Genomic DNA, 72,089 nt, shown 5'->3' with positions numbered 1-72,089 from the left:
TGGATCTGGACAGGATATGGTAAAAATTCATCCAGGAAAGTTTCAAGAGACCACTTTGTATCAATTCATATGTCTTCCTATGTTTTTCTGAATCCCTTTGGTAATTTCTTATGGTTGTTGTTGTTATTTTGCATATATGGCTTTGTTGTGGTCTGAGAGGTTGAGACCCCTCAATGGGTACAGGGTGGGGTCATCTGGAATGAATTCACAGACTTGAGCATTCTTTAAGTCAAGTTGGCAAAAAGTTTATTGTTACACTTTTCAGCGGGCAAGGATTCTTAAGGAAGCTGCAATCTTAGAGGGGTACAGTTAAAGTTTATATAGGATAAAATATAATAAAACATGTGTCAAATGTGCTAACTAGGTGATTCAGGGCAGGATTAGAGAGTGGTTAAGGAATGGTCAGTTCTTAAAGGAACATGCACTTTTTGTATCTACTGAGCAGGCATTTCACCCAGAGTTCACTAGGAAAAGCCCACAAGAGGGCCCACATGGAGGTGTGGTTTTAGGCCTGCTACCTCACTAAGTTAACTAGAGGTCAGGGGTAACTGAGACTTGTCCAGTCTGCCACCAGTCAATGTCGTGTTTGACAAGATAGCTGTAGGGAGTATACATATGTCTTAGGTCTTAGAATACAGATAATGAGGAGTCCAGGATGTAGATAATGAGGTAGGGCAGTAGTATAGATAGTCCAGTGGGTAAGAATATCTTTATGACCCAGTGCAAAGCCAGTTCAAACTAATAATTTCTTCAGGTGCTGTTTGCAACTGCACCAGGGAAAGAGATAAGGGTCTTGCTGGGGCCCTCTCATGAGTAATTGCTAGGCACAGTGTCGTTGGGCTGAGGAGAAACTGCCAGGGGTAGTGTTTCTGAGGCTAGGGAAAAACATGGAATTGGGGTTCCAATACAACCAACCAAGCACCCCATCAGCTCCTTTTCCTTTGTCTTTGATCTCTTTAGGGTATTAGCCTAATACTGTTATTGCTGGATCAATATAGGCTGAAAATAGTTCAAAATTGGTCTCCACAAAGATTGGATTATCTCACAGTTCCACCAACAGTTCATTCATATTCCTATTCTCCTATTTCCGGGGGTGGGGAGGATGATTGCTTGAGTGGAAGCAGCATTATATGCTTTTTATAATGAAGGACAGGGTGGACAAATTATATATGTAATAGAGATTTGAAGTTTTGCTTACAAGTCTTTTCTGTTTGGGTTTTTTTTTGCATATGGAAAGGCTCAAGTTAATTGGTGTCTGTCAAGTAAAGAATAACAAAAAAGAAACTTTTTTAAAAATCTTGTGTTCTCATTATTTAATAAATAAGCATCAAGTCATTACTACCTATCAGGCCCTGTGCTATGCACTGGGAATACAAAGACCAAAATTGAACAGTGTCTACCCACAAGGGGTTAGCATTCTAATAGGCGCAGACAACACACACATACAAATATATACAGAAATTATTAAAAAAAAAAACTGTACAAGGTAACAGGGATGCTAAGGGGACCAGGGACAGCTTAATGCAGAATGTGAGAAGACAGTAAATTTTAGACATGGGAGACAGCTAGTGTAAAGGCACCCAGAAAGGAGACAGAGTATGGTGTGTGTGAAACAGGGATGGAGAGGGTCAGTCTGGCTAGAGGGCAGTGTGAGAAGGGGAGTGAAGGAGAAAAAGACTGGAAAGGTAGAAAGGGAACAGACAGGGTGTAGAGAGCTTTCAGAGTGAAAGAGGAGCTTAGACCCTTGAACTGATTTTCCTAATATCTGGTGAGGAGAGGCCCGAGGCAATCAGACCAGGGAGGCTTTTGCAGTGGCCCAAATAAGAGATGATCAGGATAGGGCCAAAATGAGGGCAATGGCAATGTGAGTAGGGAGGTGGAGGCATACATAAAAGATGCTGTGGGGATAGAAAGGAGGGTGTGGCAACTGATTGGGTATGTGGGTATGAGAGTAAGAAAGCCAACCAGGGTGACTGACAGGATGGTAGGTGTTGTCTTTGACTGTAATGTCTGTTTCACTTATGACATTAGTGCAGTCCAGGCCCCTTCGAGGAGAGTTCCCTGAGACCCTTTCAGAAGATCCATGAAATCAAAGCAATTTTCTTAATAATACTAAGACATTTTAATTTATAATATGGTAAATATCAATAGATATAACCCATATAAATGAAAGCTCTCTGGGGGTGGGTTCTCAATTATTTTTAAGAATGTAAGAGTCCTGATGCCACAAAGCTCAATAACCCCTGATCTATGTCTTTTTTACCCTCCCCTAGCACTGACTCTGTCCTGTGATTCTCTTTCAAATCCAAAAAGAAATTCAGGGAACCTCCAGAATTCTCCTCTGTACCCTCTGAAACTATATTTTCATCAATCTTTCTGTTTGAAAATCCACCAATGTTGAGAATCATGAGCAGTTGTAAAAGGGAAAAGCCTTGTGTGTCAGGATGAACCAAAAATCCCGAGTTCAACTGATTTCTACCCTTAGAGCCTTTTATGAAAATAAAAGGTATTATTCCCATTTTAAAGATGAAAAACTAAGGCTCAGAGTTGCAATCTTCAGAAAATCCATACAATGCTCTTTTCATAGTGCTGTTTTTGGTGGTAACCCTTAAATATGGGATAGAATTAGGGGCATATTTCAGACATTCTTTACTGACTGCTGTGAAAAGAAACTTGTTTTTCTACTAAAAACTGATAGAGCATCATAGTTCACCCAGTCCAAATTAAGCCATGAATCTATGAATATTCCTTTGTTACAACAAGTGATGGTAGGGTAAACTTAACCTCTCTATTCAGGCTACGTGAACACGTTCTATTTCAAATGAAACAGCAAATGGACTCAAAATGCTTTCAGGACATGATCATCTTTCCCTAAGGGGACTCCTATCTCTCCTGACCTAAGATAAAGTGTTCCCACTGTCGCTACATTCAATTATAACTACCGAACTAGTGTCATGCCACCAGTGAGGTCCCTGACTGTACAAAGGCAACAGACATGTTAAGGGTTACCCAAAAAGCAATGAACTTGAGCAGGCTGAAAAATATCACCAATGAAAAATCTCACAGAAGAGACAGCATAAGATGTTATCAATCAGCAAGCATTTGTTAAGAGTCTACTGTATGGGACTTCCGCTTCCAGGAGCCAAGATGGCAGAGTAAAAAGGTAGTCGCTCTCTCCCTCCCCCATCAACCTCTGAAAACCCAGAAAATATCACCAGAAAAAACCCTGCAACAGTTGAACCAGAAGAAAGATAGGGTACAGCAGTGCAGTAGCACAGGTAGCTAGAGGGATTAACAGGAAAGGCCCCTCTTACCTTGGGGGAAGGGGAGCACTATGGAACCGGGAGTCGCCCTGCCAGCTAGTGGAAAGACCCACTTTAGCACACCAGGAGGAGATTCTGGTGCCTTGGCATTCTACAGCAAATGGGTCTCCCAGTGCCTCAGCAAAAATAAGGGAAGCAGCGCTACAAAGGGCCCCAGGTGGATAAGCACACAGCAGCATTTGTCTGAAGGAAGCTGAAGAAAGCAACCTAGAGGTACCAAAAAGTTCCAGCCTTGTTGATTCCAGCCCAACACCAGGTAAGCTGTCAGAACCCTACAGACTCCAACTGCCAACCAGGAGGAGATCCCAAAGCCCAGGTGGTCGAGCAGGCAAATGCCAAAAGCTGGACCTCCAAGTGCCTCAGTGGGGGGAGGGGGGACCAGTGGAAACCAGCTCAGAAAACCACCAAGTGCCTCAGCATTCTACAGCAAAGAAGTCTCCCAGTGCCTCAACAGAACTAAGGGAGGGAGCACTGCAAGGGACCCCAGGTAGATAAACACCTAGCAGCACCCATCTAAAAGGAGCTGAACAAAGCTAAAGGAAAGGAAAAGTAGGCAACCTAGATTTGCGTGAAGTCCCAGCCTTGCTGATTCCAGCCCAAGACCAGGTAAGCTGCCAGAACTCTACAGCCTCCAATTGCCAACATAAGAGGCCCCAGCACACAAAGCCAGTGACCAAGACCTAGGCTCCCAATACAAGAAGCTTGGGTCAGTGCCCTCTGCTCCCCAGCAGGAGAGCTCAATCTCTTTAAATGCCAGGGAATAAAGAAACACCATGAGTAAAAAGAAACGTACCATAGATTCATATTATGAGAAGAGTGAAGATCAAGGCAGAAATTCTGAAGAGGACAACACTGTCATCAAACCCACATCTGCAACATCAAAAGGGAATATGAACTGGTCTGAACCCCAAAAAGCCTTCTTAGAAGAGCTCAAGAAGGATTTTCAAAGTCAAATGAGAGAGGTAGAGGAATCCTTAAAAAGTATAACTGGCCAACTGGAAAAAAGTACACTGAAGAAAATAAGTCCCTAAAAAACACAATTGGCCAACTGGAAAAAAAGTACACTAAAGAAAACAAATCCCTTAAAAATACAATTGACCAACTGGAGAAGAAAGTACAAAATCTAACAGAAGAAAACAGTATGTTAAAAATTATAATTGAACAAATGGAAACTAATAACTCTATAAGAGAGCAAGAATCAGTCAAACAGAAACAAAAAAATGAAAAAATAGATGAAAATGTAAAATATCTCATGGGTAAAACAACTGACCTGGAAAATTGATCCAGGAGAGACAATTTAAAAATTATAGGCCTACTTGAAAATCATGATAAAAAAAGAGCCTGGACAATATCCTTCAGGAAATCATAAAGGAAAACTGCCCTGAAGTCCTAGAACCAGAAGGCAAAACAGCTATAGAAAGAATCCACTGCTCCCTGCCTGAAAGAGATCCCAAATTGAAATGCCAAGGAATATAATAGCTAAATTCCAAAATTACCGGATTAAAGAGAAAATACTGCAAGCTGCCAGAAAGAAACAATTTAAATATCATGGAACCACAGTCAGGATTACACAGGACCTTGCAGCCTCTACATTAAAAGACCATAGGGCGTGGAATATGATATTCCATAAGGCAAAGGAGCTTGGAATGCAGCCAAGGATTAACTACCCAGCGAAAATGAGCGTGATTTTTCAGGGAAGGAGATGGATATTCAGCGAGATAGGGGAATTCCAAACCTTCCTGATAAAAAGACGAGAGCTCAATGGAAAATTTGTTCTTCAACTACAAGATTCAAGAGAGACATAAAAAGGTAAATGGGACAGAAAGATACAATATGTTGTTAATAAAGGCAAAATGTTTACATCCCTACAAAGGAAGATGACACTTGCAACTCTTGAGAAATGCATTGTTATTATGCCATGTTAAAGTAGTATAGATAAAGGGGGTGGATATAAGTTGACTTTGATATAATGATAAAAAAAAAACACATCTAATCAAGTGGGTTAAATGGATCCAAGTAAGTGGATTAGTCTGAGCTAAGAAAATGTACTGAGAAAGGAGGAGGCAGACAAGGGTAAATTACATTATAGGAAAAGACACAAAAACTTATTAGAGCAGAGGTAAAGAAGGGATGGAGATGAGCATTGTTTGAACCTTACTCTCATCAAATCTGGCTCAAGAAAGGAATAACATAATCAGTTAGTATAGAAATCTAACTTGCACTATAGGCAGTAGGAGGGAAAAGGGGAAAGAAAAAGGGAGGTGGGATAGCAGGGAGGAAAGAAACAGTAAGGGTAAAGGGGAAGAAAAGGGAAAGGGATAATAGAAGGGAGGTGGGACTGAAGGAGGCGGTGGTCAAAAGCAAAATACTAGTAAGGGTGGGAAAGGAGAAAGGAGAAAGAAAAACATAAACTGGGGAAAAAGGATGGAGAAAAAGACACAGATAGTAATAACTGTGAATGTGAATGAGATGAACTCTCCAATAAAATGGAAGTGGATAGCAGAATGGATTAAAAACCATAATCCTACAACATGTTGCTTACAGTGGAAACACATTTGAAAAAGAGTGACACATGGTAAAGGTAAAAGGCTGGAGCAAAATATATTATGCTTCAGCTGAAGTAAAAAAAGTAGGGGTAGCAATCCTGATCTCAGACAAAGCAAAAGCAAAAATAGATCTTATCAAAAGAGATAAGGAAGGAAACTACATCCTGCTAAAAGGCACCATAGACAATGAAGTAATATCATTACTTACATGCACCAAATGGTATAGCATCCAAATTCTTAGAGAAGTTCGGGGAGTTACAGGAAGAAATAGACAGCAAAACTATACTAGTGCGGGACCTCAACCTCCCCCTCTCTGAACTAGATAAATCTAACCACAAAATAAACAAGAAGTTAATGAGGTGAATAGAACATTAGAAAAGTTAGATATGATAGACCTCTGGAGAAAACTGAATGGGGATACAAAGGAATATACTTTTTTCTCAGCAGTACATGGCACATACACAAAAATTGACCATGTACTAGGGCATAAAAACCTCACAATCCAATGCAGAAAGACAAATATTAAATGCATCCTTTTCAGATCATGATGCAATAAAAATTATATGTAATAAAGGGCCATGGAAAGATAGACTAAAAATAATTGGAAACTAAATAATCTAATCCTAAAAAATGATTGGGTCAAACAACAAATCATAGAAACAATCAATAATTTCATTCAAGAGAATGACAATGAGACAACATACCAAAACTTATGGGATACAGCAAAAGCAGTTCTTAGGGGAAGTTTTATATCTCTAAATGCTTACATAAATAGAAGAGGAGATCAGTGAATTGGGAATACAACTAAAAAAACTAGAAAAAGAACAAAAATCCTCAAACACCAAATTAGAAATATTGAAAACCAAAGGAAAAATTAATAAAATTGAAATTAAGAAAACTATTGAACTAATAAATAAAACTAAGTGCTGGTTTTATGAAAAAAACAATAAAATAGATAAACCTTTGGCTAATCTAATTTTTTAAAAAAGGAAAACAAATCACTAGTATCAAGAATGAAAAGGGTGAAGTTACCACTAAGGAAGAGGAAATTAAAACAATTGGGAATTATTTTGCCCAACTATATGCCAACAAATTTGACAATCTTAGTGAAACAGATATTTACAAAAATATAAATTGCCCAGATTAACAGAAGAGGAGGTAAAATACTTAAATAACCCCATCTCAGAAAAAGAAATTGAACAAGCCATTGATGAACTCCCTAGGAAAATATCTCCAGGGCCAGATGGATTAACATGTGAATTCTATCAAACATTTAAAGAACAATTAATTCCAATACTATACAGACTATTTGGTAAAATAGGTGAAGGAGTCTTACCAAATTCTTTTTATGATACAAATATGGTGCTGATACCTAAACCAGGAAGAGGCAAAACAGAGAAAGAAAATTATAGACCAATTTCTCTAATGAATATAGATGCAAAAATTTTAAACAAAATATTGGCAAATAGATTACAGAAACTTATCACAAGAATAATACACTATGACCAGGTAGGATTTATACCAGGAATGCAGAGCTGGTTCAATATAAGGAAAACTATCAGCATAATTCATCATATCAACACCAAAACTAACAGAAACCATATGATCATCTCAATAGATGCAGAAAAAACTTTTGACAAAATACAACACCCATTCCTATTAAAAACACTAGAGAACATAGGTATAAATGGAGTCTTCCTTAAAATAATAAATAGCATCTATCTAAAACCTTCAGCAAGCATAATATGTAATGGGGACAAGCTAGAAGCATTTCCAATAAGATCAGAGGTGAAACAAGGATGTCCATCATCACCATTGTTCTTCAACATAGCACTGGAAACGTTAGCTTTAGCAGTAAGAGAAGAAAAAGACATTGAAGGTATTAAAATAGGCAAAGAAGAAACAATGCTATCACTCTTTGCAGATGACATGATGTTATACTTAGAGAATCCTAGAGAATCAAGTAAAAAGCTACTTGAAATAATACGCAACTTTGGCAAAGTTGCAGGCTATAAAATAAACCCACATAAATCATTGGCATGTCTATATATTACCAACAAAGCCTAACAGCAAGAGATAGAAAGAGAAATTCCATTTAAACTTACTGTAGACATTATAAAATATTTAGGAGTCTACCTCCCAAAACAAACCCAGAAACTCTATGAACACAATTACAAAACACTTTTCACACAAATAAAGTCAGATCTAAATGACTGGAAAAAACATCAGTTGCTCATGGGTAGGCTGAGATAATATAATAAAAATGACAATTCTACCTAAGCTAATTTACTTATTCAGTGTCATACCAATCAAACTACCAAAAAATTATTTTATAGAGTTAGAAAAAATAATAAGATTCATTTGGAAGAACAAAAGGTCCAGAATATCAAGAGAACTAATGAAAAGAAATGCAGGGGAAGGTGGCCTAGCCATTCCAGATCTTAAATTGTATTATGAAGCAGCAATCATCAAAACTGCTTGGTACTGGCTAAGAAATAGAGTGGTGGATCAGTGGAATAGGTTAAATATGCAAGACACAGTAGTCAATGACTATAGTAATCTATTATTTGATAAACCCAAAGACCCCAGCTTCTGGGACAAGAACCCACTCTTTGAAAAAAACTGCGGGGAAAATTGGAAAAGAGTATGGCAGAAACTAGGCATAGACCAAAATCTCACACCACATACCAAAATAAAGTCAAAATGGGTTCGTGATTTAGACATTAAGGCTGATACTATAAGCAAACTGGGGAGCAAGGAATAGTTTACCTGTCAGATCTATGGAGAACAAAAGAATTCATGACGAAATAGGAGATAGAGAACATTATGAAAAGCAAAATAGATAATTTTGATTACATTAAATTGAAAAGTTTTTGCACAAACAAAGCCAATGCAACTAAGATTAGAAGGAAGGTAGAAAATTGGGAAAGAATTTTTACAACCAATCTCTCTAAGGGCCTCATTTCTAAAATATATGGAGAATTAAGTCAAATTTATAAGAATACAAGACATTCCCCAATTGATAGATGGTCAAAGGATATGAACACACATTTCTCAGAGGAAGAAATTAAAGCCTTCTATAGTCATATGAAAAAATGCTCTAAATCACTATTGATTAGAGAAATGCAAATCAAAACAACTCTGAGGTGCCACATCACACCTATCAGAATGGCCAACATGACAAACCAGGAAAATGATAAATGTTGGAGAAGATGTGGGAAAATTGGAACACTAATGCATTATTGGTAGAGTTGTGAAATGATCCAATCATTTTGGAGAGCAATTTGGAACTATGCGCAAAGGGCTATAAAAATGTGCATACCCTTTGACCCAGCAATAGCACTTCTAGGGCAGTATCCCAAAGAGATCACACAAACGGGAAATGGACCTACATGTACAAAAATATTGATAGCAGCTCTTTTTGTGGTGGCAAAGAATTAGAAATTGAGAGGATGCCCATCAGTTGGGGAATGGCTTAGCAAGTTGTGCTATATGAATGTGATGGAATACTATTGTGCTATAAGAAATGATGAACAGGCTGACTTCAAAAAAACCTGGAAAGACTTGTATGGTCTGATGCTGAGTGAAGTGAGCAGAACCAAGGGAACGTTGTACACAATAACAGCCACGTTGTGTGATGACTAATATTGATAAACTTAACCCTTCCTGGCAATACAAGGATCTAAGACATCTCCAGAGGCCTTGTGATGGAAAATGCTAACCACATCCAAAGAAAGAACTATGGAAGTTGAATTGCTATTCTTTTTTCTCTTCTGTTGAGTTTTGTTTCCTCTTTCTGATGGTTCCTCCTATTGGTCTTAATTTTTACTTACAACATCACTAATGTGAAAATAGGTTTAATATGAATGTAAATGTATAGCCTATATCAGATTGTGAGCCATCTTGTGAGGGTGGTGGGGAGGAAGGGGTGGAAAAATTTTAAACTCAAAAGCATATGGAAGTGATTATTTATAAATCAAAATAAATTAATAAAAAAAAGATTAAAAAAGAAAGAGTCTACTGCATGCTAAGTACTGGTGATCCAAAGATGGCAGTAAAATTATGGAGTATATGGAAAAGTAGGAAGGTGCCAATATGTGAAGAGTTTTCAATGACAAATAGAGGAATTTATATATTTGTCCCTAGAGGTAACTGGAGCGTATTTGAGCAGCAGTGTAACACAATCAGATCTGTGCTTTAGGAAAGTCATCAGAAAAATGTATGATCATAAAAACATTTGGCTGTTAAATAGCCCACAAGCTCCACAATGTCAAAAGATCTGGAAAAAAGTCCACAGGACTTTTGGTGGAGTACCTGAGGAAGATTATAAGACATGGACAAGATTCATACAGGATCTACAGGTAACTAGGGAAGATAAGTACATCCAAGCATCTAAGAAGTATACCTCTCTCTCTGTCTCTCCTCTTTCTCTCTCTCAAATACTCAAGTGGATTGGTGCTTATGCTCTTCCACTGATGTAGATTGTAACCCATCCACCTATCCTGTGAGATTCTTGACCACATTCTCCAAATTCACCCCCAAATGGTCCATCCAACATGCTGGAGGCAGTTCTTGATTTTTGTTGAGATTCCAAGGATACCATTTGAGTATATATTCTCTCCATCAGTTGTCCTTCACTCTCTGCATATGGCACATTTTTTTCATGATACATTTCTTTGACAATGTTCTTTACTTCAGTTTTATTTTATAGTTCCTTGTTTGTTATGTATTTTAGCCTGATCACTCACTTTCCAATGACCTCTGAGCAAAATTTATTTTCAATTCTTCGGGAACTCTAGTCTTCCATGACTCACAGCCAAACAACATTGGTAGAATCTCATATTAAAAATATAGGTATTTATTTCAAGGAAAATGAAAAATGTGGTGTTATTAAAGGAGATTTTCAATCAAGTTTGCTATACTCCTCTTAGTTAATTATGTATCCAACTGGTCCATTTGCAGCATCTATCCAAGAAACATATTTATAGACGGATAGATTTTAAAAGGTTTTTCCACTCAACTTCATATCATAGTCTGGACAATAGGCCTTCTTTAAATTTTTCCTTTAAGGATAATTAAGCCAAACCTTTTTAAGTGGTTTTTTTTTTTTGGATCTCATCCAGCAGTCTCTCCAGGACTCAATGCAGCCACCACACAATGTCATCCACAAAAAAGAACAAATGGAAGTCCTCGCTATCTGTAGATCAAGGGCTCTTAACCTAGAACCAGTGAACTTTTAAAAAATGTTTTGATAACTTCATTTCAACATAATTGTTTTCTTCTGTAATAATTCTATGTATTTCATTAAGCATTTAAAAACTTTACTCTAAGAAAGGGTTCATAGACTTTACCAGACTCCAAAGGGAGTCCATGACATAGAAAAAGTAAAGAAGCCCTGAATAGGGAGTCCCTCCCTCTTAAATTTGGACTCTGCACTGGTTCTCTTTCAACAGTTGCAAATACCTGACGAGTGTTTGTCTCCATGCTTTATGCCTCTTCAGAGATTAATGATCGGAAGATCATTGAACAAGGCTATATAACTCTGTTAGCATACATTTCAAGGAATCTTATATAATTTTAGTGTATGCACAGGAAACACCTTTGCTGCAAGAGAGTCTTTAGTAGAATTTTGCTTATTAAATCAAAAGCTCTGGATAGTCAACAAACTACAGGCATGGTAAGATCTTATCTACATCTTTCAGTCAATTATGTGATGGTAAAAATGTGGTCTACTGCAGAACAATGCCTATGACCGTCTACTTGCTGCTTATACTCATCAAGGATGCCCTTGATGTATCCTCAAAAAAATTATTTAAAGTCGTTACATAAGTTAGTAATTGCTGATGTTCTCTTGATCTCCTCTTTTGGGTACTGATAAGGTCTAAGATCTTTTTTCACATCTCTGATGTCATCTTCTCCTTCTGATAATTCATAAGTTTAGCCCTCAACATTATCTCAATGTGTCACTTTCAGCACTGATGAAATGTATGCTTCTTTGCCATTCCCAAACAATGCTCTCTAAATCCAGCCATTTGGACTTAGACGGTGGCTCTAATTGATGAGTTTTTTGCCTTATCTTTCCCAGATTCCAGGTATACTTCCTTAGTCATGTCCAAATCCTGTCACCACACACATGCCCTCCCCTATTCCCTTTCCAATTGTCTGTGTTGTCTTCTATTAGAATATAATCTCGTTGAAAGCAAGGACAGTCTTGTTTGCATCTCCAGCACTGAGCATGGAGCATGGTGCCTGGTACGTGACAAATGCTTTTTCTTTCATTTATAACAGATCTCCTCTAAGTACACCTGCTCTAACCCAGCTGCTTTTCCCTCCTGTGTTCTCTTTAGTGTTCTTTCTACCTCCTCTATAAGAATATCTGGATCTAAGAGTTAAAGACCAAGTGTAGTGACTCCACTTTCCTTGATGGTAAAAAGTTTGTACATAAATATATAAAAATCTTTTCAGATATTTCTTTCTTGTGTTTTATGATCTTTACATATTTATCCTAAAATGATGACTTTTTTGAGTTAGAGCTTTCGCCAGGTTTTCTTTAAAACTGGTTTTACCCTCCACTGCTTGTCTTGGTTTTAAGAAAACACTGCTTATAATCTTCCAATGTGCTTCTCTGTAAGCTTTTATATATTACCTTATATTCTAAACTGGTGTTACCCTCAACTGCCAAAATCTGTCTTCCTGGCAAGTACATCAAGTGTTTGCTAACAAAGGTACTTTTTAAGTTTTTTGACGTATTCATTATGGCAATGTATTTACCTCAATTAAACTTCCACATGAAATTATGAAATTGGTGCCTATTTTTTTCTTCCAACCATAATGAATTTGAAACACTCAAATAGACCAGGTTGGAGTAGTTTTAATTGAATGCCATCCCCTTTTAAAAATTAATTCTTCTACATGTGTACTAATTTTGATCTTTGTAATGAGAGACTGGTGTCCTGACATTTTGTGGGTATTGATTGAGGAATGACTACCTCAGTAACAAGTACTGTCTGCTAAAATATAAATAACTTCATTCTCATATTATTTGGCCCCAATTATGTCCAGTACTTTCTAATTCTTGAGTGAAGTATTCATGGTGTATATGAATGAGGTTTGTCTGCATTCTATACATTATTGGTTTCTGTCATTCCTTACACTTCACTCCTATGTTCCAGTGCATGTCCCACCCCCATTGCCAATTTTGCACTAAATTCATTGAGCAGCAAAATATTGGTTAAATTTGGAGGATTTTCTTGAGGTCACATAATTTCTCTCTCAAATCTTCAAAAGATATTAGTGAATAAACTGTAATCATTTTTATGGTGGCTTTCTTTGCAAATACTTAACCATGAACACTGAAATCAAGATGCCTCATTGCATCCCTACCCTCCTCCACACCCACCACACTCAGGCAGCTAGATCTGACCCAATGTAATGCAAAATAATGTAACCCCATACCCTGACACACACCACCCCCTTTCCAATGCCTGGACGTCTTAACACCAAAGTGCGAAAATTTGCTGAGACCTTAATAGCCAGTACCACAGTAGCATTCTGTGCTTCAATAGAGCTCAGCAAAAGAACAGAAGAAAAGAGGGAATGGGGCAGGATCCATGTCTGGGCTGGAAATAAGAGCTCAATTCTACACTTTCCTTTTGACCACCACCTCCCTCAGTCATGCCTCCCTTCTATTATCCCTTTCCCTTTTCTTCCCCTTTACTCTTACTGCTTCTTTCCTACCTTCTATGCCCCCTCCCTTTTCTTTCCCCTTTTCCCTCCTACTGCCTATAGGGCTAGTTAGATTTCTATACCTAACTGATTATGTTATTCCCTTCTTGAGTCAAATCTGATGAGAGTAAGGTTCAAACAATGCTCATCCCCCTCCCTTCTTTCCCTCTGCTTAATAGGTTTTTGTGCCTTTTCCTGTAATGTAATTTACCCTTGTCTGCCTCCTCCTTTCCTTTTCTCTCAGTACATTTTCTTAGATCAGATTAATCTACTTACTTGGATCCATTTAACCCACTTGATTAGATTTTTTTTTTATCATTACATCAAAGTCAATTTATATCCACCCCCTTTATGTATATCCCTTGAACATGGTGTAATAACAATACAGTTCTCAAGAATTGTAAGTGTCATTTTCCCTTGAAGGAATGTAAACAGTTTGCCTTTATTAACAACATGTGATATTTTTCTGTCCCGTTTACCTTTTCAGGTCTCTCTTGAGACTTGTATTTGAAGATCCAATTTTCCATTGAGCTCTGGTCTTTTTATCAGGAAGATTTAGAAGTCCCCTATTTCACTGAATATCCATCTCCTCTCCTGAAACATCATGCTCATTTTCACTGGGTAGTTGATCCTTGGTTGTAATCCAAGCTCCTTTGCCTTATGTAATATTATATTCCTCACCCTATGGTCTTTTAATGTAGAAGTCGCAAGGTCCTGTGTAATCCTGACTGTGGTTTCATGATTTTTAAATTGCTTCTTTCTGGCTGCTTGAAGTATTTTCTCTTTGACCTGGTAATTTTGGAATTTGGCTACTATATTCCTTGGTATTTTCAACTTGGGATCTCTTTCAGGAGGTGATTGGTGGATTTTTTCTATGGCTATTTTACCCTGAGGTTCTAGGACCTCAGGGCAGTTTTCCTTTATGATTTCCTGAAAGACACTGTCCAGGCTCTTTTTTTCATCGTGATTTTCAGGTAGACCATTAATTCTTAATGGTCTCTCCTGGATTGATTTTCCAGGTCAGCTGTTTTAGCAATGAGGTATTTTACGTTTTCATCTATTGTTTCATTCTTTTGTTTCTGTTTGACTGATTCTTGCTCTCTCATAGAGTTATTAGCTTCCATTTGCCCAATTCTAATTTTTAACAAATTGTTTTCTTCTATTACATTTTGTACCTCCTTCCCCATTTGTCTAATTGTATTTTTTAGGGACTTGCTTTCTTCAGTGTACTTTTTTTTCCAATTGGCCAATTGTATTTTTTTTTAAGGTAATTGGGGTTAAGTGACTTGCCCAGGGTCACACAGTCAGTAAGTGTCAAGTGTTTGGTCTGAGGCCAGATTTGAACTCAGGTCCTCCTGACTTCAGGGCTGGTGCTCTATCTACTGTGCCACCTAGCTGTCCCCAGCCAATTGTATTTTTTAGGGACTTGTTTTCTTCAGTGTATTTTTTTTCCAGTTGGCCCACTGTATTTTTTAAGGACTTGTTTCCTACAGTTAATTTTTGTCCTTCTTTTTCCAGGCTATTGACTCTCTCTTGAACACCTCTCATTTCTTCTCCTTCCTCTCTCATTTGACTTTTAAAATCCTTCTTGAGCTTTTCTAAGAAGGCTTTTTGGGCTTCAGATCAGTTCATATTCTTTTGAGGCTCCAGATGTGAGTTTGTTGACAATGTTGTCCTCTTCAGAATTTCTGCTGTGATCTTTACTCTTCCCATAATATGAATCTATCGTACGTTTGTTTTTGCTCATGGTGTTTGCTTATTTCCTGGTCTTTAAAGAGATTCAGCTCTCCTGCTGGGGAGCAGAAGGCACTGACTCAAGCTTCTTGTGTTGGGACCCTAGGGCCTGGTCATTGGCTTTGTGTGCTGGGGCCTCTGATGTTGGCTGCTGGAGGCTGTAAGGTTCTGGCAGCTTACCTGGTGTTGGGCTGAAATCAGCAAGACTGGAACTCTAGGACAACTCTATGTTGCCTGCTTTTCCTTTCCTTTCGCTTTCTTCAGCTCCTTTCAAATGGATGTTGCAGGGTGTTTATCTTCCTGGGATCCTCTGTAGTGCTGCTTTCCTTAGTTTTGCTGAGGCACTGGGACACCTGGTTGCTGTAGAATACCAAGGCACCTGGTGGTTTTCCATGCTGGTTTCCACCTATTCCCTTGCCCTCACTGAGGCACCCAGGGGTCCAGGTGTTGGTATTTGCCTGCTCCACCACCTAGGTTTCAGGATCTCCTCCTGGTATGCTGAGGTGGGGCTTTCCACTAGCTTGCTGGGATGCCTCCTGTTCTGTACTGCTTCCCCCAGGGCAAGAGGGGCCTTTCCTGTTAAACTCTCAAGCTACCTGGGCTACAGGACTGCTGTACCCTGTCTTTCTTCTGGTTCAGCTGTTCCAGGGATTTTGCTTGGGCAATATTTTCTGGGTTTTCAGAGGTTAATACGGGAGGGTAAGAGCAACTTACCTCTTACTCCACCATCTTGGCTCCCTCAATTCTACACTTTGACCCTTCACTTTCTCCCAGTTACCCAGAGATCCAAACTTCAAATGGTAGAAACTTGCCCAGACTGCAATAGCAGCAACATGGGCCAGAAAACTGAGGAATAGAGGGAACAAGGTATGACAGTATAAATGGGGAGCTTTTTAGCACCCCTAGGTGGCATGAGCTGGACCAGTTCCATCTCTCCAAAAGTCACCTGGGGACTTAGAGTGCCAGCATGGGAGGAGGCTGAGATGCTTTGATATCCCAAAACCATCAGAATGAGAGAGAATAAGAAGTTAGCAATGGGGCAAAGTAAAGGGGGAAAATGAAATTACCAAAGATCTCAGAAGAAAGAAAGACTTTGTGTGTATGTGTGTGAGGCAATCATGTATCTGAGGCCAGATTTGAACTCAGGTCCTCCTGACTCCAAGGCCAGTACTCTATGCATGGAGCCACCTAGCTGCCCCAGAAAGAAAGAAAGACTTTTAAAGCAAAATAGATAAACCAACAGGGAAGACATTGACAGCAAAAGGAAATATGGCCTCCATTTATAAATACTATAAAATCCTGCTGATTTTGAGGAGGATATGGTCATGCTGTTCCTGAGTGGCTTAAAAGAAAAAATAGAATTATGAGAGCAGAATTTATAAACTGCCCAGAAGAAATAATTGGCAGAATGTTGAATCTCACCAAAGAAAGAGAAGAGAAATGATTGGGAATGCAAATACACAGAAGGACAATCTGGAAGAACAGAATAAAAAATCAAATATGCTTTCCATACAAGCAAAACAAGACACATACACAACCTGAGGATCACAAGTCTTCCAAAACACAGCAATGAAAAAAAATCTGAATACTATAATGCAAGAAAACTGTTCAGAACTCCTGAAAACAGAAAACAAAGTACCAGCTGAATGAATCCATAGATCCCCTCCAAAAAAGAACCCAAGGCTGCAAACTCTAACCTATATAGTGGTTAAATGTAACAATTCCATTGAGAAACAACAAATTCTGCAAGTAACCAGAAAAAAATAAAACTTCATAGGAAAGAAAATTTGAATAACACAAGACTCTTTTGTATTTGCCAGAAAATGCAGACATGAATGAGATATTTAGTCCTGAAGAGTAATGAAGCTCAAGATGACAAAAAAGCCCCATGAAACATTTCTTGTTGTCACTGGGTACATGGTAAGACCACCTCTTCCAATTCCTGTATTTGCTCTTCCAAGGAGAACCTAGGAGCCATTTTAGCTGTAATTTTTGTCTCATTCTTCTAATCTATAGCAAGAGTGTGAAGATTGACAGGTTCAGATTCTCCCAGTAGTATTCAGTTGTCCCAGTATCAATTCAATACCTTGACAGGAATCTCATATATAAATACCAATAACTAAGCTAAAGTTTTTACATGGTTTAAAAATTGTGTTTGTCCTAGTACTACCTGCATCACTTTCTCCTACTCTGCCACCATCACTGCAAAAGCAGAGTGGGCCACACAGAAGTAAGTGTCTTTGGATATTTCCCCATCCGTACTCTCCTACAGCCATTTCAGCCTGGAATATCCTTCTGTCATTGGTGAGTTGCTCCCAGGGGAGCATTTCCCCCATTTCGGGGAAAGGCCCAGGCCAGCCATCTTTCATTTCCATTTCAGCTGTGTTTCTGACTTTCTTGACTTCAAAACCATGCCTCAGCTACAGCCTCACTCTGCAACTTTCCTCAGCAAGTGGTGTCGTCTCACTCTGGAGCATCATTCCACCATACTGGCCTCCTCCTTCCACTGGAGAATTTCTCCCAGTGCCTCCATTTGAGGGAGGGGCACAGGTTGGCCAACCTTTATTTTGCTCATGGCTGTATTTCTTTCTGGCCTTTAATACCACACCCCTGCACCTGTTCCCTCGCCCTCCTCGCTTTTCAACTCCTTTTTAGGTCACAGTCTGTGTGTCAACAAACTGAACACTTCATTCACTCACTGACAAACATGTTAGATATACTGAGACCAGAAGAAAAATCTCAGTGGACTCAACATGTAGGTTTTTTGGTATGTATACACAACTCCAGCAGAAACGACGCCACTGGCTTTTACACGGCTGCTGGTTATACCTACTTAGTGGTTTGTGTTTTGGAGGTGAAGAGACTAGAAATCCACAAACAGAACATCTCTTGACTAAGAGAGAAGGTGAAAGAAGTTCACCACCTAACTACAAGTTCAGATTATAAAAATGATGAAAGAAATAAACAGTCAGACAGAGTTCTGCTGGGAAATCTCGTTGTTCACGACCCATGTAAGCACATCAGTGGAAGTGAGCAGTGGAAAGATGTGGCAATGTGCCTGTTTGCAGAGCTTCCACAAAGCCTCAGGAACCATTTTGTGAAGACAATCTACCACAATTCATTTATTACCAATGTGTAAATTAGTTGAATGAGTTTAGAATAGAAAAGGAAGATAAACAATTAACAGAATGAGGGAAAGAAATTCTTTTTTAAAAAAAAAATTTGCAGAAAACATTACCAACCAAACCCTGCCATAAGAAATAGAGAAAATATATTTAAAATTACTACAGAGATTTGGGAGTCTTACTTTTCAAGATACACACAGGAATTATATGAATACAACTACAAAACTCCTTACAAAAATAATTATAATCTGACAAGCAGGATGATTTCAGAAAAACCTGGACTTACATGAACTGATGCAAAATGAAGTGAACAGAACCAAGAGAACATCGTGCAGAGTAACAGCAATATTATGTCATGAAGAACTGTGAATGACTTAGCTATTCTCACTAATACAATATCCAAGACAATCCCAATGGACTAATGATAAAGCATGCTATCCAACTCCAGAAAAAGAACTGATATTGTTTAAATACAAACTGAAACATGTTATTTTTCACTTTCTTTTATTCAAGTTCTCTTATACAAAATTATTAATATGGAGATGTTTTACATGATTATACATGTATAACCTATATCTGATTGCTTCCCATATAAAGGAGGGGGAAAGAGAGAGAGATAGAATTTGGAACTCCAAAAGTTTTTAAAAATGTTAAAAATTTGTTTTAACATGCAATTTGGAGAAAAAATAAAATATATTAAAAATAATTATAGTCATAAATAGAGTCAATATAAGAAAAATGCTATTACCCAAATTAATTTACTTAATCACTAACAAAGAATTGCTTTTATAGAACTTTAAAAAAATAATAATAAAATTTATCTGGAGGAAAAAAATGTCAAGAATCTCAAGGGAAATAATGAAAAAAAATGGGAAAAAGGCTCCTGGGAGCCAAGATGGCGAAGTAAAAAGGTAGTCACTCTCACCCTCCCCTATCAACCTCTAAAAGCCCAGGAAATATCGCCCCAGGAAAAACCCTGGAACAGCTGAACCAGAAGAAAGATGGGGAGCAGCAGTGCAGTAGCCCAGGTAGCTTGAGAGATTAAGGAGAAAGTCCCCTCTTGCCCTGGGGGAAGGGAAGCAATATGGAACAGGAGGCACCCTAGCCAGCTAGCAGAAAGCCCCACTTTAGCACACCAGGAGGCGATCCTGGTGCCTCGGCATTCTACAGCAAAAGGGTCTCCCAGTGCCTCAGCAAATATAAGGGAATCAGCACTACAAAGGGCCCCAGACGGATAAACACCCTGCAACATTCATCTGAAAGGAGCTGAAGAAAGCAACTTAGAGTTTCCTGAAAGTTCCAGCCCTGCTGATTCCAGCCCAACACCAGGTAAGCTGCCAGAACCCTACAGCCTCCAACTGCTAACCAGGAGAAAATCCTGAAGCCCCGGTGGTGGAGCAGGCAAACACCAACACCTGGACCTCTGAGTGCGTGGAAACCAGCTCAGAAAACCACCAGGTGCCTTGGCATTCTACAGCAACCAGGTCTCCCAGTGCTTCAGCAAAACTAAGGGAAGCAGCACTACAAACAAAGGACCCCAAGCAGATAAATACCCTGCAACATCCATCTGAAAGGAGCTGAAGAAAGCGAAAGGAAAGAAAAAGCAGGCAACCTAGAATTGTCTGAAAGTTCCAGCCTTGCTGATTCTAGCCCAACACCAGGTAAGCTGCTAGAACCCTACAGCCTCCAATTGCCAACATCAGAGGCCCCAGCACACAAAGCCAGAGACCAAGACCTTGGCTCCCAACACAAGAAGCTTGGGTCAGTGTCCTCTGCTCCCCAGCAGGAGAGCTCAATCTCTTAAAAGGACAGGGAATTAAGAAACACCATGAGTAAAAAGAAACGTACCATAGATTCATATTATGAGAAGAGTGAAGATCAAGACAGAAATTCTGAAGAGGACAACGTTGTCATCAAACCCATATCTGCAACCTCAAAAGGGAATATGAACTGGTCAGAAGCCCAAAAAGCCTTCTTAGAAGAGCTCAAGAAGAATTTTAAAAATCAAATGAGAGAGGTAGAGGAGTCCTTAAAAAATACAATTGGCCAATTGGAAAAAAAGTACACTGAAGAAAACAAGTCCCTAAAAAACACAATTATTAAACATTTTCCATTTTATCTTCTGGGACCCTCTCTATCTAATATTTGGTCATGAACTCTTTCCCTATCCACAGTTCTCTGAAAGATACATAGCAAACCAACCAATACTGGCTGCAGCCTGAGACACTGGAAACGACTCAAGACTTCAGGCACTGAAAATGAATTATGAATTGTCAATTGTCCTCTTAACAAGGTGCCAGTGACCACATTCCTACTTTACAGGGGCAAAGGTATGTTCAAATGAAGGACAGTAATATGTTGTTATTTGAGCTTCAAGAAAGTTGTTGTTCAGTCGTTTCAGTTGTGTCTGACTCTTTATGACCCCATTTAGGGGTTTTCTTGGCAAAGATACTGAAGTCATTTGCCACTTCCTTCTCCAGCTCCTACTTCTCCAGCTCATTTTACTGGATGAGAACATCCACAAGCTATTCAGCTCATTTTATAGATGAGGAACTAAGGTAAACAGAGTTAAATGACCTGCCCAGGGTCACACAGGTAGTGTCTGAAGCCAGATTTGAATCCAGGAAAATGTCTTCCTGACCTCAGGCCCTGCACTCTATCCACTGTGCAAATACATAATATGATATCTATACAATATAGGTATGTCCATATGAGTTGTCTAAATGTACAGACATAACTTGTGGGTAGTGTAGATACATATGATATGAAACCTCTCTGTGAAGGAGAAGAGGCAGGGGGCAATGTCTATGGCAGCTAGGTGGCCTGGAGACAAGAAGACCTGACTTCAAATCCTGTCTCAGATATATCCTAACTGCATGATCCTAGGCAAGTCACTTTACCTTTGTCTGTCTCCTCTTCCTCAACTGTAAAACAGAGATAATAATGGCACCTACCCCCAAGCTTGTGAGGATCAAAAAAGATCTTTGCAAATCACTTACCACAGCCACTGAAACATAGTAAGGACTTGTTCTCTTCTCCTTTACAATTGCTTCTCCTGGGTATTTCTGTATTGGTGACAAGATGTGGACTGCTTACAAATCTTCAAGTGTGAAGGGGATGAGGAGAGAGTGCAAGGGACAGTAAGCCCCGATCATCAGAAGGCTAGGTACTCTCTTCTTCAGTCTCCAAGTGGGGTATCAGGTTAGAATTTTATCTTTCTGATATATATTTCTGGTCCAGAAAAATGATGTCTAGGATCTGGAAGAAAAGTCACTTCTCTGGTCTCTTAATGGGGAAGGTAGCCCTTAGTTAGCCTTTCCCCACCAAATGCAGCTTATACAAAAGAACATTAAAAAAAGCAAATAAATCTCTTTATCCAAGCAAAAGTGGCACACAGAACTTGGAGTTCTATAGATTAGAACATACCAGAAAATATTCAAGGGTGAAATAGTTTTTCAGCTAAGAGTGAGATGTCAGCTCAAAGCAAAAAGGGTAGAAAGAACTTCTTCACCATAGACAAGTTGGAAATTAGCCACATGCTTAGCCAGCTTCCCCTACATGGTTTCAGCTTCCAAAGTATTTCTCTCTCCCCTCCCTGGAGCATCTCTGGAATCAACCAGTATCTATTACATGCCTACTGTGCTAAACGCTAGCGATACAAAGAAAGGCAAAAAAAAACAATCCCTACAGGGGAGCTCCAGGTCTAAAGGGGGAGACAACATGCAAACCACCATGTCCATACAAGACCTATACAGGATATATTGGGGGTAATCTCAGAGGGCAGTGAGATTAAGGAGGACTGGGAAAGGCTTCTGGCCAGAAGATGGGACTTTGGCTGAGACTTTAAGGAAGCTGAGGAAGCCAGGAGGCAGAAATGAGGGAGAGCTCCAGGCATGGCAGGCAGTGAGTGAAAATGCTCAGCTGGCAGACAGCATGTTGTATCTGAGTGCTAAGAAGCGAAAGTCACTAGACGGCAGAGGACATGGAAGGGAGTAAAGTATGAGACGATGGGAAAGGGATGAAGGGGCAGGTTATGAAGGACTTTGAAGATTATATTTTTTATGATTTATATGAAGATTTTACATTTGATCCTGGAGGCAACAGGTAATTACTGGAATAAGGAGGTGACACAGTCAGACCTGGACTTTAGGGAAATACACTTTGACAGTTAATGGAGGATGTATTTACAGGAGTGGGGAGAGACTTGAGTCAGGGAGACCAAGCAGTAGGCAACTGCAATGGTCCAGGTGTGAGGTGATGAACACCTGCACAAGGTGGTTAGGGTTAGGGTTAGAGGAGAGAAGGAGGTGTACTTGAGAAGTACTACAAAAGTAGAAATGGCAGGACCACTGATTAGAAATGGCTGGTGTGAGAAAATGAGGAGCTGCAGGTGAAAGATTGCAAGCATATATGACTGAGAGGACGGTGGTACCCTTTACAGTAATAGGAAAGTTAGGAAGAGGGGAGATTTGGGGGGAACAACACGCTCAGTTTTAGACATGTTGAGTTTGAGATGCCTCTGATTCATCCAGCTCAAGATATTTAAAAAAACTTGGGGCAGTTCGGTGGCAAAGTGGATAGAGCATTGGCCCTGAAGTCAGGAGGACCTGAGTTCAAATCCGGCCTCAGACCTTGCTGTGTGACCTTGGGCAAGTCACTTAACCCCAACTGCCTAAAAAGAGATGTGAGACTAGAGGACTAGAGAGAAGTTAGAGTTGGAAAAATAGGTCTGAGTTATCTGCCTAGAGATGATTACTGAAACACAGGAGCCCATATGAGATTACCAAGTGAAAAATATAAAGACAAACAAGAAGACTGGAGACAGAGCTTTGGGGTTCACATGTGTCTCATACGCCAAGAAGCCCTGTTTCACTTCCTTAAGTCACTCACATAGGTACAAAGCATCCTGCTCAGACTTCTCTCTAATCCAGTCACTTCTACCTGCACGTATATAGCAGCCTATAAAATGCCTCAGGCTTGTTTGGAAAACAGGTAACATCTTCTAAAAACAGGTTCTTTTAAACAAATGCTCTTGGTTTCATATGTTTGTTAATTCCTTATGCATTCTGACTATCAGACTACAGACTACCTAACTATCAGATTCAGATCACTTCAGCAGAAATATTTGATGAAAAAATTTTTCCTCAATCAACAGCTTGCTTTTTCATCCTAGTGGGAATGTGTGTACTTTATTTATGCTAAACTATTTTAAATTATTCAAAACTCATTTATGTTGTTTTTAACTCACCAACATTTCCTAATGGAGCCTCCTTTCCTTCCTTCCCTTTCCTTCTTGAGAGCCATGGCTTGCCTTTTTTTTTACATTTTTATTTTTTGTAATGAAATTGGTGCTCCAGGTTGGCCACATCCTTTGCTAATTTCCTCTTAGTCTCCTGAAGCACCCAGAGGCTGAGCAGTGAGTCAGAGACTGGAACAAGGGTCCTCCCAATGACTCCTTTTTCCCTATCCCTACTGGAACCTGAAATATATTTTAAGTAATTGTGTTTCAGTATAATTGGTTTCCACTGTAATCCTGTGTATTTTATTGATGCGCTTAAAAACACTATTCTGAGAAGGGATTTATAGGCTTCAACAGAATGCTAAAGGAGTCTATGACAAAAAAGGTTGAGCCCTTGAACTAGGGTCTCTAAGGTCCCTTTCAGCTCTAAAAATCTAAACCTAAATCTTAAAAAAAAAAAGAAAAGAAGAAGCAGCAGCTCATACAGGTGCCTATCTATGTGGGGAATGGGGGCATGGGAAATGTTTGTCATTCAGTCTCAATGAGATGTCAGTGATTGCTAGTCCTGATTCACCGTCCAACTTTTTTTTTTCTGTCAAAAATCTCTGTCTAGCTTGGCCTTTTAAAGAATGATCTATAATTTTATTCTAGGCTGTTTTGCAGAATAAAAGAATAACTACTCTAGACAACCCAGTAAGTTTGATGCCAAGCACCACCCCAGGTAAGCTCTTCAAAGCTGCACATAAATCCTCTCTCCTTTATCTCCAAGTAACAGCAGTGACCCCTAGTGATGAGCCCCCTTCAGCCTCTCATCTGAAGCCTCTGGGACCCTGGCTTCTGCATTGCTCCTCATGGGCTATCTGGGACCTTCCATCCTGACATCAGGCTGAACGTGGAAGAAAGGAGCCTCAAAGGTCCCCTGGGGTGCTCCCCATTTGCCACCCCATCCCAGCCCCTGCCTCAGGGGATGAGACAAGCTTTCCTCAGCTCCTCCAAGAACCTTCAGATCAGGGAGATGCTCTAGAATTCACCAGAAACCTCCAAATCAGGATCATAATATCAAGGTCAAAGCTGGGTAAGAGATCCCACAGAAATTACTAGGGTTCTCCAGATCAGAGAGGTCCCCTACAAATCACTGGGAGCCTCCAGATCTGGAAAATGCTCTAGAAATCACCAAGAGCCTTCAGATCTGGGAGACCCCCCCCCCTAAAAATCACCAGTAATCTCCAGATTGGGGAGATCGACAAATCATCAGATCAGAGTTTCCCTAGCCCAACCTTCATTCACACTGGGGTCAGAGGTGTCAGGTTGAGGCCCGGTGGACCTCCACAGAGTGGTGCCTGAGTCTAAAATGGAGAGGAAAAAGGACAATTAAAGACCAGGGCAATCTCTGGGGAGAATTCCTGCAGAGCCAAGATAAGATAATATTTAGCAATTTCCCCCTCTCCTCAGAGTCTCTGGGACTTCCGTGAAATAGGTGAGCTAATGCAAAAGCCGGCCTGAAGAACGTGTAATTGCAAGGCTTTGAAAAAAATACGTTTTTGGAGGCCTGGGTTTGCAAAAACAATAAATAAAAATGTATTAGAAAAAATACATTCTGCATGGCCCCTGTTTGTAGAGGTGGCACACTACCACCAAATTATCTTGCTGGAGCATTTTTAGTTTTATCTTTTATAAGAGAGGAGACTGAGGCAGAGGATAAGGGTCATAAAGCTAGTCAGTGTCTGAGGCCTGATTTGAACTCGGTTATTTCTACCCCTACAACTCCACATAGCCTACATTTGTGATTTTTCATTTTCAGTCAAAACTGCCATTGTTGGGTAGATAATTGAGTCTCAGTTTTCTCACCTACAAAATGAAAGGGACAGATTAGATGACTTCCAAATCTGTGATCCCACCATCCTTTTTTGCCTTTGTTCCCCTCTAGCAATTCCAATGGGGAAAATAAACCAATTATCAAAGAAGCAGAGACGTAGAGCTAAAAAGAAATTTTGAGCTCATCATTTCCAAACTGATTTCAAAAAAACTGGATGCTTTTTACCAAGTCTGCAGTTTTGCTTTAGCTGTGCTACATTTATAATGATCCCTTCCTATGTCTCCCTAACTCACCAGGCTTTGCAGATCATAACCACTCCTCCCACATTTTAATCACTGAGTAAAACATTTGTGTTGTATCCTTCTCTTTGTTTTATTACTCCAACCCTTGAGTCAGTATCTTCAATGTTGTTTAAACTGGAATAGCCCTTATTTCAGTAGTCTAAATGAAGTCCTGATTCACCCTCCAACTTTTTTTTTTCTGTCAAAATCTGTCTAGCTTGGCCTTTTAAAGAATGATCTGTAATTTTATTCTAGGCTGTTTTGCAGAATAAAAGCCTCAGCAAAGTTCTCCTTTTTCTATAAAGATGCCTGAGAATATTGTGGAGAATTAAAAATATATTGTCTACTTTTTAAATACTACTCTTCATTTAGCAGGGTAGAAGATTCTAATATCAAACCCAATTTCCCTTTACTTAAAAAAGAATCACATCCTCATTTACTTCTGTGCTTTCTTGTATTTGGTGAATAATCCTACAATATCCTTGGATTTCAGGATTTCTAGGAAAATTTCTTTTACTGGCTCCTAAAAAATGCTGGTTAGACTCTTACATTCTTCGCATTGTAGAGGCAGTTGAGCATCTCTTAAATTATCTCACTGAGCTTGGTTCTATCATGTTTGCTTTTCAAGTTTTTTTTTTCCAGCTGATTTGTTCATTGTATTCTGTTGTCTTGTCATGTGTGTCAACTTCCCTTATTAGACACCAATTTTATTTCTTGATTCCATATTTTAATTCAAATTTTCCCCTCTTTTATCCATGGTATTAATTTTGGTTATGATTTTGAACTGCTGCATTTTTCCTCATGACAATTCACTCAGTAGTAAAGTTAGATCTTTCTTTACATTTCAAGGGTTACCCTATCACGGGGAGAAAGAGCAGATATCTGAATAAGGCTATACATATAGGAGAAGTTTATCCTGGGGATATCTTGGAATCTGTATTTTAAAATGGAGAGTGAGTGGTAACAGCAAATACTATGGGATAATAATAATAATAGCCAACACTTATATAGCCCTTACTCTACGCCAGGCTAATTGCTTTAGAAAATTATCTTATTTGGGGCTGAGCCAAGATGACAGAGTGAAAGCAGTGACTTGCTTGAGCTTTCCTCCAAACCCCTCCAAATACCTGTAAAAAATGGCTCTAAACAAATTCTAAAGCAGCAGAACCCACAAAAAGAGAGAGCAAAACAAATTTCCAGCCCATGACAACCTGGATGGTTGATCAGAAAGGTATATCGCGCCAAGCTGGGAGAGGAGCACAGTTTGGCGTAGGCACGCAGGCCACAGCTAACCTGGAGCAGGCCTCAGAGGACTGAATCGCAGGCAGCTGTGGCAGTTTCCAGACTTCTCAACCCACAAATGCCAAAGACAACTTAGAAGGTCAGTGGGAAAAGTCTGTGACTGCAGTGAGAGAAGAAGCAAGGTCTCAGCCGCAAGTCCCGAGAGCGGGCCACAGCTGCATCCTGAGCTTCCGGCCCACAGACTGAGGAGGAATCAAGTGGCTGATCAGAGGGGGATTACAAGGATCTCTTTGCCAGGGCTAAGGCATGAATCTTTTGCTTTGCGCATGCCTGGATCCGGGTCACAGTTCTGAGGGGTGGTCCTGGGGTGAGGAGGAGCGCGGGCGTGGTGGAGCTTGTTGTGGTGGTGGAGAGGAAACACCTTGCCCCTTATCATAGCATGTTGGAAGAACTGACACTTTTCAGGTCTCTAGAAGTATCTCTGAAAACAGCTGTACAAACCCCCGAAGCCTGGGACAGTACATTCTCCACATTGGAAGCAGACTTTTACCTTAACAAAGAGTTTAAAACTCAAGTAATTGGCTGGGACCATGAGTAAGCAGTGCAAAAAGAATCAGACTATATTATCTTTGGTGACAAAGAAGATCAAAACATACAACCAGAAGAAGACAACAAAGTCAAAGCTCCTACATCCAAAGCCTCCAAGACAAATATGAATCAGTCCCAGGCCTTCGAAGAGCTCAAAGGGGATTTTGAGAAGCAAGTAAGAGAAGTAGAGGAAAAACCGGGAAGAGAAATGAGTGATGCAAGAAAATCATGAAAAACAAGTCAACAGCTTGCTAAAGGGGCCACAGAAAAATACTGAAGAAAATAATACCTTAAAAAATAGCCTAACCCAGGGGGCAGCTAGGTGGCGCAGTGGATAGAGCACCGGCCCTGAAGTCAGGAGGCTCTGAGTTCAAATCTGGACTCAGACCAAACACTTGAAACGTACCAGCTGTGTGACCCTGGGCAAGTCACTTAACCCCGACTGCCTCACAAAAACAAAAAAAAAAATAGCCTAACCCTAATGGCAAAAGAGGTCCAAAAAGCCAATGAGGAGAAGAATGCCCTAAAAAGCAAAATTGGCCAAATGGAAAAGGAAGTCCAAAAGCTTACTGAAGAAAATACTTCCTTAAAAATTAGAATAGAGCAATTGGAAGCTAGTGACTTTATGAGAAATCAAGACACTGTAAAACAAATCCAAAAGAATGAAAAATTAGAAAACAATGTCAAATATCTCATTGGAAAAACAACTGACCTGGAAAATAGATCCAGGAGAGATTATTTAAAAATTATTGGACTATCTGAAAGCCATGATCAAAAAAAGAGCCTGGACATCATCTTTCAAGAAATTATCAAGGAAAACTGCCCTGATATTCTAGAACCAGAGGGCAAAATAGAAATTGAAAGAATCCACCCATCTCCTCCTGAAAGAGATCCCCAAAGGAAAACACCTAGAAATATTGTAGCCAAATTCCAGAGTTCCCAGGTCAAGGAAAAAATATTACAAGCAGCCAGAAAGAAACAATTTAAGTATTGTGGGAACACAATCAGGATAACACAAGATTTAGCAGCTTCTACATTAAGGGACTGCAGGGCATGGAATATAATATTCTAGAGGGCAAAGGAGATAGGATTACAACCAAGAATTACCTACCCAGCAAAACTGAGTATAATTCTACAGGGGAAAAAATGGTAACTCAGTGAAATAGAAGACTTTCAAGCATTCTTGATGAAAAGACCAGAGCTAAATAGAAAATTTGACTTTGAAATACAAGACTCTAGTGGAACATGAAGAGGTAAACAGGAAAGAGAAATCATAAGAGACTTATTAAGGTTGAATTGTTTACATTCCTGCATGGAAAGATGATATTTGTAACTCATGAGACCTTTGTCAGTATTAGGGTAATTGGAGGGAAAAAATTATATGTATATATGTAGATATATATATAGCTATAGATAGTGAGACAGATACATAGATGAGTAGAGGACACAGGGTGAGTTGAAGATGAAGGGGTCATATCTGGAGAATAAAATTAAGGGGTGAGAAAGGATTATGCTAGGAGAAGGAGAAAGGGAGAAGTAGAATGGGGTAAATTATCTCACAAAAAAGACTCTTACAGTGGAGGGGAAGTGGGGGAAGGTGAGAGGGAATGACTGAATCTTATTCTCATAGGATTTGACTTAAGGAGGGAATAACATACACACTCACTTGGGTATGGAAATCTGCCTTACCCTACAGGAAAATAGGGGGGAAAGGGGACAAGAGAGTAGGGAGATGATAGAGAGGAGGGCAGATTGGGAAAGGGGGTAAAGCAAACACTTCTGAAGAGGGACAGAGTCAAAAGAAAGAATAGAATAAGTGGGGGGAAGCAGGGTAGGATTAAGGGAAATAGAGTTAGTTTTTCACAGCATGTCTACCATGGAAGTGTTTTGCATAACTACATATGTATAACCTATATTGAGTTGCTTGCCTTTTCTATGAGGGTGGGTGGGGAGGGAGGAAGGGAGAAAATTTGGAACCCAAAGTTTTAAAAACATACGTTTAAAAAAATGTTTTCACATGCAACTGGGAAATAAGAAATACAGGAAATGGGGTACAGAAATCTATCCTGCCCTACAGGAAAATAGAAGGGGAAGGGGATAAGAGAAGGGGGGGAAAGATAGCAGGGAAAGCAGACTAGAGGAAGTGGTATTCAGAATGCATGCCATCTTGGGGTGGGGGGAGGGCCAAGATGGGGTGAAAATTTGGAACTCAAAATCTTGTGGAAGTAAATGTTGAAAACTAAAAATAAACAAATTTATTAATGAAAAAAAAGAGAAAATTATCTTATTTGATCTTCACAACAATCCTGGGAGGTAAGGGCTACTATTATCCCCATTTTACACATGAGGAAACTGAGGCAAAAGTTAAGTGACTTGCCCAGGGATCACATAGCTAGTAAATGTCTGAGGTCCAAGTTGAACTCAGGTCTTTCTGACTCCAAACCTGAGCTCTTTCTACTGCATGGCACAACAACAGGGTTTGGGGAGGGTGAGAAGAGAATACATTCTAACATTAACTTTCAAAAATGCATATTTTAAAAACTCTTATATTTGTTGATATCTTTTGATATCACTTTTACTTCCCAATATTTTCCTCCATCTATGCTATCCCCAAGGAGATATCCCTGAAACAAGGATTTTTTAAGGGGAAACAAAAAAGCATTTCAGTAAAAAACAAAACAAAGGAAAACCTATCAGTTATGTCTGACAAGACTACAGTATTCTACAAAGGGGGAGGGTGTGAATGCACGTATTTTTGAGGGAATAAAACACTCTTCTTGCCACGTTCTGCACACTTATCTCTTTAGCTAGACTGGCTTCATCTCTGCAGGCACCATGTGCAAGTGCCAGGAAGGTGCTTCTCTCAACACCCAAAGCCTCAACTAACGTGCCTGCGTGAGGGTTTTTGGGTATTTTTCAAGGGAAGTGGGAGAGGACACGTGAAGTCGGGAGGGGAACGCAACATGGCGCCCATTGGAGGCCTTCCCCCCACCAACGCACCACCTGCGCCCTAGCCTGCAGCTTACCTTCTCATTCTGGTCACATCGACACCTCCAGTCCTTTCTGCAATGGCCTGGAGAGGGGAAGAAGAGAGCCAGAAGAGAGCGATGCTGGGAGTTCACACACCTCCACCCCTGCTCTGTAGGAGGTGAAGGCGCGCAGGTGCAAAGCCACACCCACGCGTCCTCTCCCTAGCTGGAGCCACGTGAGGAGCCGCCTCAGCCTCAGCCTCAGCTCCCCCCGTTCCCCCAGGGGGCGCCGTGCGGGGAGCGCGCTCTAGGGCGCGTCTTGCCTGCGCTTCCTCGGGCACTCGCTGTCCTTCGCCCTCTTCTGAGGGCCGCACTCTCCTGGGCAGAGGCTCCAGGCCCTCCCGGGCCTGAGAAGGCCCCGGGGCCTTCGAGGCCCCTCTCCAGGGTTCACCTTCTTGTCAGAACGTTGGAAGGTCGGAGAGGCTGCGGAGCTGAGGCTGCGGGTGAGAGGCCAGAGGGGGCGGTTGAGGGCCAAGCTGACCTGGGCAGGGGTGGGGGTGTAGTGGATGTCAGGGCCTTGGGAGGAAGAGAGCGTTTTAAACTTCATCCTGTCACTTCCAACATGGTCCAGTCCAGCCGGCTGAGAGAAGTCTCCTCAGGCTAGGAAGGGGGGGGGGAGGGGAACAGCCGTCTACCTAGAAGAGGTGGCTCCTGAGCTGAGACTTGGAGAAAGTGAGGAGTCTGGAAGTGGAGCCGAGGAGGGACAGACAGGGTTCTAGACCCCAGACACAGCATGTGCCGAAGTACAGAGGCAGGAGATGCAATACTGAATTCAGAGAACAGCAAGTAGCCCAGTTTAGCAAAAATGTGGGAAAGGCAGCTCGTATGAAATAACCCTGCAAACATGGGTTGGAAATGTACTGTGAAGGGCTTGAAATGCCTTTGTCTTTTATCCTAGACGGTATTAGGGGCCAATGAAGATCCTTGAGTAGGAGAGTAACAGAATTTTGCATTAGGAGGCACTTATTTTGGCAGCCATATGGAAGATGGATTAAAGAGAAGAGAGACCGGTAGTCAAGAATCGATTTTAAAAGCAGTTGCAACCGAGGTCATTGTGTAATGAGGTCTGGACTAAGGTGCTGGGAGAGGAAATGGGGACAAGAAGATAGAACTGAGAGATAGTGTGGAAGTAAACTCTACAAAGCTTGATTGAATAGGGTGTGTGAGGGGGAAGAAAGAATCAAGGATGGCATTGAGGTTGAGAACCTGGGCAATAACAATTCAACAGAAAGAAGATAGTTTGGAAGAAGATTTAGTTAAGGGGAAAAGATAATTCCATTTGGACATGTTTAGTTTGAGATGCTTATAGGATGTCCAGTTAGAAAAGCCATATGGTGATATGATACTAATATTCAATAGAGAGATCAGGGCCAGACTTTTTGATTGTGGAGTCACCTTTGTCAACCAGACAGAATGGGCCTCTGACCTGTGGATGCTCAGAGCTGAACAGAGCAGCCTAGAGACAGCAGAGTCAGGACTCAAACATAAGTTTAATTTCAAAGTGAGGGAAACCCTTGCAAGCAAAGAGGCAAATTAGATGCATGTGTGGAGGCCCAAGGCAGTGTGGGGAAATCTCAATAGTATAGTTGTAGCCCTGACAATGAGGGGTAAGAGCAACAATGAGACAAGTCTGATGCATAGCAAAGCTTTGTGACTGGAACATCAATACAGAAGGTGCCTGTCTGAGCTCAGAGAACACCTTGGTGCTGGTCAAAGCAATACAATAATTATGTGAAATAATTCTGGGATTTTGTTGTGGCTGAGGTCATCCAGAGGGTGAGTGCAAAGGCTTGTTATTATGCCAAGCTCAGGGCACAGCTTGCTTGCTGGGCCTTAACTCTGGAAAACAGGGTGTCTCCTAATCATGTTGACACCTTCAAAAAGATTTTTGATTCATAGTTTGATTTGATGTGATTCATGGCGGATGAGATCATCAGTAGAGTGGGAGTAGAGGGAAAAGACAAGATGGCCTAGTATGGACCCTTGGGGAGAACCCCAGATTAAGGTGGCAAGACATAGATTATGATCTACCAAAGGAGACAAGAGAAGGATGTGTAGAAGACATGTTGAAGGGAACAATTTCACAGAAGCTGAAGAAGGAAGAAGCATCATGGAGGAGAGGATGGACAAGAGGCAAAAGTTTCATAGATATTAAATAAGAATGGGGACTGAGAAAATGTTATCAGGTAAGTTAAGACATTATTGATAACTTTGGAAAGAGCAGTTTCAGTGGAATGGTGGGATCAGATGTTAGTGAGGCTTGGAGTGTGCAGTTTTTTTCTAGTCTGTTTATAAAAGGGAGGAGATAACATTCCATGATCACTTTTTTTAAAAAAATTAATTATTGTTAACTACATGGTAATTAGGCAGGGATGTGCTGGCTGCAGTTCTTATCTCTCATGTGGCTTGTTAAATTTTCAGGTTGAGTGTTTATATATCAGAAATGCTACAAATCAGGAGGTGATTTATTGTTTTGTTGATTGTCTAGACTTAAGAAAGTGATGGAGGAAAATGTTAATAATTCAGTTTAAACTTTCAAGTGTGCCCAGCCTTTTTAGAGAGCCAATTGTTAAACATTTACCAGTATACCCTCAGTACCACAGTGCTTGGCACATAGTAGGTCCTTAATAAATGCTAGTTGACTGACTGACTTATCCAGGTTGGGACAAAGAGAGGTCTGACACTCTTCTATCTACTTGTTCATCTTCATTACTTACCTACATCCTAGCCAGTGCAAGCATGACCCTCAAACCCATCTCTCCACATTTATGCTGATAAGGGAGGCACCATTCCATACAAAAGAGTGGTCAACCTGCCAATAGATCCCAGGCAAAAAATGTATGCTGCCTTTACTCTTAAGACTCAACTCCTGTTTTAGGATTGGGTGCCTCCCAGTTCCCATCCTTCAAACCCTTTCCCTGTCTCAGCTGTAGGGGGGAAGATCCAGGATATTGGAGCTTCAGTGACAAGAGATAAATAGATGTCTGGCTCAGATTTCCCCAGGCCCTGGACAATAGACTGTGGTAGGTTAACAGCATTTATAGGAGAAGCCCACTTATTGACACTGACAACCTCTAAATGCTTAATGGGCCAATTTGGTGCTTTCTATATTTGCTTTGCCTGAGTCATTGTCCCACTCCCCCACGTTGGTTATGGCTCAGGTTAGGTATTAGGACTTACAGTTCATTTTGCTTATTGCCTAAATTTTGTGCATTCAAATATAGAAACTTGAGGTTGTGTGTTTTAATTCTGACTTCTTTCTTGTAATTTGTGGTCTATGAACTTCTGGGAATCCCAGTTACTAAATTTTTTCCTTCATTAGCTTTTACCTTAATAGATACACATAGTCAATTTTTTTCTTATCTCCTCCTTTTAATTTGAAAGCAGGAGTTCTTAACCTTTTTTGTGTTATGGACCTCTTCAGCAGCTTGGTTCTCAGATTAATGGGTTTTTTTTAATTAATAATTGAAGGAAATGCTAAATTTCAGTTAGAGGTTAGTTGAAAATAACTTTTTCCTCCATCTAAGTTCACAAATCTCCTGAAACCTGTACATGGGCCCTCCAGATTAAAAACTGTGATTTAAAGACCTTTTGATTAGATTTGAAAGAAAACAGGCAAACATATTCTTAATAGACTTTATCCAGTTTACTTCCTGGGCAAGAATCTTACATTACCATAATTTAAGTTGTAGTCCAGAAATCTGAATCCCATTCTCAGACACAATTTTCTTTTTTTAAAAAGTTAAGGTTTTATCTCTATATTTTGGTTTTATATTGCCCTTATTTATGGATATTTCCCTACCTTGTCCCCAGCAAGAAGTCTCTTGTGACAAATAATTTTTTTAATGAGAAAAAAAATAATCGAAACTGATGGATACATTAATCTAGTCTTACAGTATACAGTTATCCCTTACATATCTGATTAGGTGTGTGGAGCTCTGTGATCTGGAAAATCCATGTAAAATATTTTGGCTTTCTTTTTGTACCAGAAAAGAAGTCTGATTTTTTCCTTTTTCTTTTATGGGATGTTTACAGTACCTTATTGTAAAATGTAAAATTTGGGTTAAGTATTTGGTCATAGGCTATATGTAGGTCAATGCTGTGTAGTCTTCTGGCCTTTGTGTGTTATCCGTGGCTTCCACAAAACTCCCCGAAAATTCCCATTTACAGTAATTTCTTATGCTATCTTGCAATATATTGAAATTGCGATGGGGAAAGTCACTATGTAGAAGGGATAACTGTATATAATAGTCATCTGAAAAGAAGGAAAGGAAATAATGTTTTCTTACCTCCTTTTTTTAGCTGTCTCTACAGTATCACTCACCTCCATTCTGTTCTCTTTACTCACATGGATAGTCCAGGCATCCATGGATTAGTCCAGGCATTCATCACTTGTGTTATTACAATATCCTTTTAATTGGTTTCCAGTCTTTATCCCTTTCCAATCCACCTTCCACACTTCTGCAAAAGTAATTTTCCATAAATGCAGGTCTCACCGTGTTCCTCCTCTATTAGATCTCTATTCTTTTTAAGATCAAATAAGCTGCTGTTTAGCTTTTAAGGGCCTTCACAATCTAATTTCATTATACATTACTCCCCTTCCCAGCTAGGTGGTACAGTGGATAGAGTACAGGCCTGAGGTCAGGAAGACTCATCTTCCTGAGTTCAAATCCAGCCTCAGACACTTAACTAGCTGTATGTGACAAGTCACTTAACCTTGTTTGCCTGAGTTTCCTCATCTGCAAAATGAGCTGGAGAAGGAATGAAAAACCAGTCCAATATCTTTGCCAAGTAAACCTCAAATGGGGTCATGAAGAGTCAGACACAGCTGAAAACAACTGAAGAACAAGCCCTTCCCAAAGTCTGTGGTCTAGCATAATCGGCCTTCTTGCTGTTTCTCACATAAGTATATGTATTTGCACTGGCTGCCTCTCATGCTTGGTATTCTCATGTCATGTACCTCAGAGAATCCCTTATTTCCTTCAAAATTCTACCCAAGTGCTACCTGTTCTACATGAAGACATTCCTGATTACCCCAGCTACTACTCCCCCTCCCTCAAGCAAATAATTACCTTGTATATGTTTTGTTCATAGTCTTAGAGAGTTGCCCAGAGCATTGAGGTTAAATAACTTACCCAGGATCACATATGACAGTATATGTCATAGATGGGACTTTAACCTAGGTCTTTCATAGCCAACTCTCTAGCTACTATTCCATGCTCTCTAAGATTATAAGTTTCATAGAAAGTATCAATCTGTATTGGTGCATTGGTAGAGAGAGTTTCATCACCTGGAAGTTCCCTATTTGAATGAAATCAGAGGTTCAATCCCTTTCCCCTTGGTTTTGTATGTGTGTATATTTGTATGTATGCATACTACTGTATATGTTGTTTACTACAATAGAATGTAAGCTCTTTGAGGACAGGTACTATTTCATCTTTGTCTTTGTATACCCACAACTAGCATTATGCCTGGCACATAGGAGACAATATATGCTTGTTGATTCTCCGGTTATCTTCTGTTTACTTACTTGTGTGCATGGAGAGTACCCGGGAATACCAGTAGAAATAAGCTCCTTGATGGCAGAGACTATTTAATTTTTGTTCTTGTATCCCTGGGCTTTGCACAGTGCCTTACACATGGTAGGTGCTTAATACATATTGTATTGTGTTAAATTGAGAGTGCCACATAAATGTGAATTATAGAGCCCAGAGTCAGCACAGCTTTCTTTTCTGCAACTAATGAATGAAACTAGTTTTACAGTCCACAGCAGTGATCTAGCAGCACCAAACATTTCTTGACAAAAATGACCCTAGGAGAAACATGATGGTAGTTAATGTCTTGGAAAGGGTTTTAATTAGATTTCAAATGAAGTGTACCATGAGGACCTCCATTACCTTGGGGAAGAAGTTTCGATTTCAGATGAATTTAAGGCTTTGAAGAAGCACCCAAGATACTTCCAGTAGGAATGTAATAATGGGGAGGAGGAGGAAAAGACTGAGAGTTCTTTGGGGAAGGGCAATGAGGAATACTTAAAGATAGAAATACTTTCTGGGAATAAGGAAGGCTCAGAGAGGCTTGGTCAAAGCACAAGTTTCAGTGATTACTATTTGTGTAATGCTGGGGCCTCCTCTCATCAATTCCTAGCATAAATGAAAGAAAAAGTAAAACTTCTGAGTTGAAGGAGTGAAGTTGTTGGAGGTTGGTTTGCTATCATGGAAGAGACTCCAGAGCACTGGATGGATTTTCTAGTCCCAACATCAAAAGAAAACATTCTTTAATAGGTGTCGGTAGATTTTCTGTGGAGGATGTGGAACAGAAAAGGTAGAACGTTCTGTCCAGAATGATATTTTTAGGTTCACTGGGATCCCAAAATGGGAAACTAGAACAAGGCTAAAAGGGGAGAGAGTAGATGCCTACCTTTCCTAACCATTCCTGATATTTCAAGGCAAATGGTTCACAATAAGTAAAACTGGCTTACTATTCATTCTCTTTCCCAGGGGTTATCAAAGAAGAAGAATCTGTAAATCATCATGACTCCAATTAGGAGACTATTATTGAGAAACGACAGGAAAATAAGGCTTCCTTCTCTTCTTTGTTTTTTTTTTTTCAAGGCAGTTGGGGTTAAGTGACTTGCCCAGAGTCACACAGCTAGTAAGTGTCAAGTGTTTGGTTTGAGGCTGGATTTGAACTCAGGTCCTCCTGACTTCAGGGCCGGTACTCTATCCACTGTCTCACCTACCTGCCCCCCTCCTCTTCTTACTGTTCTTAATGTCGCTTAACTATCCAAGACTAAAAATCAGCCAATCAGAAGCGTCTGCTACTTACTGGAAACTATGAAGGTAGTGATCATTCCTTGGGAGACTGCTGCTAGATTGGAGTCAATCTAGAAGAACACCTGCATTTATGATGTGGAACTGGAGTCCAAAGGGTAAGATTCTCTTCCCCAGAATGTATCCACTATTGATTGGCTGCTGAGATCATTTGGAAAGAATGCTCTGAGGAAACAGAAGAATTACAGATACTCAGTCCCTCAAGGCAAAGATGATCAAAACAGACAATAACTATCACTATTTGGTCTTCTACAGTGTTTTCTCACTTTAGAGATCCTCACATAACATGTTCTACATAGGGTAAAAAAACCTTTAATTCCTAATTTTAAAAATATAATAAATGGAAAAAGTAATATCTAGCAAAATTAGGACCAAAATGAAGAAAGTGAGAGTCTAAACCAGCAACATAAGATCATCCTGAGCATATAGGACCACCAGGGGGAAAAGCAAGAGGATAAGCATTAAGGAGAAATTCAAGGTAAAGAAACATCCTGGGTGTATCACACTGGAAATCATTTTGCTCCACAATTCTTCAAGATGGAAAGAGTAAAAGAGTTAGTTGAGACTGCCTTGGTTGAGAAAAATATACTTTACCTACCATAGCATCACTAATCCAGTCACATTAGAACTTGTATTACAGGCCAGGGCTGCTTGGGTCCCCTGTCTTGATTGATAGCACACATGAATGAAAAACAGTTATTAATCATTTGCTATGTAAAAATTAATGTGCTAAGAGGGGATACCAAGAGAAAAGTGAGACAGTCTCTGCTCTTAAGGAGTTTCCATTCTAATACGGTGAAACCTATTGTAGGATTCTTCCTTTCATGGCATCTGCTACTCTCATTTGATTGGACCAGAACATAGAGATAAGTAAGCTTAGGATGGAACCAACCAATAAGAGAAGAGAGAATATGTAGTCTAAGGCTATATTGGGGGGAAGAAATTAAATATCTATTTGTCTATAATTCCTCAGAATAGTTTAATAGAATTTACTCCTTAAAAGTGTGTTTACCACGTGACCGTTCTATGATCATGTTAATGAAGAGGCTGGATTTTGGTCCTTCCTGATATACAGAAATAAGTTTATTCTTATTTGTGGCCTATGGGTTTCTTTTCTTTTCTCACTTCAGAAAACTCTATCCCTGAGACCCTTTGGGGTCAGAGTATAAACTTAACATTTAACTTTATAGCAATCTTTGCACCAAGATCTTTGAAAAAAAAGAGTCTTATCAGTTTTCAGGTCCAAGATTCGAGGGAGGCATTTTTCAGATGAGCCAGGGACTGATCAATCTTAGAAAATCAAGGTAAATGATGAATATAGTCACTGGAGCATCTTTTCAAACAACAATAACAAATAGTAGAGCATAAAGGCACACACACACACACACACACACACACACATACATATACACACACACGCACAAAATATTTCCTTATTCCAATACAAAGTTTTTCTAACTAAATACCAGACAACTAATAAAGCACATTTGTATACAAGTGGTATACAAGAAATGAGTGATACTGTCCTTGTAGGGAATCTAGTTATCTATTCTTAGGAACTGTTTGTAAAACATCTCTCTTTATAAGGGGAGTTATCAGGTTTTCTTTCATCATGCTTTAGATTAGAGTAATAAGTGAAAATATCTTAAAGAAAACAAATCATGCAAGCACAGAAGTTTTTTACTTGTGTTAAAAGGGGTAGAAGCATCATTCTCTTGCATTGCTTAGTATAAGTGAAGAAAAGAAAGTCACTTCTTAACCAGAAGTACAATTACATGTATACTTGTGTATGTATGTGTAGAAGGGAATCACATTACTGACTTATAAAAATTAAGATAATGCGAGTAGATATTTTAACAAGTATCTTTGAATGAGTTCTTGAGGAGAAAAAGGGACATTTGACTGTCAAATAGATCAACCATTCCCTCTAGTGATTGTCCCAGAGGGAAGAAGAACCATTGATAAACACTTCCTAAGATGATCATCTTAGAGATCAGGAAGGCTGTTGTTAACTACTCACTCCCTCTGTTGATTGCCTTAAGAAACTAAAAATATATTATTTAAAAGAGAAAAGAAAAACCAATAGTGCTTTTCACTCCTACCCTAAGAAGATGATTGCATTAGTTAAGGCAAGGAGGGGCTTTAAAGCAAAGGGAGGGAGTTACTTTAAAATATCAAAAAACCTAAAGCTAGAAGAAGGACATTAACTGGGGTAGTTTTTCTCACTCATCTCAGGATTTGTCTTTGTGATCTATGCAGACCACAATCCCTCTCTGTGGTTGCTCATTTAAAGCCAAATAGAACAAATTATAAAGGGTTTATTTTAATGCTTTATATGACAGAGTGATTCTATCCATGGGATCTATTAGTAGACAAATGCTGAGGCTAGGAAAAACCCAACCAGCAAGATGGTGTAATTATTATTAACCATTTTACAAAGAGGAAATTCAGACCACAGTGGTGATGTGATTGCCAGAAATCACAGAGATAGTAAGTGATAGAGTCGGGCTCAAGCTCATATTTCTTGATGTCAAGTAAATTAATTCTCTTTTTGAGGTACCTCAAGACTCAGAATTCCTTTTGCACTATTATATAGGTATGTAAAGCTTATCACTCTTTGGGTTGGTGAATTGTTAAGGGGAAGGATGAGTGGAAATTTAAAAGAATAGATATATAGAGAAAAGTGATTCTGGAGAATTCTTGGATTCTCCATTTGTACTCTAGGGAAATTGGGAATGGGGGGGAAAGCCTGGATACAAGAGGTAGGTAATGAAAGTAACTGTCTGTGGCATAATACATGGGAACCTGAAGACACATTTTAACTTAATACACTTGGATGCCTGTACTTTCAAAACCTTACCATTCTTTGACCTAATTCCTGTAGGTATGTATTATAAATCATACATCTTCTACTGAAGTCTCTTAAGACCCAGGACATATATGGGAGGCACATTTGTTAGATTGTAAGAGGTTGTGAGAGGAGAGAAAGTGGAGTCACTCATTGTAAACAATCTTTTCAAGGAATTTAGCTACAAAGGGCAGAAAAGTTATAGTTAGTGGGGATGGAAGGATTGAGTGAGGATTTTTTTTCAGGATGGGGAAGATATGGGTATGTTTGTACTTAGTAGGGAATGAACCAGTAGATGAGGAGTGAAAGAATAGGGATGCCTGAGGGGGCAGCCTGTTGGAGGAGACAAGTTGGAATGGGATCACTTGAACAAGTAGAAGGATTCGCCTTGGTAAAGAATAAGGTTACTTCATCAGGTGAGACTGGGGTGAGGGAGGAGACAGTCGAAGAAGGCCTCTGAGTGATAGGAGATGAGGAAGAGCTTGTGGTGAATGGCCTCAATTTTCTTCTGTAAAATAGGAGATGCTCCCTCACTATTGCCGACTCTGAATTACATTCCCAATAAGTGTGCTCAGACTAGCTAGTTAACCACTAACCTGAGGTGAACAATTTATAAAGACAAAAACAAATGTTTAAAATGGAGTGGTAAACAGACCTTCCCTTTGCCCAGAGGAAAATGGGTCAGGTTCTCAAGATGGAGCCCTAGGGGACAAAGCAAATACAGAATTACTGCCTTGGGTCTAGTTTGGGAGGGTTCTAACCACTCAGTTTCTGCCCCAACACTTTTCCCACCCTTCCGTCCTTCTATTTTTCATTCTCCATTTGGCCCATCACATTTTTCCCATCTCCCCATAGAACTCTATTTTATTGAGTTGATTACAATCAACAATGACTAGTCCTTGGTTTCAGTTGCTGTAGTCTAGTATTTAAGGAAAATAGCTAATTTTTTTTTAAAAAAAATCGCATTGTGATCTAGAAAAGGAAGAGGAGAACTAAGTCAAGTTATTCAGGGTTTTTATTCTGTCATGAACTAGGAGTTACCTTTTGGTTCTATTTTATAAGTTCCCCCATCAACCATTTCATTTTCCACAGTGACTAGTCCAAAATAGAAAATAAATATATGAAGCAGGAAAAGAATAAGGGACAGCTAACATCTTCCTATTGTCCGCAGTTCAGTAGAGGAAAACAAGGTTGTCCTGGTTCTGTCAGTTGCTAAAGACTGGAATTAGTATGTTTGACCCCTTATAGAACCCCTACAGCAGCACAGCTGTCCTACCTTCCAACGTTTGGCCATAACAATTCTAAACAGAAGGAAGAAATAAACTAATTGGATTTCATTTTCTTTTTTGCAGAATCATTTATCAAAGAAAAGACTTCACCTCAGTCTTCCCCAGAGGAACCCCAGCAAGACCTCAATAACAGGTTTATGTCTTCCCTGCACCTTGTCTTCTTGAAACTACAACAAAACATCTCAAATCTCTTCCAAGCCCAAACCAAAGAAAGAGACAAATGGGTTAGCTGCGCATACTACACACATGTCAGAACTGTGAATGTATAAAGGTTAATTTGGAATCTCAGACTAGATTCTGGTCTGTTTTTGAAAAAATGTTGCGTCTCTCAGGCAGAGCTATGACAAGAAGATATCTGCTCTCCTCCAATAGCACTGTCATGACTGTTTGCCAAGATTCTGATAAAGAGACCATTAAAGAGGATCTAGACCTATGAGTTACTAAAGTGTACTCAACAACTAGGACTTTCTAGGAGGAGCAATAAGGGGAAGTATGGGCAGCAATTCTTAAATGGAGGTTAAGGGCTGCTAGTAACTACTCCTGTGTGGAACAGTGCTGCCTCAGTGATCTTTGTCTTAGAAGTTGTCATTGATCACTTGCTGTTGGAAGTGAAAGGGGTTTTTAGCATCAAAGTACTATATTGAGGATACAGTGGAGATGAGACACGACTAGGAAAAAGAGAAGAAGAACAAGCATCATTAAGCAGAGGCCTTCTTTTTCAGTTACATTATCTTCAAAAGAATGGAGCGGCCCTTGTGACAAGGTGAAGTAGATGAATAAAGAACATCAGGGCTATTTGTTTAAGAACTTGAGTAAACAGTTCATTTTTGAAGAAAGTATGTTAAGATTTAGATTATTATAACAGTGCTGCTTTGAATATCATTATACATAAGAGTATATTCATGGTTTCAATAATTGCATAAGCTTTTAACCTATGTAGTGAAATCTTTGAGGCAAAAGATATAAACAGAATTTGTTACAGAATTCCAAATTGATTTCTAGAATGGTTGAACCAATTTACAGGTCCACTAGCCTGTTTTTCTAAGGCTATTCAATAGTGAATTTTCCCATCTTAAAAAAAATCAGTTAATTTGATGACTGTGAATTGATTCCACAGAATTATTTTAATTTGCATTCTGTAATTTTGGTGGTTTGAACACCTGTTTAGATTGTTGTTGATAGTCTGTGTTTCTTTTTTCAAAAGCTGTTTACATCCTCTGAACATGTGTGTATTGGCTCTTAATCTAATTGATTTCTACCAATTATCTATAGACTTTGGATATTATACTGTTATCAGAGATAGTAAATTTTGTTCTGTCCTCTAGAGTCAAGTGTAACAAACTAATCTCTCTGACATCTGACAAATATAGTTATACACTTGTCATATGTTTGTTTTTTTTTTTTCCAGGCTAAACTTTGCCAGTGACTTCAGTTGATCCTCACACAGCATCATCTATAGTTCCAACATCTTCCTGTTCTTCTTTTCCTGGATGTGCTCCAACTTCTCTAATTCCTTGTTCAAATGTGATGCCTAAACCAAAAATAATACTTTGTGCATGGCATTGAGGACTTTTCCTAAGGCCTCAGGACTATTAGGAGATATAGCTAAGTTTCCCCTTTCCTTCTGTTGTTCCTAATGCTTTCTAAAAGCTTCTCAGAGGTTGGGATAAAATCTGAATGTTTGGGCATGGATTAAAGGAGGGCAACCAGGAACTGAAAGGAGAAATAAATCATATGAGTGGTTTTTCCCAGCCTCAAAGAGACCTGTTGAGAGGTAATGATCATATGAAAGAAAGAAAACAATCTTCCTTTTTTTTAAGGTGAAGAAAAGATGAAGTCTATCTGTTGCCCTCCCTAACTGAAGAACTAAAGGCTGACACCTTCTTTTGGGAGAGTCAGGTCAGCTTCCCAAGCTAGCATTTTGTACACCACTGAAATGGATACAGTGGAGCTTTTTAACTAAAGAGCTGAAAATGTGTTGACTAGCCTAAAGCATGTAGCCTGGGAGGTCTCTCTCTAAAAAAGAGCAATAACACTTCCCAAAGGCAGCAGTTGAAGAGCCATCAGAACAAGGCAGAGCTTCAGGAGATGGCCACTAAAAAGCTCAGGGAGTTGTGGCAGAACATTGTCATTTTAAACAACATATCCTTGGAATCTGTCTACATGAGTCATATTAAAGTAACTTCTGATATTTCCTCAGAGAGGAAAAAAAATGTTAAATACTTGTGATCTACACCATCAGCTGTAAGATGTTGTAAAAAAGAAAAAGTGGTGATCTACATGGATTTCTGATAAATAAAGGAGAGCCAACTTGCCACGATTTGTCATTGTTTAACCAGCATTGGTGCTTGATGACAAGTTCCATATCTTTGGATAGACATTCTTACAGCAAAACTTTACCATAGATATGGCGAAGGCATATCCCATATCTCGATGAAAAGATCCCTTGAGAACAGGTTTCTTCAAAATGTTTTCTCAATAAGCAAACTTGTGTTTCTTTATAATTCGGTCTTCTGAGTGAATTTGTTCACCCTGAGGCTGTACCCTATCAAAACATTTGGTGCTAACACTCAACAGGCATATCTATTTTTGTCAATTAATAAAGTGGCATCCTGGTTACATAATTAGTCTCTTGTAAGTTTGTTTAGTACGGATAATTTTCCTCAAACCTTATCACCTCTAAGTGGATGATACTTCTGTTCTTTAACATCCCGTATCCTATCTATTGCCAAGACCTGTCTATTTCACCTTTATGGCATGTCTTGAATGCTCCCTTCTATCCTCTGATTCTGCCATTACATTGGTGCAGGCCCTCATCACCTCATGCTTGTTTGTTTTTGTAGTCATGTCCAGACTCCTCATGATCCCAGTGAGGTTTTCTTGGCAAAGATACTGGGGTAGTTCGTCATTTCCTTCTCCAGGGTCCCTGTTTTACAGTTGAGGAAACTGAGGCGTAGAGGCTAAGTAATTTGCCCAGGGTCACGCAGCTAGTAAGTGTCTGAGGTTGTACCATGTAACTGCTTCATAACCTCATGCATGGACTGCTGCAATAGCCTGCTAGTCTGTCTACCTGCCTCAAGTCTCTCCTCACCCCAGTCCATCCTCCATTCAGTCACCAAAGTATTTTTTCTAAAGCACAGGTCTGATCATGTCATTCTGCTCAGTAAACTCTATTGTGTCTCTGTTACCTCCAGGATCAAATACGAAATCCTCTGTTTAGTAGTCTTTCATAACCTATCCCCCTTCCCCTAGCTTTCTAGTATTCTTACACCTTATGGCCCACCATCACACTCCCCACTGCAGGGACACTGGCCTCCTTACTGTTCCATGAACAAGAAACTCCAACTCGGCTCTAAGCATCTTCTGTGTCTGTTCCCCGTGCCTGAAATGATCTCTCTCCCTCTTCACCTGCCAACTTCCCAGGCTTCCCCCCAGTTCCAGCTAAAATCCCATCTTCTACAGGAAGCCTTTCCCAACCCCTCTTAATTCCAGTGCCTTAGATAATCTTTTAAATGTTTCCTATTTATCCTGTATAGGGTTTGTTTGTCCTATTTGTTTGCTTCTTGTCTCCCCCGTTAGATTGTAAGCTTCTTGAGAGCAGGGCTGGTCTTTCATACCTCCTTGTATTCCTGGTGCTTAGAACATTGTAGACATTTAACAAATGTTTGTTGACTTCCTGATTGACTTAACCTTTGAAGCTGAGCATCAGACTTGATGTGACTCTGTTGGCTTTCTGCTGCTAAGATAGACACAACCTGAGCTGTCAGTCAGATAGTCTCCCTCACCGGACCATGTCTTACTTCAACATTCGTACTCTTCTTAATGCTTTTCAAAGCATTTTCACATTCATCAACCTTATTTGAGTCTTGAATAGACTCCCAGAAGTAGAGAAAGTAGGCATTATCCCAGTTTTACAGATGAGAAAACTAAGGCTCAGAGAGTTAAAATAAATTGACCTTATCTCTGATTAGTGATAGAATTGCCACTAGACCCTTCATCTGCAAACTCCTGGCCCAGTGCCCTTGTCACTGTACTTTCCAAAGTTGGTAGTTAAATGGGATGTGGTCTTTTCCAGAGTAGAAGGAAACTAGCTTCTAGAAAAGCAAACAGATTTTACTGATTTTGAAGCACCATAATTATGTCCTCAATGTCACATACATTTCCAGCTATTTAGCAATTGTGTGCTGCTAACATTGCAGAGGTACTATGGACGTTGAAGATTCTACTTGATTGATCTCCTAGTATACGGACCTGCCAATGACCAAAAATAATCATGGTCAGCTTTCTTTTGTTCAACGTTGTTCAATATAAAGTGCCTACTAAATGCTAAGCCAATTAGACATTTTTCTTGGTATTTTATATATGTACATATGTGTGTGTGTATATGCCTGTGTATATACACATATGGACATATGTACACACACACAGTGAGAGAATCCCTATCACAAAGTTAGCTAAACTCAAAAAATCCTTTCCTGGAGAATCAGACCCCTCCTTCCTACTGATCCTTTTAGGTTAGAGATAAGGTCTGAACCTGAAATTTCATACTGTAAAGAGCTGCTGGAAAGGCGCTTCCCCTACCAATTCAAGCCAGTGCTTTCTTTGTACCTTACAGCCTTAGATGATATGATCATCTTACACTCTATTGTTTTTAGAACATTGTGGTCTTAATTCTTCTCTTTTCAGGAGTAGCCTGGTTAAATATAGCTAAATGATGTCAGCACTCCTTTTTAGTGTCATTCACCACCCCCTTCTCCTCTATGCCATTAAAGGAACATCTAACACTTTCCTATACTACTGAGTTTTACAGGGATTTTCTCTCAGACTGCTACTTATTCTCCTTTATTCAGTTTTCCTCTCTTACCCCCAACTGAGAACATTTAGCATTATTTTCAGTGCAGAAAAATATGCACACTATATGACATATGTCAAGGAACCATTTATGTTCCATTATCTCCCCAAAGCCTTATATTCTCTCAGATGGTTTCTTTAGCAGCACTTCAAGAGTGATAAGTGGGTCCCTAATATTTTCTGATGTCCTTCCTAAGGATCTTCTGACAGTATCTGTACAATGGCCTTATCTTACTCACTGAACTCCATACAGACCAATTTTGAAGGAAGAGCATAATCCATGAAATAATGAAATTCAAGTCTCACTTCTGGTCTTACCAGCTTCCTCTGTCCCTAGTGTCCAGTTAGACACATGGCTCCTGAAAGGGGAAGAGAAAGGGAGCAAACATTTATTAAGCACTTACTACTATATGATGCACTGTGCTAAGCCCTTTACAAATTTATCGTTTATTTCTTACACTGAAGATCTATTATCGTCCTTATTTTACAGTTGAGGAATCTGAGGTAGGCAGTGGTTAAGTATCCTGCCCAGGGTTACAAGCTAGTAAGTATCTGAAGTTAACTTTGAACTCAGGTCATCCTGACTCCAGGTGCATTGCTTTATTCACTGAATCACCTAACTGCTTCTTCTTGTTGTTCAGTCATTTCAGTTGTGACCCTATTTGGGGTTTTCTTGGTAAAGATATTGAAGCGGTTTGCCATTTCCTTCTCCAGCTCATTTGACAGATGAGGAAACTAAGGCAAACAGGGTTAAGTGACTTGCCCAGGTAAATGTCTGAGGCTGGATTTGAACTCAGATCTTTCAGACTCCAGGCCTGGCACTCTGTCTACTGCACCACCTAGACCCAGCTGCCTAATTAAAAGCAAAGTTGTATTCTGTCCTAGGCTAGAGATCTCAGCCTGGAAATCCACAGGGAATCTATGATCATTAAACATATATTAATTACAGTTGTACAGCTAACATCTGAATTCCTTAAAGAAAGCCCTAAAATCATAGTCCTTACTTGGGACACCAAGAGACCTATTATGTCTTAAGACCTCTTTATATTTTTCCTCAATTCAATATATATCCTTTGACAAGCACAAATCAGAACTTATCATGTGTCATGGTGGATACTTAATCAGACCCCTAGTGAAAAATAAACCCTCTCCTTCTCTTAGACTGCATGGTAGACTTAAAGTAGCCTCCTTCCTCCTTAATTTCAAGATTGTCTGGGTTTCCTATTAGGATCAGTTGGGTATTATGGGTTCTTCCCTACATTGCTGAATTGTTCCCATCTGTAAAATGAGGCTGAACTAGATGACCTCTGGGTCCCTCTTCAGCTGTAAAAACCACGAACCATGATCCGATGATCTATACAGATCCATGCTCTGGTGACACAGCGAAATGATAAAAATTAGAATGGATCACCCTATTTACCTCTTTCTTTCCTATGGTAGGCATTTAATAAAAGTTTGTGGTGTTGAAATGAATTTTTCTTTGGCCAGTTCATTTCTTCTTATTTCTTTTTTTTTAATTTAATTTAATTTTAATATATTTAATTATTCAAGGTTGGGTCTTCTTCCCTTATGTAGCCCAGAAGGGCAGTGACTGGCTACTCATAGGCCTGATCTTACTACTAATTGACTCAGGCCCTCCATTTCCTCCCTGGTCCAGTTCTGCCCTCTCTGGTGGCTGAAAAATGAAATGACTGAGGAAACAAAAGTTTGACTGTCTGCCTCCTCAGCTTAGTCCTGAACCCTGAATACAGAGAAAGATAGACTTTTTTATACATTAAAAACAATCAAATAAGGTCAATTAATTAAAAGGACACAATACAACATCAGGTAATGATTTCTAATCAGATGAAAGATTTGGGACTTTCCAAGTTGGGAGGGGGAGAGCAAACAGGTGCAATTCCCTGAATTCAGAAAAAGAGGTGTCCCACTCCCTCCAAGTATCATGAACAAATCAAAGAAATATAGAAACAATAACTGATTGATCAGTATGGGGCCAGTTTTCAGATAAGACATATGGGTCGCTTGAGATATACAATTGTGACAATTCACTCTTCTTACAGATTGCTTATCTATATGCCAAATCTTTAAGGTTATTCATAAATTCATAATCAGAATTATGTTGTTAGATTACAAATCAAACTACTTAGAGGGCTCACAATGAACTAATTTTGAGAAGAGAGATTTACATGTCACCAATGTAACTGAGAAAAGTTAAACACCATGAAATAAAAGGCCAAAACAATATAATAATGATCATCAAATATCCTAGTAACCTATTCCCAATGACCATTTAATCAGCACATTTTGAGTCCCAGATGTCTCATGGAGTCCTCTGGTCCCTAGATACTGTCTCTTGGACAATAGGCTTCCTTCTCAGAGCAGCTCTGAAGGGGCTCTACTTCTCTGGTTCTGAATGACTTGTAGAGGTTCCTTGATAATTCTGCTAGTAACAAGACTTAATATAATTTAGTACAATCTCTTACATTTGGTTCTCCAAACCTGACATTTCAGATTATTTCAGTTTTTTATATGCCATTCGCAGTTTCTATCTTTACTTAAACCCTGTACCCAATATAAGAATCTAAAAAAAAAAATAATGAGGGTCCAATTGTAAAATGAACTCTTTTGCCTTTTAAAATGATCAGACAGATACTTTACAATGGGAAAATAACTTCACTTTCTTTACAATTATCAATACAACTTTATATGTAAAATTCTTAATCCAAATTTAAGAACTGTTACTAAAACACACTCAAAGCCTGAATTTCCATACTAAATATATTTGGAAGCCAATCACATATATGTGTATATAGTTCTTAGAGAAAACAGTCTAATCCTATACCAAAATTGAGGGGATTAGGACAGCAAGTGGTTAATTGTGGGAATTGAGTGAACTTCAACTACCTTCATCTTGTGATTCAATTCTGAAGCTAGCTCAGTTCCCTTTCTATTCAATAATGGGTCTAGTCCAACTTCTGTCTTTTGAGAAAACTTTATTCAGTTGTGGGAACTGAGAGAAAATCTTATTGTATTGTTTGAACCTAGCCTTGTTTGGCCAGGAAGCTGGACCACCTCTCCCCGCTGCGAAGGGACCGTTAACCAAGGACCTAGGTTATGCTGACCAGAAACTCAGATTGATTTTCTCACAATTGCACATCTCAAGCAATCCATAGGTCTTATCTGAAAACTGGCCCCATACCGATCAATCAGTTACTGTTACTATGTTCCTTTGATTGTTCACAGACACCTTGGGGGAGTGGGATACCTCTTTTTCTGAATTCAGGGAATTGCACCTGTTTGCTCTCTCCCTCCCAATTTAGCAAGTCCCCAGTCTTTCATCCAATTAGAAATCAGATTACTCACTGTTGTATTGTTTCTATTAATTAGCCTCATTTGATTAATTGTTTTTAATGTACAAAAAGTCTTTCTCCTCCTGTATTCAGGGTTCAGGCCTAAGCCGAGGAGGTCTGGTCCTCGATTGTTGGGCAATTGTCATGCATTTCTTAATAAATGGATATGCTCAGACAATCGAACCTTTGTTTTCTCAGTCATTTTATCTTTTACCCACTACACTCTTTATACAGCCTGGTGGTGGCCTCACTGCTCCCAGGGGCTCAGTATGTTGACTTTGGACTTAGTAAGGAGAGCTGTTTAGCTTGGGCCATTGCACCTCAGAACTCCCAAGGTCAAGTGAACTGCTAGGCCCTGCATCTCAGACAGCAAGAATTAGAGGTGTGCATCACCACATCCAGTTACCTTTTCTTTTATTAGAAGGCTACAATCTCTTGAGCTCTGTCCATACTAAGACAATAATAGAGAAAGGAAAAAAAAAGGTGGGGGGAGATGAATCAAAGGGGGGATAAAGAATTGAGTACTAGCGAAAGTATAGGGAAGAAGATACATGAAAAAAAATGAGGGAGGATCTGTGTTCAAATCCTGCTCTGCAGGATTCCACTACTTGTGTAATGATAAGTAAGCCATTTAACTAATCTGGGCCTTAATTTCCTCATTTATAAAATGAGTGAGTTAGATTAGATTGCTTTTACCATTTGCACTGTTCCTTCCAGCTCTAAATCTATCATCTTATGAAATCATCATAGAGTGATAGAAAGGTTTTGCCAGAATACGCTGTTGCTTGTTTGACCATGTGTCTTGTGAACAGATTATAAGAATGATAGATGTTTATATCCACAAGGTATATTAGATGATTATATCCAGTCCAAACCTATAATTTTACAGAAGGAGTAACTGAAGATCAGAGAAATGAGCTGATTTACATGAAGTTGCACAGCCTTTAGTGGTGAGGTGGCCTGAACTCACCTCCCTTCTCATAATTGTAGTCTTCCTTTTTCCTAAACACTCATAATCTCAGTGCCTACATTTTGTGTAATGGATTGTTCTGAGCCAGAGTTCAAGTAAACAGTCCTTTCATTAAGAATATGTTCCAAAAAACCCCGATAGAATCAGTTCCCAGGAAATTAAAAGTTCAGGAAAACAAAAACAAATAAAAACTATGGACATAAAGGTGAAAAACCTTGAGGTCTCAGCAACTCCCTGCCAGAGTGTTAGAGCTAATTTTATATATTCCTCACCCAAAAGGGTCCCTAGCCAGGTAGCCGATCTATCTGCCATGCCACAAAGTTAACTCAAACTGTCCTAAGTTTGTACCACAGCTTCTTTGCTCATGAAAGTCCCAGCTAGTGTTGTGGGGATCTAGGACCCTCCACCAGTATTCTGGCCTACAACACTTGGTCTTCTGGTGCTCATGTCTCTCCTATTTCCGTCTAAGTTAGTGATGTTGTTTAAGGCCTTCCTCTCCCTAGTCTCAGATATTATGTCAATGTCCTCTCTTCTTGTCCAACAGTTTTTGGGTGATATGGTGTCAATTCCTTTTCAGTGGATGTCGTGACTCTTAGACCTGTCATCCTCCAGCAGTTGTTGCTGGTAAGATGGTGGGTATACTGAGGTTTTAACATGTAAGGGGCCAAACATATCTCCCACAGTTCATGGCTTGTTCCTTTAAAGATAAATTCCAACAGGGGCAATTCCTAGTGTGTGTATGCCTTTGGGATTGAATGTGACAACCCAACTCCCAGTTGAGATGAAGGGCTGCCTGTTTCTTCATTGCTGTCTGAGAGGCCAAGACTCTAGGTACCAAACTAGGCCTTAGCTTGAAGACATTGGACCTCCCTAATGATGTCAAGCCTGCTTTTTTTTTGTCTTAATGTGCCTCATCCTCTATGTCAGTTCATAAAATACTTAGCACCTGAGACCTTGCTTCATTCCACAATAGATATATTCAATGAGGGTCTCCATAGGGAGATACATCAATCATAATCATCTGATTTCAGAACTAAAAGGAATTTCAGAGATCATTAAGTCCAATATCTTCCTTTTACCCATAAGGAAACTGAGGCTTAGAGAGGGCAAGTGATTAGTAGATTTGGCACTCAACTTGACAGACCAAGGACATAACTAGTAAATTGACATGAAGAAACTGAAATCCATGTCTTCTGACTCCTAATGAATCAATCAATAAGCCTTTATTAAGCATTTACTATGTGACAGGTCCAGTGGCTATTAGGGATACAAGACAAAAAGGATGCAATGCCTACCCTCAAGGAACTTTCATTATGGAAAGACATTTATGTCTACTTTCTATATATTCTATGTATATATATATATATGTATATATGCATATATTTATACATAAAATCTATAACTACCTTTATATATACTTTCTATACCTACATTTATATCTTTCTATATATTTTGTATGTATATAATACATGTATAGAATATTTAGAAAGTAGATGATTCTGGTGATATAGTACATATATATAAGTATATGTATATACAAAGTATGTAGAAAGTGGAAGATGATTTTAAAGTCTAATGAAATGAAAATTTTGAAGTATAGGGAGTGCTTCCCATAAGCTAGAGTGAGGTGTCCAATGGAAGCCCTGAACCAGGAAAGGGAGTCCAATAAAAGCCAAAGCCTAAGGGTATTATTAGCTAGCAAGGAAGACCTTGTTCTCTGTTCTAAAGAACATGGCACCTGGAGTAAAAATCTCCTGCTAGGGAGATGCTAGACCTCAGAAGCACAGGGCTCAGTGGATATAAGAGAACAAGTCAGGGAAGGCTTTCTATGGGCAAAGGTTTGTTGTTGTTACTGTTTTTTTCCTCTTGACTTTTCTAAAAGAGCTGGGGAAAATCTACATAGTTTTTAAGCCAAGGAAGCATGACAATGTTTGCTTTTCTTTCAAAGAGAGATAACCAAGGGTTTCAACAGAGGCAGAATCTGGAGGCAGTGGAGCCTACTACGGTGAAGAAATATCTGGTACTGGAAACTATGAGATCATTAGAGCAGTATCTGGCAGCAGAGACAAGTCCAACAGAGACTATGAAACCAGTGGCTCTAGAAGTAAAACCACCGTTCCTAGCATGTGTCTATTCTTCTCGCTATAACTATGGCGCATTGGTGAGAGAATACATGCAAGTTTATAGGGGACATGTTTTGTTGCTATTTTTTTTTATTATGCCATTTCATTAAATACTTTTGAATTGAATTAACTATGTCCTCTGGGGAACTAGTAAAGTTAAACACTATTGGCAGGGGCAGGGCTCCGAGGCTATGGTTTTAAAGATGTAGACCCATAGAAGAGGTGGCATCAGAAAGAGCTGTGTCAAATCCTGCTTCAGACACTCACTATGTGACTCTGGGCAAGTCATTTAACCGCTACCTGCCTCAGTTTCCTCAACTACAAAATGGGGATAATAATAGCACTTGCTTCCCAGGGTTGTGAGGATCAAATGAAATATTATATGTAAAGTGCTTTGTAAACCTTAAAGCCCTACATAAATGTTATTATTGTCATATTGTTATTATTATTATCATTATTATTATTATTATTGCTAGGGGGCCCAAGGCTCACCCTCTGAGCTGGGGGTGGGTTGTCTCTAGGTGCTACATATGAATATGTATATATTTGCATATTACATGTACATATAATATTTACACATACCATATATTAATCCAAATACTTCATAAATACTTTAGGGGCTCTATGATCTCATCAATGCAGGAACTACAAAGATGCAAATCACTTGTCCATTCTTGCCCATCTTAAGTGACTCTTAGGCCTGTCATCCAATAAATCCCACATAGGGCACAAATTCAACATGCTAATGGCCTTTCTTTAGTTCTCTTGACATTATGTGTATTGTGTGCCTCAGGTACTATTACTTTATGTCACTTTCCCATCTAATCTTCTGGTCATGCATCTCTCTTGTATCCTACTCTATGTGGTGTCTCCCTCCAGGGTAATTTTTCATTGATGATATGTTACTGATTGCTTGAGCCCACCCTAAACCTTTTCATTGCCTTTGGGATGACACTCCATCTCAGTTTTTGGAGCACTTGGTATTAAATGACTGTGGCCTCTGCCCCATCTATGACCTGATTGATGGCATTGCAAACAACAATGGAATCTCTGTATCCTAAGTCAGCAAGGGGAGGAGTTCCCCTGGGAAAAGCCATGTCCTGGGTGCATCTTAAGCCAGTTCTCTGTGGCATTTTATCATTTATAAACAAACATTTTTCAAATGACCTGAAGAGATCCAATCCTATACTCAACACATTTGTGGGGTAAGGGAGCTGAAGTACGTAGTGGTTATAGGATTTTCTGAAGCTCACACAATTTGGACTCAAACCCAGGTCTTCTACATAAAGTTTTCCAGTCAACTCATCCTCTGGCAAGACTACATCAGCTTTGGTACTCACATCTCTTCAGTATCCTCAGTACCCTCTGCCCTTCTGATTGGAGGACCCAAAGATGAAATAAAGATCTCCCAAACCTTCCACTGAAGAGAGGTCACAGATCAGCCAGTTCTTCATTTCCCACCAGCTGTACTTTTTGGACTGGACTCCTCCAGACCCCTGCCACCAGGTACCTTCTCACCCACCCTAATTTTCATCTTTCATTTGTGTGTTGTCTTGCCTAGTAAATTGTAAGCTCCTTGATGGCAGGGACTATCATTCCTTTCCTTATTTGGATACCCAGCACCTAGCACAGTGCTTGGCACATAATAGGTGCTTAATAAATATTTATTGACTGCATATATACTAAATCAATATGCATTCTGATTACTCTGTATCTATTGACACTAACATACTTCAGATGAGTATGATGATCAGTGAAGAAATACAAGGACCAAGGGTTGGAATTCAATGGTACTCCAAAAGGTAGAAGTATCTTGAAAGAAATCTGAAAACTCTTGCTTTTTTCATGACCATGAATTTCTGAAAACCTTCCTAGCTTTGGGAAAGGATATTCAATGTGACAAAACAAACCTAGAATCAGAGCAAGCATAATCTCAGTCTAAGGACCACTTAGCTCATAATATTTCATATACATTCCATACTGAAATGAAATGTATCTGTGAGTGGGAAATATATTCTAGTCAAATGAGGAAGAGAAGGAAAATTCAAAGACAAAAGATCTCTGAAAGAACTCTCATTCATCCCTCAAATCCAAAAGAGTGGAACTCTCTAGTATTCCCAAACCTAGTGGTTTTATCGGACTCAATTCAATTCAATTCAACAACCATTTTCAAGGGTTTAGTATATATAAAGCATTGAGCTAAGCACTGGAGATGCAAATTCTTAAATCAAATAGTTCCTGAAATCAAGATGCTTACTTTTAAAAAAATTTTGTTTTCAGTTCCAAATTCTCTCTCTCCCTTTATCCCCATCCCCACCCATCAAGAAGGCAAGACATATGATGCCCATTTTACTTATCAAGTCATGCAAAACACATTTTCATATTAGCCATGTCATAGGGGAAAAAAGAAAGAGAAATAAAGAAAGAAAAATAATAACATATTTCAATCTGCACTCAGAGTCTTTCAGTTCCTTATCTGGCAGTAGATGGCATTTTTCATCATGAGTCAGCCCTTCATGGTGTTTACTTTCTACTAACAGTCATAATGTTAAGACTCAAATAACTTAACAGGTAGACTATGTTGTAGCAGATAGAGAGCTGTCCTCAAAGTAAGGATGACCCGGGTTCAATCCCCATTTCTGACACATACTGGCTGTGTGATCTCAGGCAAGTCACTTAATATCCCATGCACCCAGGTAACTACCTATAAGCAGAGCAGGTGGTGTGCATTGGCAGAGGAAGGTCTTCGCTGAAAGTTCATGAAATTTCACCTGTGAAATCACAAGTCCAGTATAAAAAAAAACCTTAATATTAAGTAATATTACAAGGAATAGAAGTAGCAGCTGCTAAATTTTTTCAATTACAAATTATCAACCATCAGTTGACACATGCTTATTAAACTCTTACTATGTGCTAGGCACTGTGTTAAGTGCTAAAGATACAAAGAAAAAGGGGAAGTCCCCTTTTGTAAGCGAGATTAGAGGCTTATGAGGGAGATAACATGTACATAACCAGGTATAGAATGGAAATATACAGGGTAGGTATAATGTAACCTTAAAGGGGAAGGCACTAGCAATGGAGGGATCTGGGAAAGACCACCTACAGAACATCACATCTTGAATGAAGCCACGGACTTTGAGGCACAGGTGAGGAGTGACAGCATTCTATGTCTAAGGCGAGGGGCAGGCAGAGCAAAGATGGGGTGTTGGGGCCAGAATCCAGATTGTAAGAAATGAGTGGAAGGCCAGAAAATGGAAGGAACAAGTTTAGATGATATTTCTGGGAGTTTGGATGTGAAGGGGAGGAGATAGACTGAATGAGAGCTTCTTTAGCTAATTACTATTTTTAAAATTAATTTTATCCTTGAATTCTAAACTTTAACACCCTCCCCCCAAGAAAAAAGCATTTCCATCTACACAAAAAGAGGATTGTATAAGAAGCCATCACATATTGCTATTTTTAAATACCCTGTGTTACTTTTAGAACTGTCCTTCTTGACTGGGCTTCTTTCTGAATTTCCTTCTGCTTTCTTCTAAGCATTTGTTAGGTAATTATTGTTGCTAACTAGGTATGATTTAAGAAATGCCGATGCAAATGTATCCTGTATATGCTTAAGATAAAATATGTCAATTTATGTGATAGTCATCAATCAGCGCGTCATGGACTGTGAGTTGGGGAAGGGATGGGAAGCTAGTCAGTACAAGTCCAAAATTGTCTCCTATATTAAGAGGCTTGAAACTTTTAACTGTTAAATACAAAGCTCTGTGCTTTAACTATCAGTAAAAGAAGAGATAAGACTTGTAAGCCTTGTGACTGTTCGCTGAACACTTAGTGATAGCTTTTTAAAAAAAAATGTAGACAAGTTTTTTATGTAACAAACTTAATGCCCATGGTATTGAAGGTTGGCATTCAGCTTCCATGACCAATGGAAGGTGGCTTTCACCTACAAAAGGAGGTTTGGCACCATGGCTGAACAACACACACGTGGGTTCTGGGCATGGCAAATGAATGACTCAAATGAGAAACAGAATCACAGAATTTAATACTTGAAAGGAACCTCGGTAGCTGCTTAGTCTAACCCATTATGAAAGGAATCCATTATAACAGCCAACACCCTCTGTTTAAAGACCTTCAGGAAGGAAAAACCTCTACTTCTTAAGAAAAGGCTAGCCTATTACACTTTTCTGGACAGTTCTACCTTAAATTTGCCTCTGCAACATTAGCCAATGCTCCTGGTTCTGACCTCAGTAGCCAAACAGAACAAATCCAATCCCTCTTCCATGTGACAGCTCTTTAAATATTGGAAGATAGCTAGCATGACCCTCTGAGTTTTCTCTTTCTCAGGCTAAGCATTTCTTTTGACTGACAACTTGACACAGGTTCAAGATCCTTCACTATCGAGGTTGACTTTTTAATGTCCTTGAACAGAGGTTTCCAGAACCAAACACAATATGTGTGATGAGGCCTGATCAGGACAGAGTACAGTGGGAATATGGCCTGTATTATTGGAAGCTCTGCTCAACATAGCCCAAGATCTTAATAGAGACAGTGGATTCTAAACCAATGGCTACATAAATATGGACAATTGTTATGTCTGAGATAAGTGTAATTTCAAAGGTGGGAACTTTTTTTCAAGTTCATTGAAGATAAATACAGTCTGTGTATCATGAATACTATTGTACTTTATTTAAATGTAGAAAATTATTGGACTTAAGGTGAACAATATAGGGTAGGAGAACATTTGATATGGAGATGGCCAACAAGCTCTAAGTGCTAGACACTGCTATGTGCTAGATACACAATTCAAATCCTGGCTTTATGACTTGTGTGACTTGAACAAGTCACTTAGCATTTCCAGGCCTCAGTATGTTCATCTGCAAAAAGAGAGGGATGAACTAAATGATCACTAAAGCTCCTCCTTTTTTAAAGTCCTACAATTCTGGCATCTAATTGTCACACAGAAAGGATGATAATTACCTAGATTAATACTATCTTTTGTTGACATTACCTTCTCCTGGCAAGACAACATGCCCTTGCAGGTGTAAGCAGGTTCACTTTTTTTAGGAGGAAAGGGGAGATTAGAGGGTGAGGACTTGTATCACTGTTGTGTCATATGCAAAAAGATGTTATTGATCAATAGCTCATTTCTGCCTAGAGTTTTAGTTTAGTTTACAAGAATCACACTGACTGTGCCCTTATATTTTATTTGATTATTTAATTAACCAAAGTCTTATCTATGTGAAAGTATTAATTCCATGAAAAGTCAATGGGAAATTGATCACTGAGATAAATGAATGGTCTCATGACTATCATACAGGAAAGCAAAGGGAATAAGTATATGGCATCTACTATGTGCTAGGCACTATGCTAAGAATTTAATAAATGTATTATTTGATCCTCACAACAACCCTATGAGGTAGGTGCTATTGTCCCCATTTTACAGTTGAGGAAACTGAGGCACAAGTTGTGACTAGCTTAGGGTCACACAGCTAGAGGCAGGATTTGAATTCAGGTCTTCCTGACTCCAGGCCCAGCACTCTATCCACTGTAGCAGCCTAGAGGAAAGTGGCCAGCCATCTCCACCAACTGACAACCAACTGCCATTCACAGGGTAAGCAAGCTGGCCTAGCTGAAGCAGCAAGGCACCCTGTGGGACAAATGGGAGTTAGCATGTTCCACACAGGTCAGACCACCACTACCTTGACCAACATTTTCCCTCAGCTTGATGGAGACAATCCAAGACCCTGAACCCGATAACCTGGGCAATGGCACTGCTTCCAGCCCAATGCCCACAGCCATCATCTTGGTTAGCAGCTCCTTTGAAGATGCAGCCTGGCAATAGATCCAGCAGGTGCTACAGCCACATCTATTGAAGACCCAGAAAAGCAAGTTATTGTCAACAAAGTCCTTGGCACTCTCATTTGGTTCAAAATAAGAAACTGAAGAAGCATTACCATCTGTTTTGTCACTGTACCCTAAAGACCATGAGTCTTTTCCATCTGACATGCAGATAAAACCTTCCAAATATGTTGTTTGCCTCCATTAGAATGTGAACTCCTTGACAGCAGGAACTATTTTATTTTTCTATTTGTAAGCTCAGTACTTAGCACAGTGCTTTGCACATAGAAAGTACTTAATGCTTCAGTTGTTCATTAAAGAAAATGAATGCCAATGCACATATACTTCCTTTCTTCTTCTCCCTATCAGCTTTAGGCACAATCTAGGCATATATACTTTCCTTTTCATGCTGATGGTATGTATGATCCCACTCTAGCCAGGGAATGATAAAAGGGTGAGACCCTCTGCCAAGGGAAGAAAGTAGAGGTCAATGGAATCTACTATTAGACCCATCCAGGGCAGATGCATAACAATGATTTTACTGTGTGATGTATGAGGAGGGGTAGCTGAAAGGAGGCCGAATGATTGTGGGGATGGCACTTTATGGCAGCTCACTCTGATAGAAATAGGATACCAGCTCTCAACACCCAAAGATCAAGAGATCCCCCGCTCCTGTCCCCTCTTCAAACTCCCATTCACCACAGGGCAGGATGAAGAGAGAGCAAAGCCTTGGAATGCCTCTTAACTGGCAGGCTAACCCCCAACTTCTTGTGTAAAGTTTGAGGGCTTTCTACTTAATTTCCCTGTACTGTCCTCCAGGGTTACTGAATATTGGTAACCATGTCATGTTAGACATGACAGAAGAGATTTCTGATGCAGACACCCCCAGAACCTGTTGAAGGGGTTATACGTAAGGGGCCAACAGTATATACTTGGGTCCCCAGAATGTTGCTCATTTTATACCTCCTACACCACCCTTTCTTGTAGATTCCCCTAATGCAGGGACACCAATTTAGTGCCATCTAAATTTGACCGCATACGGGGCACTGTTCCATCCACATCACCCTGGTTATAGCTCAGGGTAGCACCTCTAGTATATGTTATTTCTTTCTTTTTTTTTTTTAGTGAGGTAATTGGGATTAAGTGATTTGCCCAGAGTCACACAGCTAGGAAATATTATGTGGTTGAGGCCAGATTTGAACTCAGGTCCTCCTGATTCCAGGGCCAGTGCTCTATCCACTGTGCCACCTAGCTGCTCCATGTATCTTATTTCTTGCTTAAACTTTGCTCATTGGGGTGCTGGTAGAGAACATAGGTTTTACTACTGCCCCCTTTCTTGGCTTTTGTCTCTTGTGAACTTCTGGGTGTCCCAACTGCTACTCAAGCAGTTAAGCTGAGTTTATACTCAGTCAGTTTTCTCCCTACCCCATCGTTTTTAGATTAATTTCTTTTTCATTAGACTTGTAAGCCATCAGGCAAATACATTCTTAGCAGCCTTTATTAGGAACACTGCATTCTTAGCCAGGAGAGTACCATCATTCCTTTACTTCAAGGCATGGCCCAAAAATCCAGTTCCCTTTTCACAGACACCATAGTCTTAGCCAGCTGTCTACCTTGTCCTTACCTCTGCCTTTCAGAATCTTACCTTTCTTCAAGGCTCAGCTCACTCACTATCTCGACTTTCTTGTTCTACTCAATTATTATTGCTTCTTCTTTCACCTGTGTTTATATGCAGGATGCCAGCAGTAGAGTATAAGTGTCTTGATGGTAGGGACTATTTTCTTTTTGTCTTTATAACTCCAGAGCCTAGCATAGTGCTTTGCTCATAGTAATTACTTAATCAGTGTGTTGATGGGAATGGAAGGAACTATAGAAATGTGAAATATAGAGCTCAGAGTGAACATGATTCTCTTGCCACTAATTCATGTTTTACAGTCACCAGCAGTGATATGGTAAAACTAAATGTTTCCTGATAAAAATGAGCTTAGAAGGAACATGAATATTGTCAATGTCCTGGAAAAGGCTTGAAATAGATTCCAAATAAAGCATACTTCGAAAATCTACATTCCCTAGGGGATAAAGTTTTGGTCTAAGGCTTTGAAGCAACACTTCAGATCATCATCCCACAGGAAATGTAGTAGAGTGAGGGGAAGAGCAAGGAAAATCCTGATAGTCCTGGGGATGATAGGGGTAGGGGTGGGGGTGGGGGTTCCTGAAGTCAAAAGAACTTTCTAAGAACAGGAAAAGATAGGAAAAGTTTGGGTATAGCTTAGTTCTCAGTGATTATTGCGTATGATTCTGGGGAGTGAATTAGTTGGTTGCTAGCAGGGACTAGAAAGGAGAGACTTCAAAACACAAGATTAAATTCATAGTCCCAAAGCAGACAATGTTTACCAGGTATGAGTGGGTTGGCTCTGAGGCACACAGGAGAGTGAGAGGAGTATTCAGGAGAATCCCAGAATGGGAGGCTGGTGCAAAGAGGAAAGGTGAGAGTATAAATGTCCCTCCTGCTTTTATCTCTTAAAAACTATATTTTCAGTTGCTTAAGGAACTCATCTAAGTAAGTGGTTGACAATCACCTTCCTGTTCTCTAAATTATCTGAGGAAGCAAGATAAGAGAAAAAAGAAAAAAATGTGTTTTTTACCCCTCTGTTAAGAAAAAGAATGACTATAATAGCTAAGGTGGGCCTAGAATGCAAAAGAAAGGAGGTATTTGTAGACATTTAATAACCTATAAGTAGAGGAGGTTAACTAGGGAGGCTTTATTTTACTCCTAACATCATTGTCTATGTTTTTACTTTGAATGTAGATCTCAACCTCTCTCTGTGGTTGATAATTTAAAGCCAAATAGAACAAATTTGACAAGGTTTATTTTAATGCCTCATATATTGGGTTATCTTTCATGTGTGGGATTAATCAGCAGACAAGTACAGAAGCTAGACAAATTCATCCAGCACAGTAGTGCATGTATTATATTATCCATTTTATAAAGCAAATTTGAGTATAGAAAGGGTGAAATGACTATTGAAAGTCATACAACCCATATAATGGTAGAACCAGGTTTCACAACCATGCCTTCTTATTCTGTATTTATTTGAAAGTACCCAAGACACAAGAAATCTTTTGTTGCTAATTGAGTGACTAGACATATGACTTCTCATGATTCTCAGAGCTAGTAGAATGAAAAGGGGAAGGATGGTAAGAAATTAAGGGAAGGAATAAACAGGAGAAAAAATCTAAGTGACTCAGAGAATCTCCATTTATATTTCAGGGAGATTGAGCTGGAATGGAATGAGGCTTGGGGATGGGCAAAAAAAAAAAAATCATGAATGCATGAATGTTCTGACCTGGCATTGTCTGTATAGGAATAGCTAGATTAGAGTTCTGTTTGTATATCAAAAGCTTAAGCAGTATTCTCTTTTTTCCTGTAGAAATTCTTCAAAATATTATAGATTCAAATATATATTTTCCATCCTTCAGATATTTTTGGTTTACCTGTGTAGGAGATTTTCAGATAAAACAATTTTCATTGACTTGTTACAAATTATGTCTTAGGTTTCTTTCTTTTAATTTTTTTTTTTTTGGCTAGGCAATGGCATTAGGTGACTTTCCCAGGGTCACACAGCTAGTAAGTGTCAAGTGTCTGAGGCCGGATTTGAACTCAGGTCCTCCTGACTCCAGGGCTGGTGCTCTCCATTGTGCCGCCTAGCTGCCCCCACTTTAAATTATCTTATGTTACATGAATGTGACTTGAATCAGAGTTCCTTGATAAATAAGTTATTTCTTTTTAGTTACTTATAAAATTCTTTCTTCATTAGTAGAGTTCTGGAGTTTGACAAGGAATAAATGAAAAAGAATTGACCAAGTGCCTACTGTGTGTTAGGCACTGTGCTAAGTGCTGGGATACAAATACATAAATGAGAATGTTCCTGCTCTCAAGGATTTTTCAGTCAAATAGAGAGAAATAACACATTTATGGTTGTGGCCAGGGAAGAGAGTCCCAGGAATGTCAATTTGGTCCAAAGAGGTGACAATTGACTGCTCTTTTCAAGGAAAAAAATGTATAAATTTGATTACTATGCCAAGAGCAAAAGGTGGAAGAGGGAAGGTATACATATGAAAAGATAGCTGGAATAGATGGCTAAAGGGGAGGTGAAAGGTGGTCTAATCGTCTGTTCCTGCAGTTGGGCCTGGCTAAATATAGTGAGATAATTAAGTTTTTGCTTAGTTAGTCAACAATGAAGCAAGTTAGCCCCACTATAGGAGTTAACAAAACTAAGTAGATTAATTCTTTCAGAGATTGGGTAGGATGCTTTTTCTAAGCCAGAGATACTGGTCTAGGTCATAAGAAGAAGGGCAGCCATAGGAAGGATGGATGGCAAGATGCTCAGATAGGATGTGAAGCCTGGTCTGCTGATAGTTTGGGTGAGTTGAAACTGATATTTCTCTCTTGGAGCCTAGTGGATTCTAGCTATCTGATAAATATCCCAGGATTTCAGTATTTCTGGGATTTTTTTTCTGCTATTTCCTGAAAATGGTACTTATTGTCTGCATTTTGTGTGAAGTCCAATAATTTCGAGGACCTTTTTGGTTCTCGAGTTACAAAATTTTTGCTGGTGATATTTTCAAGCTTTCTTCCAGTCGAGCTATTCTTTTTATCTTATTTTGCTCATTATCCCATCATTTTTGCCAATTTGCTTTATAGGAACATTGATTCCATGTTGTTCAAATACTCCATCAATTACTCCATGTTGTTTTTGTTATCATTTTTGTCTTCCATTTTTATTATGACAGATTGCACACTCAGGAAGTCATATGCTTCTTTGTCTCAATACCCTAATATTTCCTTTGTTTGCACAGTATTCTCAGAAATTGACTTCTTCACACATCCAAAAAGAAATCTAATTTTGAAGCTTTTGTCTAATGACACTATTTCCAAGTCCCAATGGGATGTCGCATAGAAACAATGATTTATGGATCTGATTTGAACAAACAATGACCAGCTCTTGATATCTATTATGCTATGTTTAAAGAAAATAAATCAATTTTGTAATGTTTGCATTGTAGTCCAGGAAAGGAAGAAGAAAACTAAGTCAAGATTTTCAAGGTTCTTATTCTGCCATTATTCTGCCACTGTTTCCCATTCAGTTAATTCAGTTTCCAAAATGCCTAGCCCAAAGTAGAAAATAGAGTAGTACATGAAGCAGGAATAGAGCGAGGAGTGGTTAACACCTTCCTCTTTCCCTTTCCTTTTGGTTATGAAATACTTCATGCCCCTTGGTAATTCAGTAGAATAAGTGAGGAGTTGACTTAGTTTTATCAGAACCTATAGATTAGGATGTTTGTCTTTTATGGTGAGGTCCCCAAAGCAACATAGTTGCCCTGTCTTCACAAGTCTGGTGAAAGATAGGAAGCAAAATAAAGAAATAAGCCTTTGTGTGTGCATGTGTGCATACATGTATATGTGTATGTATGTGCACGTATAAGGTTCCTGTGGTCTGACTTTCTGTTCACCATATGAACTCCTATTAGACACATTTTGAAAGAAGACAATAGGTGGAGACCAGCCAGAAGGCAGAATAGTAGGAAGAAGTACAGCCTAACTTTTTTCCAGAACTGCTCCATGTTTTCTAGAAAACACATCAGACCGAGTTCTGATCATGAAACCCAAGGAAAAATCACAGTGAGTAATTTTCTCAGCCCAGGTCAATATAGGAAGGTAGACTGACATGTTTGTGAACACTGAGGACTGGATTTATCCAGGAAAGGCTGAGCAGTGACTGAGCAAGAGTATGCCCCCCAGATAGGTATCAAGGTAAGAGGAGGTCCCAGATACTCACTGAGGGGACTTTGTATAAGGAGCAAGAATAGGTAGTAGCTGGTAGCTCTTTTGCTTACTCCACAATCTAGTTTTGCCTATGTTGAGGAGTTGCACTTGGTGGGGGAGGGGAGTCCAGCAAATGACAGGCCCTAGGTCTATAGGAGAAACACGTACAGAAGCAAGCAACACTAAAATGACTCTGACTGTGACACTTGTCCTTACACAAAGTCCAATGTCAGGAAATAAGGCTAAAACAAGGGAACCTGAGGCCATGAGGCTGCAGGTTCCCTACCCCTGAGAATGAGCAAACAAAAAAGAACCCTATTATAAAGAGTTATTAAGATGTCAGGAAAGCTCAAAATACAAACCCAAAAGAAGAGAATGACTCCAAAATTTCTACAAGCAAAGCCTCAAAGAAAAACACACACAAAAACCTTGAGCATAGAGTTCATCTAGAATTCCTGGAAGAAATGAAGCAAGACTTTAAAAATAATTTTATAAATAAAACAAGAGACTTAGGGGAAATAATTGAAAAAGAAATGAGAGGGCTAGAGTTTAAAAATGAAAAAGAAATGAGAGCAATGAAAGAAAGAATTGGAAAGAGAATGAACAATTTGGCACGCAAGGTACAAAATCTTATCCAAGCAACAGAAGAAGAAAATTGCACAGAACTTCAGAATACAGAAAAAGAAATACCAATGGAAAGGATACATTGATCATCTCCAGAAGAAAAAAATGCTGCAAACTCCAAGACACATAGTGGTTAAATTTAGCAATTCCAGCAAGAAACAACAAATTCTATAAATGACCCGAAGAAAGACCTTCAAATATAGAGGAAAGGAAATCTGAATAGCACAAGACTATTTAGCACCCAGCAGAAAAAACAGGAGAGAATAGAATAATGTGTTCTAAAAGCAATGGAGCTCAAGGTGACATACCCTGCAAATCTGAGCTTAACCATAAATGAAAAGAGATGGATATTCAATAATAAAGAGGTATATGAAATATTCTTAGAAAGAAAATCAGACAGGAAGAGATTATTTGCTTCTTGCATAGCTTAGCAAACAGAGATGCAGGCAGGAAAGATGAATGAATGAAGCAACAGTAACAGAGTGACAACAGAGAGACCAGTAAATATGTACAAGGAAACAGATATGAAGACAGAAGTCAAGTGGATGTAATGGTGAAGAGGCTGGCTAGGGGCATTATGGACAGAATTTCAAAGCACTTAGCCTACAGGTCAATCAGTATTTTTTGGAGAACTACATTACAAAATGGGAGATTGCATGGAAGGAAGGATGGGAGGAAGAGGAGGACAGAAGAGAGTATGTGATGTGCACAGATGGAAATAAGAGTTGATACTGATGGTGAAGTGATCCTTAAGGTGTCTCATGAAAAGAAGAGCCTGCAGGAGAGTAGGTAAGAAGACTAGGGGAAGCATTTAAAAGGGAGAGGAGAAAGAGAGAGGCCTTGTTTTGGTGGAGGAATCATAAAAGATTAAACTAAGACAATTGAAGAGACATAGTGCTGTATTTACAGCAGAAAAGGGAAAAATCATAACTTAAAAATATTAGAGGAAAATATAAACCTAACTTTCATGACTTTAAATGTGCATGGATTAAACCATCCAAAATTTTTAAAAAATAAAATTAAAAAATTATTTTTTAAAAAAAGAGTAATTGATTTGCTAAGGAAATAGAACCGTATAATCTGCTGCTTACAAGAAACACATTTAGAAAACAAAGACAAAGACATAAACAAAATAAAACTGAGGGAATAAAAAAAAATTACTAGCCATCAAGAGAATAAGTAAAAGCAATAGTTGCGATCATGTGATCTGACAAAGGAAAAACATTCAAAAATTAAAAAGGGATAAACAAGGAAACTACATTATGCTGAAAGGAACTATAGACAACAAACAAATATCAATAATAAATGTTTACACTCCAAGTGTCTTAGCATCCAAATTCATAAAGGGAACATTAAATAAGCTACAAAGACATAGAGAGTAACCCAATAGTGATAAGAGACTTCAATGTTCCTTTCTCAGTTTTGGACAAGTCTAGGAGAAAGATAAAGAAAAAGGAAAATGCAACTGAATAAATTGCTGGAGAAACTAGAGCTAAAAAATTTAAGGCATCTTCTAAATTGTATCTTTTTTGCATCTTTTAATGAGAAAAAATTTATGTATTTCTCAGCACTATGTATGACTTTTATAAAAACTGACTATGTATTAGGGCACTGGGATACTGAAAACAAATGTAAAAACACGGAAATAGTAAGTACATACTTTAAAGACTATAATGCAGTGAGAATAGTTATTAGTTCAGCAACCACAAACAAAAGACACAGACACAAATAAAGTCTTAACAATGAAATCCTAAACAGTAAATGGGTCAAAAGACAAATCTTAAAACAATTAATTATGTGGAAAAATGATAATGATAAAATAACAAACCAAAATTTCTAGGATGCAGCTAAAGTAGTACTCTGGGTAAAAAAATCATGTCCTTGCAAAAATACATTTACTAAATAAAAATGAAAAGATTAATGAACTGATTATGAATTTTAAAAAATTAGAAAGGCCACAAATAAACCTAAAATGAGCAGCGCAGGCAGTGAAGTGGTACAGTGGATAGAGCACCAGGCCTAGAATGAGGAAGATCTGAGTTCAGATCTAGCCTTAGACACTAGCTGTGTGACCATGGGCAGGTTATTTAAACGCTATTTGCCTCAGTTTCCTCATTTGTAAAATGAGCTGGAGAAGGAAATGGCAAACCATTCCAATATCTTTGCCAAGAAAACCTCAAAACGGGGGGGGGGGTCCACAAAGAATCAGATAGGACTGAAACAAATCAACAATGACAACAAAAATGAGCACATCAGCTTCTCTGCTTTGTTTTCTCTCATATTTCCCCTTGGATAAGCTCATCACATGAAATCTAATCATTCAGAGTAACTCAGTTTTGATACTCAGAACCTCACCATCATCAGTTGCCTCTCTTTTATTATTGGAGGGCTAGTGAGTAGAGCACTAAACTCCTCTTAATAGAGGGCTCAGAATTTTCGAGGTACCTCTTCATTTTCTGCTAGCTGCTCAGCTTGGTTTCAACTTCACAAACATCAGGCCCCCCCACTTGGGCACACTTGGTGTCCCACTCCTTTTCAGCTTCCTTTTGTGTATTGTCTTTCACTATTAGACCACAAACTCCTTGAGGGAAGAGACTATCTTTCTTTTTTTTTATTTGTATGCCCATCACTTAGTATAGTGCCTAGTACCTGGTAGAAACTTCATAAATGTTTACTGATGACTGAGAAAAAGGAGAGACAGATAAATTGGAAACAAAAAAAACCCCACAGAAATGATAAATAAAACTAACACTGGTACTTAGAAAAGAGCAATAAAATTGACAAACTTTTTAGCTGAACTGATTTTTAAAATGGACAGAAAATCAAATCAATAATATAACAAATGAGCAAGGTAAAATCACAACAAAACCAAAAGAAATCAAAAGAATTATCAGAACATATTAGGTGCAGTTATATGCTGACAAACTGAGAACACAAAAGAAATAGAGGAAAATCCTCAAAAATAACACTGCTGAAACTATAGAAGACCAGATAGAGATCAACAGAGATCTTAAATAACTCAACTTCAGAAAACGAAATGGACTTAGGTATAAAGGAATGAGCAAAAAAAAAAAAAAAAAACTGGTCCTGATGGACTCATTGGAGAATTCTATCAAACTTTCAAAGAACAATTAGTACACATATTTCACAAATTATTCCCAAAAATCAAGAAAGAAAACACCCTACTAGAATCTTTTTATGAGACAAATATTGTCCTAATATCAAAGACAAGGAAGAATAAAGGATAGAAGATGAACAATAAGCCAACATCACTAATGAATGACTCAAAATTTTAAAACAAAATTCTGTCAAACTCTAGCAACTTACCCCCCAAATCATTCATTATGGCCAAGAAGGATTTTTTTTAACCAGAGATGTGAAGATTGTTCAACATTAAGAAGTCAGTCAACATAATTAACCACACTGAAAACCAAAATATCTAAAACCACATGATTATATCAATAGATGCAGAAAAAAATCTTTGACAAAATATAACATATTTATACTAAAATCTCTATAAAGTATAAGCCTAGAGGGACCTTTGCCACGAAAACTATGTATCTAAAACTAAAAGCAAGTTTCTTATGTGGTGAGGATACACTAGTTTTCCAATAAATATGGAAGCAAAGCAAGAATGCCCACTCTCCCCATCACTATTTGATGTAATTCTAGGAAATCTAGCAACAGCAATAAGACAAGAGAAAGGAATTAAAGATGTAAAGTTAGATAAAAAGGAGATAAAATTATGTTTATTTACTGATGATATGGTGATATATGTGGAAAATCCTAGGGAATTTATAAAAATACTCAGACAATGAATAGTTTTAGCAAAATTTCCATCTACAAAAAACAACATCAAGAATCAATGGCATTTCTATATAATAATAACAAAATTCAAGAAGCAATAATAGGAAGAAAAATCCCATCTCAAATAACTACAAAATGCATAAAATTTGGGGGGATAGATTTATCAAAGCATACTAAAGATTCATGTAGACTCAATTATAAAGAATTCCTTAAAAAACAAAGAACAACTTAAATAGCTAACATAATAATCAGGGAATATAGCTAGACCATGTCAATATAATAAAAATGACAACACTACTAGTTAATTTATACTTTTAAAGTTATACAAATCAAGTTGCCATGGTGATGCTTTATAGAACTGAAGGAAATAAAATTCATTTGGAAAAATGAAAGATCTAGAATATCAAAGGAAATGATGAAAATAGGTAGGAACAAAGGAGAAATAGTACTTCCAGACCTGAAACTCTATTATAAAGCTGTAGTCATCAAAATCTTCTGGTATTGGTTAAAAAAAAATAGAGAGATAGATCAATGGATCAGACTAGTCAAAGGGGAATCAGAAATAATAGCACTAAAATAACTGTGTTTGATAAAATAGAAAACATGTTACCTATGAAAAAATTCCTTATCTGATAAAAACTTTTGGGAAAACTAGAAAGCAGTGTGCACAGATTAGACTCAGAACAACATCTTTCTATCATATTCTGCAATACATTGTAAGTAGATATGTGACCTCAATATTAAAAATCATACTACAAAAAAATTAGAAGAGAAGCAAATCATTTGTCATTCACACCTCTGGATAGGAAATGTATTCTTAACCAAATAAGAGAGGTAATTACAAAAGATAATATAAATAACTTTGATTACATTAAACAGAAAAGCTTATTCATAGACAAAATTAATGCACCTAGGTTAAGAATGGAAGTGGTTGAATGGGAAAAAAAAACCTTTATCAAATTTCTTTGATAAGGGTTTGGTATCCAAGATAAATAAACAATAAATGTTATTTAAGTCCAAGAAATGCTAGCTATAGCAATAAGATAAGGAAGAAAAATGTAGGGAATAAGCATAAAGGAAAAAATGCTTTTTGAAGACATGATTTACTTGGAAATCTATAAGGAACCAACAAAAAAATTAATTGAAAAAATAATTCAGCCAAGTTGCAGGATATGAAATAAATTCACATAAATCATTAATATTCCTGTATATTACTAACAAAAGTCAGCAGGAAGAATAAGAGAGAGAAATTTTAATATTAAGAAAACTAAAAACAACCATAATAATAACAAAATAAATGAAAATCATATAATTAGGTCAATAGATGCAAAAGAAACTTTTGAGAAAATACAATACCCATTTCTGTTTAAAATACTAGACAACAGAGGAATAAATAGATGTTTCCTTAAAAAGAAAAAACCAAGAGCTACGATTATTTGTAATGGAGATAAACTAGAATCCTTTCCAATAAATTCAATGGTGAAATAAGGATGTCCACTGTCACCACTTCTATTTGATGTAGTACTAGGAGTTTTAGCTATAGCAATAAGAAAAGAAAAAGAAATTGAGGGGATAACCATAGGTAAAATAAAAAAAAATAAATGATCACTTTTATAGATAATATGATAGTATGCTTAAAGAATCCTCAAGAGTCAACTAAAAATTAATTGAAACATTAATAACTTCAGCAGATTTGCAGGAAATAAAATAAATCTACAGAAATCATCAGCATTTCTATGTAATACCAATAAAAGTTAACAGAAAGAGACAGGAAGAAACCATTGCATTTAAAATTAGTACAGAATGTATAAAATACTTGAGAGTCTACATTCCAAGATATACACAAGGTGTTTATATAAATATATACATACATATGTATATGTATATACACATATATGTATATATACACACACATATACATACATGCAAGCAACTATTTATTGAAACAAAGATAAATCTAAATAATCAGAAAAAATATTAATTGCTCATGGGTAAGATGAGCCTATGTAATAAAAATGACAATGCCACCTACATTAATTTACTTATTCAAAACCATACCAAACTACCAAAAGATTACAGAACTAGAAAAAAAATAATAACAAAATTGTATGAAGGTAAGAATCTATAAAGAAGGGGATAGAGCCAAGATGACAGAATAGAGGCAGCAATCCAGTTAAACTCTCTTACCATTCCCCTCTAAACAACTTTAAAATAATGCATTAAATCAAATTCTGGAGCAGCATAGCCAACAAAAGGTCAAGGTTAAACATACCTCAAGCCTCACAGCTTAGGAGATCAGCAAGATAGGTCTGTAATACAGCTGGGGAGGGGGGAGGCTGACTTGGAGAACATGTGGTGGTAACACCAGTAGTGGGAATGGGAGGCAGCTGAGAAAGTAGCAGCAGCAGCTTTGGAAGCTGTCAACCCAGAGGTGGTAAGGAGACTGGACAACATTACAGGGTACCCTAAGCTGACACTGGATGCAGGACTGAGCACTGTATGACTACTCTATTACCCACACACAGTTCTGGGTCACAGTTCCATGATGCAGCAGTTGTTGGTGGTCACATGAGAGAAGGGGACCTGGTCACAGTTCTGGGGCAGAGAGGAGTGCTAGTGCTTGTGGCTGCTGGAGACCAGGGATCCTTCCTGGGTAAAGGCTAGAAAGCAGTACAGGAGAGCAGTGACCACCTCTCTCCTAGACTAACACCACATTGGAAGAACCAAAAACTTGCAGACTCCCAGAACTAGCTCTGAAAATAGCAATGTAAAAAGCATGAAGCTTGAATCAATGTGTCTCCACCTCCAGGTGAGTACAGTCCAGCTTTAACATAAATAAAGTCAAGAAATATGCTGGAAAAATGAGCAAACAACAACAAAAAAGAACTTCACAATAAAAAGCTACTATGGTGGCAAACTCAGAGGAAGACAATGTGAAAGTGTCTATAAGCAATGCCTCAAAGAAAAATACAAATTGGACACAAACCCAACAAGAATTCATGTTAGAGCTAAAGAAACAAATAAGAGTGGTAGAGAAAAAACCGGGAAGAAAAATGAGAATGCAAGAGAATTTTGAAAAAA

Source organism: Vombatus ursinus, unplaced genomic scaffold (genome assembly GCF_900497805.2).
Source record: "Vombatus ursinus unplaced genomic scaffold, bare-nosed wombat genome assembly UNPS02014894.1, whole genome shotgun sequence".
NCBI classification, from domain to species: Eukaryota; Metazoa; Chordata; class Mammalia; order Diprotodontia; family Vombatidae; genus Vombatus; species Vombatus ursinus.
Note: the sequence above shows the minus strand (reverse complement) of the source record.